This window comes from Impatiens glandulifera, chromosome 5 (genome assembly GCF_907164915.1).
Source record: "Impatiens glandulifera chromosome 5, dImpGla2.1, whole genome shotgun sequence".
NCBI classification, from domain to species: Eukaryota; Viridiplantae; Streptophyta; class Magnoliopsida; order Ericales; family Balsaminaceae; genus Impatiens; species Impatiens glandulifera.
The window spans coordinates 7,423,776-7,495,575 of NC_061866.1; the positions used below are offsets into that span (position 1 = coordinate 7,423,776).

At 31.5% G+C, this 71,800-nt stretch overlaps 7 protein-coding genes and 1 pseudogene across 8 annotated transcripts in view; 5 read left to right on the forward strand and 3 right to left on the reverse strand.

Annotated features, from left to right (window-relative positions):
* Positions 1-4,827: 4,827 nt before the first annotated feature.
* On the forward strand, positions 4,828-8,358 carry LOC124938573 (GDSL esterase/lipase CPRD49-like). Its single transcript, XM_047479042.1, has 6 exons — positions 4,828-4,973; positions 5,265-5,342; positions 5,416-5,556; positions 7,401-7,477; positions 7,574-7,723; positions 7,966-8,358. The coding sequence occupies exons 1-6, from the start codon at positions 4,863-4,865 to the stop codon at positions 8,174-8,176; spliced, it is 768 nt and encodes a 255-aa protein (XP_047334998.1). The 5' UTR covers positions 4,828-4,862; the 3' UTR covers positions 8,177-8,358.
* A 299-nt stretch (positions 8,359-8,657) lies between these two features.
* LOC124938559 (LIMR family protein At5g01460-like) lies at positions 8,658-17,374 on the reverse strand. Its single transcript, XM_047479025.1, has 14 exons — positions 16,839-17,374; positions 16,519-16,604; positions 14,464-14,579; positions 14,243-14,353; positions 13,039-13,137; positions 12,801-12,923; positions 11,267-11,329; positions 11,123-11,187; positions 10,246-10,355; positions 10,040-10,154; positions 9,873-9,938; positions 9,286-9,396; positions 9,114-9,180; positions 8,658-9,031 (listed from the first exon to the last, which is right to left on the reverse strand). Exons 1-14 carry the CDS (start codon positions 17,186-17,188, stop codon positions 8,984-8,986), a joined length of 1,530 nt encoding a protein of 509 aa, XP_047334981.1. The 5' UTR covers positions 17,189-17,374; the 3' UTR covers positions 8,658-8,983.
* On the reverse strand, positions 17,189-19,373 carry LOC124938956 (thaumatin-like protein 1b). The gene is made up of 3 exons (XM_047479476.1): positions 19,304-19,373; positions 18,584-19,241; positions 17,189-17,273 (listed from the first exon to the last, which is right to left on the reverse strand). Exons 1-3 carry the CDS (start codon positions 19,371-19,373, stop codon positions 17,189-17,191), a joined length of 813 nt encoding a protein of 270 aa, XP_047335432.1.
* Positions 19,374-27,668: 8,295 nt separating this feature from the next.
* On the reverse strand, positions 27,669-33,764 carry LOC124938957 (annotated as a pseudogene).
* A 1,871-nt stretch (positions 33,765-35,635) lies between these two features.
* On the forward strand, positions 35,636-41,086 carry LOC124938243 (E3 ubiquitin-protein ligase APD2-like). Its single transcript, XM_047478652.1, has 10 exons — positions 35,636-36,078; positions 36,173-36,279; positions 36,347-36,472; positions 36,552-36,648; positions 37,231-37,305; positions 37,382-37,464; positions 38,280-38,426; positions 40,020-40,089; positions 40,158-40,479; positions 40,817-41,086. The coding sequence occupies exons 1-10, from the start codon at positions 35,784-35,786 to the stop codon at positions 40,890-40,892; spliced, it is 1,398 nt and encodes a 465-aa protein (XP_047334608.1). The 5' UTR covers positions 35,636-35,783; the 3' UTR covers positions 40,893-41,086.
* A 10,063-nt stretch (positions 41,087-51,149) lies between these two features.
* Positions 51,150-54,144, forward strand: LOC124940603 (phosphoinositide phospholipase C 2-like). Its single transcript, XM_047481127.1, has 7 exons — positions 51,150-51,529; positions 51,606-51,802; positions 52,337-52,478; positions 52,566-53,021; positions 53,087-53,239; positions 53,557-53,643; positions 53,775-54,144. Exons 1-7 carry the CDS (start codon positions 51,161-51,163, stop codon positions 54,066-54,068), a joined length of 1,698 nt encoding a protein of 565 aa, XP_047337083.1. The 5' UTR covers positions 51,150-51,160; the 3' UTR covers positions 54,069-54,144.
* Positions 54,145-55,526: 1,382 nt separating this feature from the next.
* LOC124938958 (phosphoinositide phospholipase C 2-like) lies at positions 55,527-58,519 on the forward strand. The gene is made up of 7 exons (XM_047479478.1): positions 55,527-55,841; positions 55,922-56,087; positions 56,379-56,569; positions 56,657-57,112; positions 57,318-57,470; positions 57,553-57,639; positions 58,218-58,519. Exons 1-7 carry the CDS (start codon positions 55,527-55,529, stop codon positions 58,509-58,511), a joined length of 1,662 nt encoding a protein of 553 aa, XP_047335434.1. The 3' UTR covers positions 58,512-58,519.
* Positions 58,520-59,808: 1,289 nt separating this feature from the next.
* The window catches only part of LOC124937540, a 15,554-nt gene continuing 3,562 nt past the window's right edge, over positions 59,809-71,800 (forward strand). Inside the window, exons 1-20 of one of the 2 annotated variants that reach the window (XM_047477817.1) lie at positions 59,809-60,090; positions 61,819-61,978; positions 62,218-62,310; positions 62,374-62,500; positions 62,737-62,905; positions 63,703-63,877; positions 64,620-64,742; positions 64,828-65,343; positions 65,872-66,489; positions 67,313-67,381; positions 68,193-68,309; positions 68,385-68,630; positions 69,628-69,675; positions 69,752-69,874; positions 70,383-70,544; positions 70,630-70,692; positions 70,784-70,891; positions 71,181-71,264; positions 71,340-71,387; positions 71,575-71,649. In XM_047477817.1, the coding sequence (XP_047333773.1) occupies positions 59,888-60,090; positions 61,819-61,978; positions 62,218-62,310; positions 62,374-62,500; positions 62,737-62,905; positions 63,703-63,877; positions 64,620-64,742; positions 64,828-65,343; positions 65,872-66,489; positions 67,313-67,381; positions 68,193-68,309; positions 68,385-68,630; positions 69,628-69,675; positions 69,752-69,874; positions 70,383-70,544; positions 70,630-70,692; positions 70,784-70,891; positions 71,181-71,264; positions 71,340-71,387; positions 71,575-71,649 (3,327 nt within the window). In that variant the 5' untranslated portion in view covers positions 59,809-59,887. The remainder of the gene's footprint in view (positions 60,091-61,818; positions 61,979-62,217; positions 62,311-62,373; positions 62,501-62,736; positions 62,906-63,702; positions 63,878-64,619; positions 64,743-64,827; positions 65,344-65,871; positions 66,490-67,312; positions 67,382-68,192; positions 68,310-68,384; positions 68,631-69,627; positions 69,676-69,751; positions 69,875-70,382; positions 70,545-70,629; positions 70,693-70,783; positions 70,892-71,180; positions 71,265-71,339; positions 71,388-71,574; positions 71,650-71,800) is intronic. The other variant, XM_047477818.1, reaches the window with a different exon arrangement.

A 71,800-nucleotide genomic window follows, 5' to 3' on the forward strand; every position in this document is an offset into this window, starting at 1 on the left:
GTTTTGATATTGCTTTTTGATATGGATTAGGTTTAGGTTTTGATATGGCTTATCGATATGGATCAGGTTTAGGGTTTTGATATGGATTAGGTTTGAGTTTTGATATAAATTTTGATTATCTAAATGAATATAGATCTTATATTAGATTCTCATTATATATCTTGTACTTTTTCAATAGATATAATGGATATCCCTGATAAAAAGGGATGATCTATACGGAAAAAGATCGGCATCTTCCGGAATATATTCAATGAGTCGAATCTTTTCTTAGCTTTACTGTGAAGAAGCGAAGCCATTTTATCAGTATGAATATTTTCAAATAATTTTATATGTATGAATTTTATCAAAAAATTGATTACACTAACTTCAATTTGAATATGTAGCAAGTATATCTAAGAATGCTCAAGTGGTCGATACGATGAAGAATATAACAATTGGTTCAAAAAATTAAAATATGTACATCGGTCTGGTAGTGAGAAATGGTAAGACTTATTTTTTAACTTTCTTTTCAAATAAATTAAAATTGAACTTTCTAGGAAGTGCAAGAAAGAGAAACTCCAAGTTATAAAGATTTCTTTTTGACGACTAGGACCAAAAGATAAATCTGATGATCCGGATGTACTAGAGAAAATGGTTACTTTATATTTTATCTATTATTGGCATTAACATATTTTGTTGTAGGATAAGTTGAGACATATGCGAGCTAAATGTTCCGACATTTCTAATGTGAAATTGGTTGAATGAGTTTTCGGTCCTCAAGACAAGGGAATAATTTTTGGGATGGGATCAGTTTTAGTTTCTCAAGTTCGAGGGTCATTGCAATTTGTTCAAAAAATTCGATGAAGAAACAATTGGTTCAAAAAATTAAAATATGTACATCGGTCTGGTAGTGAGAAATGGTAAGACTTATTTTTTAACTTTATTTTCAAATAAATTAAAATTGAACTTTCAATCTTAGGAAGTGCAAGAAGGAGAAACTCCAAGTTATAAAGATTTCTTTTTGACGACTAGAACCAAAAGATAAATCTGATGATCCGGATGTACTAAAGAAAATGGTTACTTTATATTTTATCTATTATTGGCATTAACATATTTTGTTGTAGGATAAGTTGAGACATATGCAAGCTGAATGTTCAGACATTTCTAATGTGAATTTGGTTGAATGAGTTTTTGGCCCTCAAGACAAGGGAATAATTTTTGGGATGGGATCAGTTTTAGTTTCTCAAGTTCGAGGGTCATTGCAATACAATTGGTTCAAAAAATTCGATGAAGAATATAACAATTGGTTCAAAAAATTAAAATATGTACATCGGTCTGGTAGTGAGAAATGGTAAGACTTATTTTTTAGCTTTCTTTTCAAATAAATTAAAATTGAACTTTCAATCTTAGGAAGTGCAAGAAGGAGAAACTCCAAGTTATAAAGATTTCTTTTTGACGACTAGGACCAAAAGATAAATCTGATGATCCGGATGTACTAGAGAAAATGGTAAGTATAAAATATGTTTACTTTATATTTTATCTATTATTGGCATTAACATATTTTGTTGTAGGATAAGTTGAGACATATGCGAGTTGAATGTTCCGACATTTCTAATGTGAAATTGGTTGAATGAGTTTTTGGCCCTCAAGACAAGGGAATAATTTTTGGGATGGGATCAGTTTTAGTTTCCCAAGTTCGAGGGTCATTGCAATACAAAAAACAACTCCACCAGGATAATTTGACAATGCAACGAATGTTCGATGATTTAGAAGACATGATGAGTGATCAACAAAGACGTCGGAAATAAACTAAGTGAGGGCAAAAATGAAAGACACGATGAGGAAAGATTATTATTAGAAGTTTTAATATAGTGTAATTTTAGTGTAGTACTGAACAAATATTTTTATAAGATTTTTAATATGGTTTGATTTTGGTCCATTTTTATATTTAATTTTGGTTTATAATTTAATATATTTCTTTTTTAAAATTTGTAATTAAATTAAAAAATATATATATTTAATTACATTTCCAAATAAAAATATATAAACCAATTGGTTAAAGTCCAATCAGTGTTTCCCTATAGCGATCGGTTAAAGTTAATTGATGTTTCACTATACCGATTGATTAAAGTGCAATCGACATGCTTTGAATACGTATTATCGAAAGAGTTTTTAGCGATATGTGACCATATTAAATTCAATCGGTGTTTCTCTATTCATTAGAAATTAAGGTATTAATATAGGGAAAACCAGAAACCAGATAGTATTAAGGTTTTTTTTAGTAGTAGTAAATAGTAACTAGTTAAAGAATATTTGATTTTATATAATTTAAATAAGTTAAAAGTTATTTACAGCTTATTAAATTTTAAAATAAAACAATTTTTTACTTAGAACTAAATAAATATTATATGTCTTCTTATTATTGAGGATAATAAGACAACTTTGAAATAATTAAATTATATATATATATATATATATAGTAAAACTTTATATTATAAATAATAAATTTAAAATTCTTATAAATATGAAAAATATATAGTTTGTATTATAAATTTATTGATATTTCTTAGTGTTTAATGAAGGGACACAACTATAATCATTCTTCCATCCCTAATCAATTTTTTTTTTTAAATAGCATAGTTTAGATTGAAAATCACATAACCATTATAATTGACATATTTAATCATAAACACAGTTAAACTCTTCAAAAATGAATTTCAAGTTTTAAATAAATTTTATTTTAAGTTTTAAAAATCAAACTAAGTAAATGACTTAAAAGAATAAGCTTTGTTTAAAGAATTTTTATTTCTTATTTTATAAAACCTAATGTCATATTTATACAATTTTATTTCAATAATTAATAAATTCAAATTTTAATTATATTGTTAAATTTGTTTTGTTTTTTTAATTTTAAGAAAATATCCATACCCACATTAGGACTCCATAATAGTTAATGTTAGTAATACTCAAACTCTATAAAATTAATACATTGTTATAACGTTTTTAAATAATAATTTTGTAAAGATCATTGAGGGAAAATAATTATAGATTAAAAAAAATGAAAATCTCAATTAATAAAAAAAAATATTTTAATTAGTATATATCCAACTCAATGGAATAATATTTTTTTTTTTTTGTTTGTGTATGTATCACGTATAGTTGGGCTTGGAATATTTGAATAATTTTTAAATAATTCAAAAAATTACAAATATTCTCAAATTAGCAATGAAATCAAACAGTTTTTTCAACAATATATTAAAATATTATTAATTTACTTTTGTGTTAAATTTTACTATATATTAATACATTTTAATTAAGTTTTATAATTCAATAACTTAATTTTTTATTATTCCAATTCGAACAAATTATTTAAATCTAATTCACATTAATTTTATAATTGACAAATTATTTAATAATATTAATCTAATTCACACTAGTTTTATAATTGACAAATTTAATTATCACTAAAAAAAACCTTAAATGAGAGGTAGTGTGATAGTATATGATTGTGCTAATCTTTTTTAAAAAGATAAAACTTTAGTTGCAAATAAATCATAATTACTATTTAATAAATTAATTTCATACATCTCATCCCCTCTACTAACTTAACAAAAGTGAATAATTTTAATACATATAAATTAATCCAATTATGATATTATTATATAAAATAGTCTATTAATTAATCTAAATAATTAAATTAAATTTATTTTATTCAAATTAATCTTAAAAGTTTAATTTAATTAATTTAATAGATTACGAATTTAATTCAATAATATAATAAGAACATATAAACTATAAGTTTAATATATAAAAATTAATCAAAATTATGTTATTATAAGAATAAAATAGTCTTTTAAAATTACTTATCTATTTTTATAAAATTACATATTAATAACTACTTGATATTAAAATATTTTTATTTGATTTACTTTATATTTATTTAAGTATTAAAACTCATTATTCTAAGATTCAGCTAAGACTTTATTTTAAATTTTATTACCTTGTCTTGATTGGTGAGGGATGGGACTTGGGTGCATAATAATATTTTTCACAGAAAATCCATGTTTTTACTCATCAACTCCCACCTTTATTAAAATAAAAAATATTACCGAAAAATTAAAATAAAATTGAAATTCAAGACAATTATTTTGAAACTAATATTTTATTTGTATCATAATCACCATTAAAAAGTTAAAGTAATTTTATTTTGTTTTGACATTAAAGATGATTGAATTAATAAATTTTGTAAAATTTTATTTTGTTTTGACATTAAAGATACCATTGAATTAATAAATTTTGTAATAATTTTTCTGATAAAATTACGTAAAATTATTTTGGTCTAACCCTTTTAGTTTTGATATTTAACAATAGTGAAATTCAAAATTATAACAAATAAGTTGTCTTTTTTTTTCAATTAAAAAAAACAAAATTAATTAAACCGTGAACACTAACAATTATGTCAAATAAAAATTATTAAAAACAATTATAATTAATATGATATTATGAAAGGTAGACGAATCAAACCCGATTTTGACATTTTATTAACATAGTTAAATATGTCGACCTAAATCTAAAAAATACATTATTCTAACTTAATTTTTTCCGTGTTCAATACTGATTGTGTTTTTGTGTTCGATACTAATCATGTTTTCGTGTTGGGTCATATTTGCTTTCCTAATTTTAGTCCTTTAAAAAGCTAACAATAATAATAAAGGTAATATATGAAATAAGATTATAGATATAATTATAATAAAGATTGATAATTGTTGTTTTTTAAATAAAAGTTCAATTAGTGTGCACCACCCTACCCTGTCTTTGTTATTATTTATATCCGATCGGTCGGTTTCTCCACGTTTACACAACCGAGAAAGAAGAGAGTGAAAATGGTTGGACCTGTGCGTCCACAGTTCGTCTTGTTCGGATCTTCAATTGTACAGTTTAGCTATGCTAACGAAGGATGGGGTTCCATTCTCTCCGATATTTACTCTCGCAAGGTTCTTCAATCTCAACACTTTTTTTCTTTCTTTTCTAGTAATTTTTCTTGAATTTAACTGGCCATTCATCTATCATCTTCCATTGGAAGACTAATTCAATGTCAATTCATGATCTGTACTTCTGTATAATTTGTGGGTTTGATTCCAACCTGTCATTTAATCACTCTTGTATCATCAATTTGGATCCTTAATGCAGATTTCAAGTTTTCATACTACTCTATTCTAATTTGGAGTCCATAATGATGGCTGTATGTTAATTGTATTGGTGTTTTGTGGTTGTAAAATTCATAGGCTGATTTATTTATGCGTGGATATGCTGGATGGAATTCTAGGAGAGCTCTTCAAGTTATTGACAAGATTTTCCCCAAGGTATTATGTCATGTTCTTCTGTGTCTTATAGTTGAACAAACTTCTTATTAAAGTTTTGCTCTTTCATATTTAGGAAGCTTTAGTACAGCCTTCTCTGGTGATTGTTTATTTTGGTGGCAATGATTCGATGATCTCGCATCCATCTGGCAATGGCCCTCATGTTCCTCTCCAGGAATATGTCAGTAACATGAGGAAGATGATCAATTACCTCACGGTACTTCTTTTCCTCTCTTGGAAATATCTTAAAACTTAATCATCTATTTCAATATGATAGTTAAGGACACATACCTCTGATTTTGAAACACTCCTATATTTGTATCTGCCAATCAATTTCTAAATTTTTGTTTCCAAGTGTAATCCTATATGGATTCACATTGAGAAATCTGACCAAAAATAAATGTTTTCAAATGAAGCAAGTATTTCCAAGGCCTTGTTCGTTTTGGGTTATTTGAAAATAGTAACCCACATCTCCTATCTCATTCAAATCATTAACCAAAAGTCTTTCCAAAATTGATAACATACTGAATTCTCTTCCAACTTTGGAGACTTCCTAAAATCAAAGACCACCATTCACCTCAGCTCTTGTGTTGATAGTCCCCAACAAAATAGAGTTGTTGAATGAAAAAATCGTTATCTCTTCGAGTAACCCTATCTCTCCTATTTGAATCCAATGCCCCAAAATATACTGGACGATGCCATATCTTCAGCTGCCTACTTCATAAATCGTATGTCATCTCGCATTCTTAAATTTTAAAGACCAATTAAAACCCTCCTAAAATTATTTCTCGATTCCAACATTGCATCCAACACATTCACGCCAAGAACTTTGAATGCACCTCGTTTGTTCACATTCAAAATCACAACCGGAACAAACTTAATGCTCAAGCCACAAATTGCATATTCCACGGGTATTCACCAAATCAAAGAGGCTACAAATGCTAGTGTCCTCACTACAAAAGGATTGTCTATTCCATGAATGTCTCATTCTTTGAATATTATACCTTCTACCAACATGCTGAGGAAGATAATATTTTCGATCTTCAACATAGTTGTCCTTTCGAAGACATCAATCCTCCTACCTTCATACATGTACCCGATTCTATATCTGAAATCACAACCACACCCCTTTTCCACTGAAGACAAACCACCCTCTAACCATTTGGAGTAAATGGCTCTTGGGAAGACAAAAGAGATTTTAGGAATATACTTTGATAATTAACACTCCCCCCTCAAACTAGGAAAATGAGGAGACCCAAAAGATCTTGATTCAACAAAATAGATTGGCTTTGCAGACAAACGCCAAACAGAGGAACATGTCAAGAAGCCCGCACAGTTATGCCGTGGAAAGTCTGTGCAGCCGTTGGATTGCCAAGACAGGACAAAAATATGCTAAAGTGGCGACACTGAATGTATGCAGAGATTATGTCGTGGATAACATGTAGAATGCAACCGTTATATTGCCAAGACAGGAGAAAATCAGCTAGAGGCTCCACATTGATGATGCCAACAATTCAATTGTTAAATTTTCGGCCACAAATGGCACGATTTCTTGTTCCAGATCCATGGAAGAGCTGAAAAGACAATACTAGCATAAGAAAAATAAATTACAAAACAACTTTCTAGATATACATTAACAAGTCTTTTTTGAGAAGGCAATCCACCTTCCAACCACTTGGAGTAAATAGTTATTGGAAATTATGAATATGTCTAGTTTGATAATTTAACATCTCTACTTTTTTGTTTGTTAAATAAATAATTATTTTCATTATATATTTATATCCTTTAAGCTATTTTAACATCTCACTTTTTCATAATCCCAAAAGAAGCAGGTTATTCACTTATTCGAATAACCGGATTTTGAACAAGGCCCAAGACACTGATTCTATGTTAGTCATTCTCACTATGCCTACAATTCCTCACCGTAGTTCACAATACATTCACTTATTGATTCAGATTCAAATTCAAATTCAAATATTAGGTTGTTTGAAAGTGTATATGATTCTGTCATGTGAAATATGCTACACTTATTCTAACACATCTTTGTGGTCTCTAACACAGAGCCTTTCAGACAAAACAAGGCTCATATTTCTTAGCTCTCCACCAGTGAACGAGACGAGAATTCGTGAATTTACAGGGTATAGTTATCCCGATTGTTCTTTTTTTTCTCTAGTTTGTGGAAATAATCACGTCTAACTAAAGTTTATTATATTTATGTTTTATCTTATAAACAGCAATCAATTTGATGACTTGGGTAGGACAAATGAGAATTGCAGAATATATGCAGAAGCCTTAATAAAGTTATGCCATGATATGAATATAAAAGCTATTAATCTTTGGACTGCACTTCAGAAAAGAGACGATTGTTTGAATGCATGCTTTACGTAAGTTTTTCTCTAAATTAAGATCTTGTTTGATGTGGGGTTACCTTTTTATAAAATCAGAAACAAAAATCTTGTTTGATAAAAGAGAGGATTGTTGTGAGTAGATTAAACGACTAAAATATCATTTGTAGGCCCATTTAAAAACACTTTTTGGAGCTGAGTTTGGATCAATCTAGATGAGAAACCGTCAATAAATTTATTTAAAAACACTTTTCTGTTAAGTATCTCATCTTTTGATTCAGGGATGGAATCCATTTGTCATATGAGGGTAGCAAGATAGTGGTGGAAGAAGTACTAACAATTCTTAAAGAAGCTGAATGGGAACCGAGCCTGCACTGGAAGTCTTTGCCAACTGAATTTGCTGAGGATTCACCTTATGATCTTGTTGGACCAGATGGTAACACTATAAACGTTTCAGAGACCAATTTTCACTGGGAGAACGAGTGGGATTAAATGTCTTTTCTTATTTCACTAATCAAAACCGCTCTCATATATCGTTGTCTCTTGTTTGTGTGTACCTTCTTTAAAGCTCTAAAAGATTATATATTAGTATTGGATCTTAAATGTTGTCTTCACATTTTCCACATCCTTCTGTCCTTGTCATTTTATAAAAATAAAATTCAAATTCTCATCCATCCTAGTTCTATGTTATACTCATCTTCCTAGAGTAAGACAACTTATTTGAATACTGTTATTTATTGATCATGATGGACTGTAATTTTTCTCTACATCTAATTTTACTAAACAAAAATGTATGTCTTTAAATTATAATGTAGTCACAGTTTTATTTGTTAAATACAATTATAACTCACAAACATCTTCATTTCAAAACAAATTAACAAAATGTCATTGGAATTGATATACATACAACCACAACTTTGTAAGAAGAATAAAGAAAGAAAAGTGCATCAATTTAGAAGAGGTGGAAACAAAATTGAGGTCAAAATATGAACTTGGAGAAGGGTTATAAATATTTATAAACCAATATTTAATGCTTCGCATTCTCTAATAATATTACATCTAACGATAATGTCAATTTGTTCCATTTGCACAATGCCGTTTGAGGACACAAATCAATGACAATATAATGAAAGAGGTGGTTGAGGAAATGAGAAACTAAACAAAAGAGGAAAAAAGAACAATCGTCTTCAAATCGCTCAAACGAATAAACATCCGCTTTTCATGTTAGTACACCAAATCGAACCCAAAAATCTAGAAGATCCAGTCTCATTCATCCCTCATATTTTGGTCATAATTGTCTTAAGTGGAAAGCTGAAACCTTCCAGTAGGTTTTTTTCTTCTCCAACCCTGAAAAATTGATGGGTCACACATAAATGTAACTAATTCTGTGTGATGAAGATAACAAAAGACTATTGAAGTGGTAACTTACAAATGCAGCATAATAGACAAATGTTAGTCCAGCCAGAATAATGAATCCAATTTGAAACACATTGTACCTGTGCAATTTTGCAATATGGATAAAGTTTAGTAATTAGTTTAGGGTTTGATGACACTCCTGATAATGAAGAAAATGAAGCAAGAGAATAACACAATCAACTGACTTGTATAAATATTTTATTCCTCGAAGAGACTGCAATGTGTGGCCAAATATTTCCTGTGCAGCAGTAGCTTGAGCATAGTATGCAAAAGCTGTCGCACAGAACTGAATCACACTGTTCCATACCAAAGAAATTAAACAATATTAATAATCATCTCGCTTGATAAAACAATTTATCACTTAATCTAAATAATTAAGAATTTATTTGTTCATTTGAAAAACTATTATTAAAATTCACTTAATTATATAAATTCAGCTCAAATTAAACTAAAAACTCTGACTTAATTCGGTAAAATATGAATAACTTAACCCGATAATATGAATAACTTAACCCGATAATATAGTAAGAGTGAACAAAAATCAATTTTAACCCTTAAAAATCAATCAAATTATACCAAGTACTTTCCCAACATTTTACCTACATTTTAATCAAATCAACTTACATAATAAACATTTGACTAGTTCGACACTTAAATTTCAGTATTCAACACTTAATTTCAGTTAATTAAAAGCACAAAATAAATTTTCACAAGATACAGAAGAGCAACTAGTGATATTAGAATATACAAATATAGAATCCAAAAGGCATACCTGATGGAGCAAAGAAGAATGAGCCCAACATTAAATAAAAATGAGTTCATTAGAGTAGCTCCCCACCTGTAACAGTAAGAATAATCATATGATTACATTTCATACCACTACTCATTCAGATATAGTAATACAAGACAATAGCCAGTAAATCAAAAAATTGGATTTACTTCATTGGATGGATTGTAATGAAAACTAAGCTCAAGCCAAGCATCATAGCACCAGCAATCACTGCAAGGAGAAGGTAGAAGCAGAAGAATGCAAATGCTGCAGTTCCCAGAAGGCCTGGTGAAATAGCAGGACATCATCATTGAATATCATATTAGTAATATGATCTGCATAAGCATAAGAGAAAAGAATCCATAATATTACATACCCCATACGTCATCCAACTTGATGAAAACTTCATTAAGGAATGGAGAAAATGGAGGATCAACTAGTAGATAAATCACAATGTGTAAAATCCAAGCTACTGAGACAATCAACCTATAACCAATCAAATATGCAGGATCAGTATATTCAAAAGAGATACGCAAAAAGAGCTAATACAATTCAATTTTTTTATGTTTGGTAAAAACATAGAATTATAATCCTTAAGAAATTTATTTAATCTTCTTTTATTTTTATTTTTATTTTTTTGAAGAAACTCTTCTTTTATTTTTATGACGTTTCTCTTTTGTTCTTCATTAATATTAATATATTCAAAAACAATTAATAAAATACTTCAACGGGTCAAACCAACTTTGAAAAACTTGTTGGCGTGTTGAACGCAGTATCGACTTCGAAAAAGTGTCACACTGGCTGAAACTCTAACAAGGTTATGACATTAAAAATACGTTGGTCCGGCGCATGGCCTAGTGGACCAAAGCTTAAGGGGACGTACCAACTTAAAAAAATAAAATAAATTGAAATTTAATTTTAAGTGTGCATGGTGGAATTGAAGATTAAAAAACCATATACATTTTAATTCCATTAGAACTGTATCTCAAATTCTAATTCCTTAGTTTAAATGATCAAACAAACAACAAAATTGGAATTGGACCTCAATTCCAATTCAACATAAACCAAACATAGCCTAGCCAAAATTAGAATATTCACAGCAGTCCTCAAAAAGTATATTAATTACTCAATCTGGCATCCAATGACGTTGAAAAAATCCAATACTCATTTTAGGGCCATTAACCATAAGCTAATAAAAAGACCAAAGAGAAAAATGAGCTGCTAATCAAAGTGATATTGCATAAATTGCTTACCCCAGAGATCCCAGGATCAATTTGGCAAGATACCCAAGAACAGTCATAGCCCAGGCAGTCTCAGCCTATCAGGAAGAAAAGATGGTTAGTTATTTAACATTCTGAACAGAGTCTGCAATTCCAAAAAAATGATGTAAACCTTACCTGTTCACCTTGAGGATACATCTCTTCCAAGGCCACAACATCTTCTTCCAACAGAAGCAGTTCCTACAAAGTTACAAAAACGTATTGATTATTATACATGCACAGTTTTAGTCAAATTAATACTGATTATAGAAATCTAGAGTAATAAAATCTAATTGAACCATTCTTCACTTCTGTTTTCAAGGTTAGAGAAAGGGGTTCATAAACAACTTCTGTGCATATTGATATTCTTCCACATGTGATTTTTTTGTGTGTATGTCATGACAATTAAATCTCGATGATGTTATATTTCCTTGGAGTTGATAGAAATTCCATAACATAAAAAGTATCTGACCCATCTGCATAGTTTATGTTTTCACTGTCAAAGGAGCTAGCATGCTTTATTTAGGCAATCCATACAGACCACCATTGATTAGAACTTTCAAGTAGAAGTTAGCAAATTATGGATCAATCCATAACCCAACCCAAATTGAGTAGTTTAGGTAGTCATACTGGGATGAGTTGAGTTGCATTTAGGGTGGGTTGAACTACCCATTTTTTCTTCTTTTTTTCCGAAAAGTTTTTTTTCTGGTAATTTGTTTTCCACTTGAACAGAATAAAGTTTCTTTTTTTTTATTTGGGGGCTGAGAGTCACTTCGGGTTGGGTTCAGTTTGTGTTACCCAATTTTTTATTTATATTTTACCAGAACAATGTCTAGTCTTCAGTCGGGACTCTTCACACTAAAGTCATCCCCTATCCACGAAACAAGCATTCTGAATGTTTGTACATTGACTTTATTGTTTGCTCAACAGCCATAATATGAATAATCATGCTTCTCAAATTATAAAAAAAAATGAGAGAGAAAATAAGACTAGGCCATATGAAACAATAAATAAGAGACTTATCTAGTGAGTAGAGATGAAAAAAAAGTTGTTTCAAATTTTTTTACAAATTATGTTTATATTAATATATTTTTTATAATGGGTTACCCAACCCAACCCATTCTAATGAATAGAATAGTATAGGTTGGGTAAATTTAGTTTTGAGTTTGAATATGGGTTGGGTAACCCATTTGTTCACCCCAACTTTCAAGTGTATGCATAAGTGTTTCTAAGAGTTAAAAGACACTATATCATATGACATTGCTTCAGGTAATAGTAGCAATCATAAGCCTCAACAATCAAGTCCAGAAACAATGTCTCAAAATCAAGAATTGTTTTTTATACCCCATATATTTTTTTTTGGAGGAGACTGGCACAACATCCCACCGTCATGAACCCCCACTTCAATCAAGGCATTCCTAGTGGGAATCCAACTTAAGACCTCAACCTCTTAGTTCAAGATTCTTACCACTTGAGCTACCCTGAATGGGCAAACCCAAGCAACTTTGGTTAAAGATTCAACAAAAACAAACAGCGCATTAAAAATGCAGAGCCAACTTTAGTATAATATTTGCAGTTTAAAGTTTCTTCCTTTCTTACTCATTAGTTAACATATAATGAGGAAACGTAGGTAATTGAGAGAGAATATACTAATTGTTAGATCATAACTTACCTTCTCTACAGCCTTCACATTTTTACGCCACTTTCTTCCCTTTGAGCCACTCCTTTCTTCCTGTTGAAGTGCATCAGCTGCCTTCTTCAAATCTTTAGCTTTTTTCCCCATCTCAGTAGCTTCCTGTGGTATATAGAATTGAAGTTTATATTCTTTTTCATTTGGTACACATTCATCCATTCGCTTGAGACAAAATACTAAATCAGACTAAAAAACCTGTAACAAAGCAGAAAACTACCTTGATGTACTGTGAACGAGTTATAACAGCTTTTGGGCGCCGAACAAATGAAAAAAGAAGTCCCAGTGGAAGACAAGCAATGCCCACACCTCCAAATATCTAAAAAGAGCGAAATAAAGCATTAAAGCATTCTAAACAATAGAATAGTGCTTGCTCTATACATTATCCATACAAACAGATAATTGTTGTCCTTTCATAGATAATAAGGACCTTGTAAGTTCTTGTTTCTCTATTCAAAGTTCAATATAATCAAATTCTACATGACCTTTCCTTCCTTCATTATAAGTGGAACTGTCATAAAATCCATCACAGGTAGAACCTTAGTTTCACAAGCAGTGCCATTGATACATAACCATAATATCTATTTCCTTCTACATTTATGTAGAATTGAGGCATCAGATGAAGAACCCTGGAGGCTAGATAAGATCTATTGAATTTCCCTGGAGGCATCAGGTGTACAACTAGAACTATTGAAACATATTCACAGGCATCACTGCCATGCTTTTCCCAAAAAGTATAAAATCACAGCCATGTATGTCAACAAGAATAAACAATGCCAAGGATGAGTCGATGACCAGCAGATTGTCATGCTAATTTAGGCCTTGTTTAATGTGGCTTATTTGGGATTATTTCCAAATAACTCAATATCTCATCAACAATCTACTTATCAATCACATCATTGAAATTATCAACTAAAATAACAAAATAACCCCAAATAACCTACATCAAATACTTGGTTACTTTTTCTGTTTGTAATCTCTGGTTTTTATTTTAGAATGTATGAATTTTACCAATCAGTTTTTTTTAGGGTATTTTGATTGTCATCCTTAATCATAGCTAGGGTTTGTCTAGCTTTGATTTCTAACCCTCCCACTTTTGGGATTTTAATGAAATGGTTCTAACCGTTTTAAAAAAAAAAAAAACACCTGGTTACTAAAATAATTATCATTTATTCATTCTATATTACTCTAATGTCTTTTTACTCAAATAACCCCAAATAACCTAGATCAAACACCTGGTTACTAAAATAATCTGAGATCAAAAAAGGCCTCAGTTGTATTAAGAAACAGAACTGAAAATCAAGAGCTCTCCAACTTACAATTTTAGTATGAAGTTAGTTATGAAAAATTGTACAAGGACAATAGGACATTATAACATCTTCATATAGATTAGAAACTGCTTAAAACATTTAACATGGACATACAGTGAAGAGAACGGATCCAACAATGGTAGCAAGAGCAACAATATATTCTGGGAAGGTAGTTCGCTGGGTCCATGTTTTCTCTGATGAAGCATTGGCTGAATATGCAGAACACTAAAAGTAAAAGAAAAGAATATTAATTATGTGCACAAAAACTGGGACAGAGATGACATGCTCAGAGAACCTCAAGAATGGTTGAAACCACAACTAGAATTACTCATAACCTGATGGGTCCCGCTTCCAACGCATTGTTGACTGCTAGTGAAATCCCATGTACTGGGAAAGGACATTGTGGTGGAAGAGAGATGTCTGACTGTAAAATCAACCTTGCCAATAATACCTAACATGCAACCAAGAACAAGAAATTCATTGCATGTACTGCAAAAGTTTGAGAAACGTTATGTACAGAAGACTGAGATTCCAACAAAGATAGGACAAAGAATTTTTGAACGCCACCAGGAAAATTTTCATCCTATTGCCTAGCATCCAGTTTAGCCATACATATGGACAAAAGCACTAGCTTACATTCAATCAAATATCTTCTCTTCATTCAATTATCCAGTAAAGGCCATACTAAATACAAAAACAGGTCTACAGCAAAACCATCAGGCTTGCTTTTCCATTGACATGTCCAACAATTATAGAGGTACTCTGAATGTGTAATATGATGGATAAAACACTAAGAGCTTGTTTGATGTAGTTTTTTTGGGACTAGTTTAGTAGAAGATTTGGGGGAAAAACTAGTTTGATGAAGAAGTGGGACTATTAGGGTTAAACAAATAAAATACCTTTTTTAATTTTTATTTAATATTTTACAATGTTATAATAAAAAAGTAAAGGTATTTTAGCAGAAGATTTGAATGAAGTGATTGATGATAGGATAAAGGATTATTTGGATTAAATCTAAATAACCCTTCATCAAAAAAGGCCTAAGGGGTAGATTTAACATGTATATCCTCTGAAATGAGGGCTTTTAGGCTAAGTGCTTATAGCATAACTAAGTGGTGAACAATGCGCCAAAAGCTTTAACAATGGAAGCACATGTTCTTCTATGGGAAAACTCTTGTTGTGCTGATTGCAATTAAGACTATAAAAAGTGAATTGAAGGCTTGGCCTAGCTGTACGAGATCTTATTCCCTATGAGTAGTTAAGGGTTGTCTGAGATTCCCAGAATTTTTTTTGCCTTCCTCAGGATATAATTGACAACTCCAATTGAACAATATCCCTTAACAGCAGCACATCAAGAGGGCAAAGTGTTGCAAGTCTATAGTCTATTATTTTCATATGTCACTACAAGTAGTAACAAAACAAAATATTTTATCTTTGTTGCAAAAACTATTGGACACAGATCCAAATTTCAATTTCTTTAATTTGATTTTGCCATTCTTGGCAGTATCAAGATACCAATCTATCAAAATATATTATTGTTATTGTTATTGGTCTCTCTATGATTATACATTCCTCATTCCAAAATCATATGGGGTTACAGAAGAAAGATTAAATGGAACAACATTGACTAGATAATACAGTCATGAAAATATGTATTTCTTCCATTATATGGAACAATCTGCTATAAAGAACGTAGAGAAATGAAATCCTAGACTGAACGACTATTTGAAGGTGGTTTAAAAGGCCTAACAAGAAAGTGAATAACTCATTCATTTATTCATGAACAATAATGCTAGATTCTGTTTACACCAATAGGCACCTGAAAAGGAGATTGTTGGAAATCTAACGAACCCAGTATATCTAAGCAGATAGAACCCATTTGCAGTGACTTTTCAACCACAGTCAACTCAATTTAAACATGTATAGTCATCTAACTCTCTAGCGTCAAATTCACCAGCCAATAATTTATTTCATCACATGTCATACATGCTTCAAATACGTATAATTCTATGAAGAATTGATGATAGCTGAAACACCAAACACCTACCATGCGTTTGGTTTTGGGGCTGATTGGAAAACAGAAGAGAATGGAGGAGAGACAATAGCCTGTCATTGTTTCCTCAGATGTCTCTCCTCGTTTGCAATTCTAAATACGAGGGTAGAGGAAAGGAGAAGTATAGAGGGTTTGAGTCTAATTCTCATTCATGTTATCACTCCTCCGAGTTGGATGAAAATGGAGGGAACTGATACTAAAAATAATAAGAATGAAACTTTTCATGATTAATCTTATAAATTTGATTCTATTTACTAATCTTGTTCCTTTTCCTTCCCCTTCATTCTCTTCATAGCAGACATAGCAATAAGAAATCTTAGCAATGGAAGGAACTAACCATATAAAATCCCAAGTACAAGACCGCAAACAACAGCTGTAGCTATCACCCACAATAATGCACTCTTTATCCGTTTGCCCACAGGCCTGCAACAACAACAACAAAAAAGAGAAACCAAAGCTAACCGAGTTGAATATTGATCTTACATATCTTTAGCTAAACCACCAAGTAAATGGTGGGTAACTACTGAAACATATTTCGAAACAGCTCTGCCAGCATGCCAAGAATCTAAGTGGTTCAAAGGTCTCAGTTTTGCAGAGTTAAGTCTCGTTCCTATAAGGTACTTATGTAATAGAAATCTTAAAAATGAGGTTACCCACTTGTCCTCGTCGCCTTCGTAGAAGAACATGGCAAAAGGAATGACAAAGAAGACGAGAATAGCGTCGAGTATGTAAATAGCCAGCCAAAGTTCCTTCATTGGCAATGTAAGATTACAAGCCCCATTGTAAATCGCATGCCGGCAAGCCTGACGGTTGGCAACATCTGCCGGAAGCATCAAGATTGAAATGGCAGCGACAGAGAGACCCAAAACAACGACGAATTTGGGAAAATATGCCTGATTGGCATCATCTGGATGTTGGTAATTGACGAGTAGATAGACATTGAAGATGAATACAAGAACGCAGACGACGATTGCAACAATCACCAGGGCGAGATTGAAATCTCCCATTTATGAGTCTTCGATTCGAATCAAAACCCGACTCGAATCGGAATAGTGTGTTGGAAAAGTAGACGATTTTCGCGGTGGGGATATTTCAAATCTACCGAAGAAATTTGTTATTTAGATCAAGAGGAGGCAAAGACAAGGTGGGGGTTTCCCGGTGACGGTTCGCTCCAGCTGGTCGAATTGTCCGGAGCAGGTACTAAATTACTGTTCTACCCTCACAAGTAGGCACTATCAAAAACATTGAGTGGGTAATAAGGTAAAATCATGTTAATTCTTAATTAATTTTAAAGTAATTTATATGATAAAATTTAAAATATATATTATTTAGTAGTATTTAAAAATTTGTTAAAAAATATTTTTTTCATCTATTTTATATTAAATATAACTAACATCAATTTTATTTTTACTTTAACAATTTTAAAAATTATTTTTTTTCATTTATTTTATTATAACGTTGAATGTTATATAATTTTTTAAAGTATTTAATTATTTATTTTAAATGTAATAAATTTATATATTTAATAATTTTGTATGATATAGATTATAAATATAATTAATGAGAAATTCAGAACTATGAGTTAAGGTGAATGGAAAGAAAAAAAATTAAAGTGGACTTAAAATAAAATATGAATAAAATGAATGAATAAACATAAATTTTATTCAATTTTTTATAAATTATATAAGCAAATAATAAATTAAATTGAAAAACAATATAAGAAGTTATATTGGTCATTATTACATTTTTTTAATTTTTTTTTACATAGATCCGACTATTATAAAAATGATAGATGTTTTTGATATTTTAAATAAGATAATAATATGTTTTTGATATTTTAAATAAGATGATAATATGGGTTTTAATTTATTTCTGTGTTATTTAATTTATTATTATTATTATTATTCTTTTAGTTTATTTGTTATTATTACTTTTTAACTTTTATTAATAAGGATAGATTTTAATTTAATATATAAAAACTATTATGGTGTAATATATATATTACTGTTAAAATTTTAATTTAATATGTATTATGCAATATCTTATTATGATATATGAATTTACCTTTCCATATTTGTTGATGGGTATTTTTTTTATATTATAGCTACACAAGTGTCTAGTTTATCTTGAAATATATGTCATATATTAATAAATATTATAATTCATCCTCATGACGCCTGGGTAAGTTCAACAAACCCGCAGCCAATTATTATATATATTTAGTTAAATATATGGTAAATTTTAAACATAAATTGTTATAGGGTAACGATGTAAAATAAAAATTTTAAAACAAACCATTTTTTAATTAATTTTTTAAACTAGACCTAGAGAAAAAAAAAATAACGACATTTATACCAGACTGGGACAATCCAAAACTCGGGGCTAGTTTTGTTGATCCTTAAGGGCAGAATGTGATACTATAATCACCACCATTAGGACATGTAAATGTGCTACTCTTATCATCATATGCATAACTATAAGCTTGAGGACACTTGCTCTTGAAATATTTTGAATAATTGCTAGGCGGGCAAGTTTTTGGCGTCCCATGGTCTCCGCTACAACAATATTCCGATGTTCCAAACCTTAAACAAGCACTCTTGCACCCGATCTTTCCTCCTTTATTGTCATATACCGCCAACTCATCGGGACACGCAGTATTTATGTCCACGGGACAGCTCGTTGACGGGCATCCATCACGTGGAGTAACCATCACTGGAAGGTTAAAACCATCCACTATGCTGACGTCGTAAAAGTCGAGGTTTCCACCTCCAGCAAGGGTGAACTCGATCAAGGTCGCTGGTGGCGCTCCGCCTCTTCCGTTGCATGGTATTTGGTTCGAGCCACAATCTCCACTCTGACAGTTGAATCTGTTGTTATTGGAGCATTGAAAGCGTGCCCAAATCCTACCTGACCATGGTGCTGGCGCATTAATGGTTGATGTGGCTTGAGAAGGGAGCTCGAAACCGGTGGTTGATGCTGCGGGTCCTGAGCTAGTTAGAAGCGCCGGCCAAATTGTATAGGGACAATTGTTATGAACAGTGAACGTAGCCGAACGAGACTCTGTCAAAAAAAATTATTTTAAGATGTTCTTAGTAAGAATCAAACGAAACTTAACAACAAACCAGAGATGCGAGATATACCATTGATAAAAAGAGTTGTTATAGCTAAGAGAAATATAATTTGAATTCCCATTACAAAGTGTTTGATCTTTTATGAATTTTGATTTAGACAAACACAATGTTTGGCCTTAAATAGGTGTTTACTTGCTCCCAATCTTGTTCTGAATGTATATATGGTAGATATTTTATATGGGATCTAATCGTTTTCATCATTAATTTACATTTTAAATCCAAACTATATGACTAATCTTCCCAAATTGTCCATTTAATTAAATACTTGGATTTTCAATATATTTTTTTTACTTTATCAGTTTACATAACATATAACTGCCTTCATTAAATCATATGATTTTGCTTTTATCTTCTTAGAATATATTTATAGGAATTCTATCTGTAAAAACATATATACCTATTTTAAAGGAATGTTTGGATTAATTAATTATATAATTCTAGAGTCTATCTCAATTGGTACAGTGTATGCTTAGTAAGCAATAGGTCCTTGTTTGAATCCCTGCTTATTTTGTTTCAAAAGAAAATAATGTTATTCATTTAACTATTAAATAAAATTATATTAATTTAATTTTGTAAACTAAAAAGGATAAGTACTCTAGCTAATCAAGATGAGCAGAAGGGGGGTTTCCTTTACAGGGAGGCATAAAATGGTCCTATTTAAAAATAATAATAATAAATCATTTTGCTCCTAATTGGAGGGGAACATACATACTAGTAATAGGGGAAACTCATGTTATCCCTTCTCTATATATACTTTCAGATGACAAGTTCGATTATTATTTAAAATTTTATAAGTTAAAATAAATGTCATAGGGTTATTCTAACTTATTATATATATATATATATATATATATGCAATTAAGTTAGATAAAACTTTTTAGTTAAAAAATAAATAAAAAACAACTTGCTTAAGCTAAATATATATTATCAACTTTTTTTTAATTACATAATTATTTTGATTTTTAAAATAGATTTTCAAACGAATCCATTGACCATTTAATTTCATTGAATTGCATATATTATCAAATAAAATAAATTATACTTTAATGTGTATTTTATTTATCAAATGAAATTAACTCCTCATATTCTCCAATGTGAACTAGTAGAAAATTTAATTTAAGAAATGAACCAAATACATAATATGAATCAATTTTTAATAAACTATAATATAATTTAAGTCCAAATTTAATGATATTTTTCAAAATAAATATGTCTATATGTACACAAATAATATGAGAATGAAATAAGATCTGGATATCTCCAGTCGCCTTAGGTCCTGGGTTCGAATCCGTCAGGTCGAAAGTTATGCGTCTGGTTAATTAGTTAAGTGTGTTTGCGAGCTATGTGTTTAACCCCTTTGTGACCACATTATCCCCCACTTTTAGCCTAACGACAACAAGATGTTGATATCCCCAACCTCATTGAGAGGTCCTGGGTTCGAACCCGTCAGGCGACAAGTTCTACGCTTGATTAAAAGGTTAAGTGTGTTTGCGGGTTATGTGATTAACCCTTTGTGGTCACATTTTTTATCCCCTTTTCTAGTTTAGCGGTAACAAAAGTTGAATATTCTCAGCCTCTATAAGGTCCTGGGTTTGAGCCCGTTAGACGACAAATTCTACGCTTGGTTAAGTGTGTTTGCGGGTTATGTTCTTAATTCGTTTGTGGGTTATGTGCTTAATCCGTTGTCCCATTTTAAATCACCTCTTCTAGCCTAGCGGTAACAAAAGATTGATATTCCTACCTTCCCCGAAGTTCTGGGTTTGAGCCCATTAGACGACAAATTATGCGCCTAGTTAAATGATTAATTGATATTATCATAAAATTCGACATGTCATATAGAAATGGTAAAAATATCGTCCTTAACTAAGGAAAGCTCTTTTGCCTTGGTAACATGCCTAGAATGAAGTTTGCCCTGTGACAAATCCATTAGTTTGGGCAACCCAACCTAGAGGAGCCATATTATAGTAAAATATTATTAATAAAACTCAATACTTTTATTTGGGCCAATTAAAGAGTCGACTAATCTATAAATAAAAAATTAATTTATATGTACTAAAGTAAAGAAAATTAATCAACGTGGGTTAATTGTAAAGTTAAATAATTAAATAAGTATTATAACTAGTAATGAAAACAAAATTGTTATTTTGGATGTAACGCTATTCACGAGGAATTTTTATGCATAAAAAATGTTATATTGTTAGAAGTCGTTGTCGTATGTGTCACGACAATTTTAAATCGACACTTCACTTAATTATGCATTGACAGTATGTGACTGGTATCTGAAGTTTTTTTGTGGAGTATTATTGGCATTAATTATGTGATTTCCGAGTCTTAGAGTAGTTGTTGTGAAGTTTGAATTGATGCGACTAATATGACAGACCTACACATTTGGGTTAGGATCGCAAATGAGTCAAACTGTCCGTGAGCCGCTCGGTCAAAGCTTGACTTAATTTTGATTTTGACTTTGACCAAGTTCCATTCAAGAACTAGCTAATATAATACTTGCTCGATGGTTTATCGAGCTTTTTCGAGCCTAATTTTATTTATTTTAATATTAAAACCTAAAATTTTAAATAAATATTTTTTCTTTACAAATATTTGAAAATTTATATTTAGTTCAAGTGTTTCGAGTTAAGCGAGCTTATATGTAATTAGTCGAGCTTGAGCTCAAATTTATAAACTTATTCGAGCTCGAGTTCAAGTCGAACTAAAAAATACTTAATCGAGTCGAGCTCTAACTCAAAGTTGCCTTGAGCTCGGGGGAAATTTGACAAAATGACCCTAATAATAAACGGGTTTTGGGAAATGACCCACGCCTGATAAACATTGCAAAAATGACCTTTTCGGCCTGTCTAAAAACGAAAATTCCCCTCCGCGTCACGCGACGCATGAAGTCGCTTCACGCGACACAAATGACCAAAAATGCCCTTATTATTATATATATTCCCCATTTTTTCATTTCTTTCTTTTTGTTCTCTCTTTTCTCGATCTTCTCCACCTTCTCTCTAAACCCTAAGTGGCAACCAGGAGAACGACGAACACAACGACGGACAAAACCTTACGGTGACCAACCTTGAATTGAATTTATATTGTTATGATTATCTTGAATTGAAAGTTTTTATATTTGATCGAAGTTTGAATGTTTTTGTGTTTAATTGAACATATTCGAGACTACATTTGATGGATTTGACAGATGGTCATATTGTTGCACTTTGTAAGTTGTTGAATGCAGATGATTAGTCACCTCGCAATGGTTGGTTGCCTCTCGCGATGGTTGTTCGTCTCTCGCGATGGTTTTTTACCTCTAACGATGGTTGGTCACGTCTCGTGATGCGTTGAACGCGAAGAGACGCACATTTCTTCACGCGCCATACTCTATTTATAAGTCACTCCTTGACGCGTCCCTTAGGTTATAAACTATTTCATATCTATTTGCTGTGTCTCTCTTTAGTCGTTGCTCATCTTCACTATTTCCTGTCTCGACGCCTCTTCATTATTCATGTTAGTTTATGTTTATGTTTAGGTTTAGCCAAAGTTCATCGCGTCTCGCGATGATTTATGTTTAAGGTTTAGCCAAAGTTCATCGCATCTTGCGACGATTTATGCTTAGGGTTTTAGCCAAAGTTCATCGCGTCTCGTGACGGTTTATGTTTAGGGTTGATGTTCTTACGTCTTCAACTCATTTTATGTTGACTTGTGCTCGATCTCAATCACATGATCTTACTGTAAATTTCGTTATTACTATCGTATTTGTTTTAAAACTAATATTTATACTACTACCAACAAAGAACTGGCATACTTTGATTGTTGTTAAAGGTTTTCACCAACATAATTGTTGTTGTTTCTTTTGAACTGGCATAACATTGATTGTTGACAATTCTCAAAGTTCCTTTTGAACTGGCATAACATACATGTTTTTGTTACTTTTAAAGATGTCAGATACCACCATTCCTGAGTTTCCTGGTAGGATTTTGTTAGGATCGGATACAACAACATAAGAGGGGGTTGAATGTTGTTGTGTTAAACTTGACTTTTAATTCGGTTTTAATCATGTGAGGGACTTAAAACCTGTTTCTATTCTACACAAATTGTCGCAAGCTCTTGAACGGTTTCAAGTGAGGAATGTTTGTTAGATTTGAAGCTTTGGATGCAAGAAGTTAAGATGCAGAAAGTAAATAACACGAAAGTTTTATGAATGTTGGGAGATAAAACTCTTATGTCACCCCTTCTTCTGTTTCCAGAAGGATTCCACTAGAAGACTTTGGTTTATATAGCGTCTATACAAACCCAGTCAAAAAAACCCAAGACTTAACAAATGTCTGTTCTGAACTTCTAGCACTCACTCTATTAAATAGACAACTTTCTATTTAACTTACAACAAGAATATGCTCTCAACTTATACAATGTATACTTTTACAGTTAGAGAGATAGTAAGAATTTAAAGCTTGTTGACTATGTAAATTCTCAATCGTGATATCGCTTGTAGATGTCGAGCTCTCTCTAAGAGAGTCACTGTTGTATTCTGAAGCTCATTTATAATAAAGCATAACAATAGTCGACTCTGACTTTTGGATTATTAAATGACTAAGAAAGACTCGCCGTACATCAAATCCAGAAATTTGGAGATCCGCTGTACCGGAGCTACAGTAATTTGTCGCTCATTAGTTCAGGGATTCGACGTTGCACTTTGATTGTCCTTTGTTGAGGTGTAGGCAATGGTCGAATCTGATTTGTAGATTACGTGTCAACTTTCTATTGGTTGAAATCCAGGTGGTAGTTGTAGTAAACTGACTTGGAAGTTTTCTTATACGAATGATGTTGTTCACTAAGCTGATAAGTAGAGTTCTTCTTCAGACGACTACTGAAGCAAAGCATTTACTCGCGCTTCTTCAGACTACTGCTGAAACAAGGCGTCTGTTCGCGCTTCTTCAAACCACTACTGAAGTAAGGCGTTTGCTTGACTAAGACGTCTGATCGCGCTTATTCTTCAGATAACCCGTCTGATCGCGCTTCTTCAGATTGCTCCTGAAGCAAGGCGTATGAACGCGCTTCTTCAACTACTACTAAAGCAAGGCGTATGAACGCGCTTCTTCAGACTGCACGTCTGATCGCGCTTCTTCTTTAGACAACCCTTCTATTCGCTTCCTCAGTTATACCTGCGCATACACAATTTCACAACTTAGTTTTATTCATTTAAAATAGTCTCTTTAGCTTTGCCTGTGCATAACTAAGTTTTAATTTAATGTTTTGCGCATCATCAAAAAATGTATAAATTTATATCCTAAGTTCATTTTAATCATTTTAATCATTTAAATCAGATTTAACATTTTCCCCCTTTTTGATGATGTTAAAACTTAGTTAGAAGATCAGGTAATAAAAGGTAAATTAGTTATTTATACACGATGTATATGACTTAGTTTTATTTAATCACATCATTAAAACTATGTCTTAATTAATTGTTCTAAGTTCAATTAAAATGTTTTTCTCAATTAATTGATTTCCTTCTAATCTTAATTTTCCCTTATTAATTCTTTAACTTAATCTAACAATTTTCCCTTTATCTAACAGATTTCTTGGAAATCCGCCATCAGCCTCAAGAAGATAGCTAACAAGTTTGATCAAATATTGGATCTTATGGAGAGGGCTCTGAAGACCCAATTCAAATATTTATTCAGAGTCTCGAGCCTGCTTTTCTCAGGAACTATTGTCCATCAAATGCTTCTTAAGGAGATATTGAACGAGGGACCTTGAGGTTGGAAACATGGGAAGACTTCAAGACCGAGTTCAAACGCCAATTTTCCCAGAGAATATCGAGTACGAGGCTAGGAAAATGTTGAGTCAACTTGTGCACAAAGGGACCATCCAAGAGTATGTGAAAGAGTTCCAAGAGTTGATGCTCGAGTTACCCAGTCTAACTATATATTCAACATGTGTTTTTTTAGTATCTTATTTTCTAAATAAGTAAATTAACACTGAGTAATATCATATCAAAGTAGAATTTTATATAATTTAATTGGTAATATTATCCAAAATTTAATATTTGAAAAAAATTAAATTTCAAACTTATATAAATGGAATTTTATATTTTTAGATATGTGATAAATTTAAAAATATATATTAACATTAAATTTTAATTAAAACTAATTTTTGTAAAAATTAAACCAATTCAAAATTAATTAAATTTGAATAATATTAGTTCTCTTCAAAAACATTTATATATAAATAATATTTTGTTTATATTTTTATCTGTGAATTTTTTTTAAAAAAAGTTAAGTAATGAACATGAAAATGAAGACATGTTTAGAGAATATAAATTTTACACTTTCATGAGAATAAATGTATGGAGATACACAACAATAACAAATATATAATAAGATATATTTATTTATGGGAAAATAAATGAGTTTCGAGCTATATATATGATTCTCTACCTAGCATAGTCTATGATACATTTTGGGCTTCCGTAACATGCCATAAAATTAGAGCTTTGATACAAGTCATTCATCATATTGATTTTGTCTTCTAAATTTACTCTTAATTATTATATAGATTGTCTTATCTCTCATAATTAATTTATATTTTTTTTATTTTTAATCATATATATATATATATATATATATATATCAAAAGTTTGAATATTTGAAAAATAATGATTATTTTTATATTTAAAAATATGTTATTTTATTCTTACAAAAAAAAATTACTTAACTAAACTAATTATATTAGCTCAAATGTTAAAAGTCGGGTTAAAACATCAATTACTAATTCACATTAAAAAGGTCTTAAATGAAAGTATATTATGATTTTGAAAATTATGTTAACATTCTAATTATTTTTTGAAAATGTGAAAGATAAATTTTTAGGTATATGTAATATTTTTAAGTATTTTTAATTGTTTTTTATAACTATTTATGAATAAGATAATTTTATAAAATTTATTTATTATTTATGTCTTATTTATCTTTATTTTATAATTATAACCGTGCAACGCATGGTATCTTACCTAGTATATATAATGATGCTTAATTTTTAAAGTGTTCGGATTGTCGGATCGAGAGTTGTGGTTAATTTGAATATATATGTGAGAGTAATTGAATATTTGGGTCGGAGTGTTAGTTGACCCCCCCCCCCCCCCTAAACATTTTTACCGTGATTTGGCTGTTAAAATCTTGAGTTGACTCTTAAAATCTTACGATTTTACGATTTCACATTAGGTTAAAGAGTCTGATTTTAAGTAAACTCTTAAATATGTAAACTCTTACGATTTTAAATTTACAATAATAAGATTTTACAAGTTTATAAATAATTTCGATTTTACGATTCTATACGATTTTACCTAAAAAAAACAAATTTATATTTAAAAATTAAAAATATTATTTATTTAAATTAATTAATTAATATAATTAATTTTATAAATATAAATTTTTATAATGTTATTTACTTATTATTATTTTTTAATTAATTTTATAATAAAATATATAATTTTTTAGAATGAACTAAGTATAAAATACTTAATTATATATATAAATAATAAAAATATATAACTAATATTTTTTCCAATTAAATCCTACGATTTCACGTAAACTCTAAATTTTACGAGTTTACAACTGACTAATGATTCTACGTAAACTCTCGATTTTGACAACCTTAGTTGTCCCGCTCATAAACATTTTTACCGTAATATTTTTTTCACGGTTTTTTATATTATTACTCGTGCAAATGCACGAGATATATGCTATTATTATTATTCTTTTAGTTAATTTGTTATTACATTTTAATTTTATTAATAAGGATATATTTTAATTTAATCTATAAAAACTATTATGGTGTAATATATATATATATTACTGTTAAAACTATTATGGTGTAATATATAGATCATTTAGGCCATCTGGCACCGGCGAGTGCTTCTGGGGCATCCGGCACCGGCGAGTGCATTTGGCCTTCCGACACCGGCGATTGCATCTGGGCCATCCTGCACCGGCGAGTGCATCTGGGCCATCTGGCACCGACGAGTGCATCTGTGTCATCCGGCACCGGCGAGTGCATCTGGGCCATCCGGCACCGGCGAGTGCATTTGGGCCATCCGGCACCAGCAAGTGCATCTGGGCCATCTGGCACCGACGAGTGCTTCTGGGCCATCCGACACCGGCAAGTACATTTGGGTCATCCGACACCGACGAGTGCATCTAGGCCATCCGGCACCGGTGAATGCTTCTAGGTCATCCGACATCGGCGAGTGCATCTGGGCCATCCGGCACCGGTGAGTGTTTTTGGGCCATCCGACATCGGTGAGTGCTTTTAGGCCATCTGACACCGGTGAGTGCATCTAAGCCATCCAGCACCGGCGTGTACATCAAGGCCATCTGACACTGGCGAGTGCATCTGGGCCATCTAGCATTCCACCATTAGGACATGTAAATGTGCTACTCTTATCATCGTATGCATAACTATAAGCTTGCGGGCACTTGCTCTTGAAATATTTTGAATAATTGCTAGGAGGGCAAGTTTCTGGCGTCCCATGGTCTCGACTACAACAATATTCCGATGTTCCAAACCTTAAACAAGCACATATTAAGTCGACTTGAATACTTGGGGTCAATAAAGGAGTTGTTAAGTTGTTTTGGAGACAACTCTAATTCTAGAAGAGAGATGCAGTAGATCATCTGGGCCATCTGGCACCGCCGAGTGCTTCTGGGCCATCTGGCACCGCCGAGTGCTTCTGGGTCATCCGACACCGACGACTGCATTTGGGCCTTCCGACACCAGCGATTGCATTTGGGCCATCCGGTACCGGCGAGTGCATCTGGATCATCCGGCACCGGCGAGTGCATCTGGGCCATCCGGCACCAGCAAGTGCATTTGGGCCATCCGGCACTAGCAAGTGCATCTGAGCCATTTAGCATCAGCGAGTGCTTCTGGGCCATCCGACACCGGCAAGTACATCTGGGTCATTCGGCACCGGCGAGTGCTTCTAGGCCATCCGACACCGACGAGTGCATCTAGGCCATCTGACACCGGTGAAAGCTTCTAGGCCATCCGACACCCGACGAGTGCATCAAGGCCATCCGGCATCGGTGAGTGTTTTTGGGCCATCCGACATCGGTGAGTGCTTTTAGGCCATCTAACACCAGTGAGTGCATCTAAGCCATCCAGCATCGGCGTGTACATTAGGGCCATCTGACACCGGCGAGTGCATCTAGGCCATCTAGCATTCCACCATTAGGACATGTAAATGTGATACTCTTATCATCGTATGCATAACTACAAGCTTGCGGGCACTTGCTCTTGAAATATTTTGAATAATTGCTAGGAGGGCAAGTTTTTGGCGTCCCATGGTCTCCGCTACAACAATATTCCGACGTTCCAAACCTTAAACAAGCACTCTTGCACCCGATCTTTCCTCCTTTATTGTCGTATACCACCAACTCATCGGGACACACAGTATTTATGTCCACGGGACAGCTCGTTGACGGGCATCCATCACGTGGAGTAACCATCACTGGAAGGTTAAAACCATCCACTATGCTGACGTCGTAAAAGTCGAGGTTTCCACCTCCAGCAAGGGTGAACTCGATCAAGGTCGCTGGTGGCGCTCCGCCTCTTCCGTTGCATGGTATTTGGTTCGAGCCGCAATCTCCACTTTGACAGTTGAATCTGTTGTTATTGGAGCATTGAAAGCGTGCCCAAATCCTACCTGACCATGGTGTTGGCGCATTAATGGTTGATGTGGCTTAAGAAGGGAGCTCGAAACTGGTGGTTGATGCTGCGGGTCCTGAGCTAGTTAGAAGCGCCGACCAAATTGTATAGGGACAATTGTTACGAACGGTGAACGTAGCAGAATGAGACCCTGTCAAAAAAATTATTTTAAGATATTTTTAGTAAGAATTAAACGAAACTTAACAACAAACAAGAGATGCAAGATATACCATTGATAAAAAAAAGTTATTATAGTTAAGAGAAATATAATTTGAATTCCCATTACAAAGTGTTTGATCTTTTATGATTTTTGATTTAGACAAACACAATGTTTGGCCTTAAATAGGTGTTTACTTGCTCCCAATCTTGTTTTGAATGTATATATGGTAGATATTTTATATGGCATCTAATCTTTTTCATCATTAATTTACATTTAAAATCCAAACTATATGACTAATCTTCCCAAATTGTTCATTTGATTAAATACTTGGATTTTCAATATAATTTCTTTACTTTTATCAGTTTATCAGCATATAACTGCCTTCATTAAATCATATGATTTTGCTTTATCTTCTTGAATATATTTATAGGAATCCCATCTTTAAAAACATATATACCTATTTTAAAGGAATGTTTGGATTAATTAATTATATAATTCTAGAGTCTATCTCAATTGGTACAGTGTATGCTTAGTAAGCAATAGGTCCTTGTTTGAATCCCTGCTTATTTGGTTTCAAAAGAAAATAATGTTATTCATTTAACTATTAAATAAAATTATATTAATTTAATTATGTAAACTAAAAAGGATTAAGTACTCTAGCTAGTCAATATGAGTATTGATTTATGCAAATTGGGCATCAAAAGAAAATATTATATTCAAATTGATCAACTAAATCATATACATGCCTATAAGATTGGTGTATTTTATAAGAAGTTGTGAACTTTGGCATGTGATTTTTTTTTTTTATTTTATCAAAAATTAAAATAAAATCATATTTAATAAAAAAAATTCAATATTATGATCTAAAAATTTATTATTTTTTTATTCGCCTTACTTATAAACATTTTATCTAATTTAATTAAATATTTTATATTAATTAAAAATAACTTTTACTTTTTACTTTAATAATTAAAAAAAATGATTGTCTCTATTTGACAAAATAAAATTAAAAAAAAAACTCATTATTTCGCATATAAAACATTTCAAAATGGATACCGACCAATTTGAGAATGTTAAATTGATATCATAATTAATATTCAATAAATGTTTTTTTTTTTTTTTACTTTTGTGTCAATTCTCAAATTATTGTTTAAATATATTACTTTAGTTTTGACACATTTCCTAATAAATACATTTTTTTTATTAATTTTAAAATAATAGTAAAATTTTCATATATATAATATAATGAATATGGATAAAATATTTTGACATATTCATTACATTGCAAATATTACTTCTTACCATATAATTATGCCTCAAGTCTTGTACGTTTTAAGTCATTATGGTCTAAAAACCAATCAAATATAATTTCCCTTACTTATTCAAGACCTGCGTTAATAATTCCATTAAACCAGTGTTTCATTAATTTTGATCATGTCAAATTTACATTAAAAACTTATATATAATAGTTTAAAATAAATTAATCAACCTAAATATACTACTGTCATTCTCCCATTAATTGTTTTTATAAATTTTCAAATAACTCTCCAATTTCTATTAACTGGGTTTTGAAATGTGAACAAATTAATCCACTTTCAATTCATATAAATTAAGATGGTATACGAATTAATATATATATATATATATATATATATATATATATATATATATATATATATATATATATATATATATATATATATATATATATATATATATATATTGACTTATGGGTTAAACATATTATATATATACAATGAAAAATGTCATTAATTCTTTAAATTAGTAATTTCTCACTATCATCATCTCAATTATTTTTAAAAAGTATTAAAAATTATTTTGTTTTTATTTAATATGAAATATGTGATTAAATTAAATCTATTACGATATTTTACGTGACAAATGTTTGGTGCCTAAGAGTTCAAATGTCACGAATTCGAATCTCATTTAAAATTTTGTAAGTTGAAATAATTGTATTATTATGGGTTATTCTTTTATCTCTAATATATAATAACGATTCATTTGAATTTATTTGATTTGTTGGGTCGAGAGTTATGATTAATTTAGATATATACGTGAGAGTAAATAAATACTTGAGTCGGATTGTGGGGGTTGACCCACCCATAAACTTGTAACGTTTAAAACTAAATTAAAATTGTTATATGTATATTTTGAATTTACAACCTAACAAAAATAAGTAAAATCTTTTAACCAATTAAGTTAATAAGACTTTATATTTTAAATTCTACACAAAATTCGATAAACGCGTGACATTCATAACAATATATATATATATACATATATATAATAATGATTAATTTGAATTTGTTTGGTTTTCCGAATAGAAAGTTGTGGTTAATTTGGATATATATACGTGAGAGTAAACAAATACTTGAGTCGGATTGTTGGTTAACCTGCCCATAAACTTGAAATAGTAAAAAATAAAATAAAAAATGTTATAGGTATGTTTCGAATTAGCAACATTACAAAAACAAATAAAACTCTTTAACCGACTAAGCTAATAAGACTTTATATTTTACATTCTAAACAAATTTGATGAACGCGCGACATTCATAACAGTGTAATCTACATGTATAATAATGCTTAATTTGAATTACTTGTTTTGTCGGGTCGAAAGTTGTGCCTAATTTGAATATATATGTGAGAGTAAATGGATATTTGGGTCGGATTGTGAGTTGACCGCTCATAAACTTGAAACGTTTAAATATAAAATTAAAAATATTATATTTATGTTTTGAACTTGCAAAATAACCAAACAAGTAAAATCATTTAACCAACTAAACTAATAAGACTTTATATTTTAAATTCTACACAAAATTTAATAAACGTGCGTGACATTCATGTGACATTCATAATCTCTGTCATCATTAATTTTATATAAATATTTTCTTCTTTTATTATATTTATATTAATAAAAGTTTAACTTATTAAATTATAATATTATATACATATAAATTAAAATAAGAAAAAAAAATATATGACAGACCTAAATATTTGTGTTATCATCCAAATTATTTTCTATTTGACAATCTGGTTGAAGAGAAATTGACAATTTTTTAATGATCATAGTCGTTCGATGTGCTTACGACTTAAATCATTAACTAAGGTTAAAAGTTCTTGATCTCAAGAATAAGACTAAATCTATTATTCAAAAGGCAACAAAACAGTTAGGAGAACAAAAAATTAAGGAGTCTAGAAAAAGAAGATGAAACAGGGATTAGAAGAGAATACTGTTAGTATGCCTAACAGTCCGAGAATTGAAGATGACGAGGGGAAATTAAAATAGAGTAAGCTAAACTTTTCACAATATTATTCATATATGCAATTGGAGTGAGTTCAGCTTATATACATAAACCAAACTCATAAAAGTATTCCGTTACAACTGCTCAGAGGGAAAAGGAATTTAACAAATATGGTATGCAAATAATAGAAGTTGAAACAAACATATAATCAAACATAACTTTCCAGAACAGAAGCATTATCTCCCCTTCAAATATCCGTCGTCCTCGACGAAGAGACCTTAGCCTGGTCCACCTCCAATGTTCATCCTCCGATCTCTAAAAAGAACTTTTTTTCTCTTGTTGTTCTGCAAATGTTTAATGCAGTTTTGAGATATTTTTAGCAGGGCCATAAGGGGTCAAGCTATAGAACTACAATCTTTGATAAACCTTTGGTAACATCCTTTCAATTATTTTATTGATTGTGGAACTGACCATTTTCTCATTGTCTTTAACTATTCTTGGTCAATAGTCATTACATTCAATATATGACCCATGTAGGAAATTTGTTTGCACCCTAAGTTACATTTTTTTTTGTTGAGGAATAACCTTGTTTGTTGCAATGTTGTCATCACTTGGTGTAGATATAAAAAAAACTCCTTCCAACTCCGACTATACACTAGGGTGTCATCGAAAATTCAGGACAAATCCTTTTTCCGGACCAACACCACAAGGGCAACAAAAGAGCCATGACTTCTAATTACTCCCATGTATAACACATTATTGACTAATTGCTCAATTTTTGTCTTTCGTAGGGCAGGGTACCAGTATTAACAGATTCACACAACTTCCGTGTATTTTTTAATTGGATTCGATGATGTTGTTCCCTGACTGGTGGTAAGTTTTCAGGTTACTCGAATAGAGTGTTGAAGTCTTTGAGCAGTCACTGAAAATTTTCATGAATCTCTTCTAATGTCATTGTGGTAAGTGAAACAAATTGTCCTTAATTCTTACTCCTTATTTGCTCCATGCCAACAACACTGCATTTCTTTAATGGCTTCTCCAGCTGGTTGCCTTGTATCAGGTTAATCTGTACATGAGGTATACCTTGCAAGACAATAGTTCTCCCTTGCTTCTCATAATAGAGGGTTAATTTTTCGAAATTCCAGGATGAAGGGCTTAAAGTAATCAACCACTCGATGGATAACACAACATCATATCCTAGAATGGTAAGTACCTTCATATCTATTTCGTAATCATTTCCCTCCATTGACCATTTCAGGTCTTGACAAATGCTGGAGCATAATATGCTGGAGTCATTTGTCACTCGAATCGACAACACCTGGGTGGGCATGGTATCGTGACTTATTTTCTTCATAATCCTATTATTTAAGAAGTTATGGGTATTGTCTGTATCAATCTCGATCTCGCCAAAGATTTTGGGTATCTAAAAATTATTAGAACCGGTCAATGAATGCAAGAAATGACATGCTCTTCCACTACATCAGGCTGCAAAGAAGGATCATTAAAAATCGACTATAGAGTGAGTTTTGGAAATATAGTAAGTCTTTTTGTTATTAGTCGAGATCATTAATAATTTTGATTTACACATGTGTTTGGGTTCCCACTTTTTATTGCAAGTGTAACATAAGACTTTCCTCTTCTTTTCATCTATTATAGTTGAGTCTATTTGCTTCATTTAGCTCTGGTTTATGATGGAAGAATGTTTGAGTTTGGTAGTTCGGTTGGTGCTTGGCGATGCCGTGTTAACATTGGATGACTTGGGCAGCATCGGTGGTTCAACGTTGTACAAGTGTCCGCTTCTCAACAGGGACATGTATGTCACTTCTTAGACCTTGTCCATTGACATAACATCATTTAAGGATCCATGAAACTGCAGCCTGATACAATTTGCGATTTCTTCCCTCAACCTAGACAGGTAGCAGTCTATAACATACTCATCGACATACTATACAGTTTTTAGGAAATTGACATGTATTGGAGATTGTATTTTGAACAGAACTAACATATTTCAGGTTCATTAATTGTCTCATTAGGGTGTCATTTATGTAAAGCCCGAACTGTAAGATATCTCTCTTGAACACCTCCTACGTCATGGCTTCTCTATGATTGCGTTGCTGAAGATACGACTCGTACCACATTTTTGTTTCACCAGTAAAGTGAATGAGAACAATGTCAAGTTTAGTTGCATCATTAGTCATATCCACCATAAAGAACTGTTCAACATATATAAGTTAGCCCTCCACATCGCTCTCATCGAACCGAGGGAAATCTACTTTGGTGAGTCGGGTTGGAATAACATATTGTTGGCCAGGATGGAAGGGCCTATTCGGGGGAGGGCCATGGTAATCAACATCATCATAAGTCTTGGGGTGGGGTTCTTGGCCAGGAACAGACCCTCCTTCTATGGATGTTAATCGGTCTTCTGTGACATTGAACCTTATGTCCATATTATTACTCAATTCATTCATGTTCTGTTACAGGGAAGCTTGCATAGAAATTGTTTGTTAGGTCAATCTTCGATTTGGGCTTTAAGAGCATCTATCTCAGATTGCTATCGGGTTTCTATCATCCAAAAACCGTCTGATTCTGATACCAAATTGTTATGACTTAAATCTGTAACTGAGGTTAAAAGTTATTGATCTCAAGAATTAAGACTAAATTTATTATTCAAAGAGTAACAGAAAAGAAATGAGAACACAAAATTAAAGGGTTCAGAAAAAGAAGATAAAAGAGGGATGAGAAGTGAATACTGTTAATATATCTAACAGTCCGAGAATTGAAGACGACAAGGGAAAATCAAAATGTAATAAACTAAGCTTTTCACAATCTTTCATATCTGTAATTGAAGTGAGTTCAACTTATATATGAGACAAACCCACAAAAATATTCAATTATAACTATTCAAAGAGAGAAAAAAGATTTAACAAGATGTGGTCGGTAAATTACAGAAATTGAAACAGACATATAATCAACCTTAAATGTCTAGAATTGTAATACATTCATAATGTTTTTTAAGATTTGTTTCGAAAAGTTTCTTAAATCGATTTTTCTCGAATATTTATTAACTCGATAACATATTGGTAGATGCTAATGTGGTTGTATTTTTAAAAATAAAATAGTAAAAACCAAAAGTCAGCCTGCAAAATGTGAAATATATAATCAAGCTGAAATTTATTGAAGAGAAAAATTTCAGTTAGCACCCTTCTTTTATCCATTCTTCAATGGATTCTTCCCTCACCAGTCACCACAATTGTTTGGATCACTTTAAAATCCAGAGCCTGAGCTACAAATTCAATATTTCCTCATCCCTTTCTACAATTTCCTCTTTCTCCGGATTTTCTCCAATGCTATGGAGGATCCGGAGCGACCCTCGTCATCGGATTTTTCTGGATTTTCTTCTACAGCTGGGAGGGACGACGGTGATTCCACAGCTGGGTTAGTCTGGCGTCATGATCGTGATGCACCGCCGCAGCCCTTCCCAGACCGGACCACCGATTTTCATCATCGTCATCATCATAATCAATATCATGATGATATGATGTATCAGACAAGGACGACTACGGAACGTGGAGATATGTCGTCGCCATCTACAAAGGACGATTCCTGGTTTTGTATCCTTGTCAGCTTCGTATTTGGTCTCTTCGGTTCGTCCTTGCTTCATTTTCCATCTCTAGTTTCATTATTTTTGTATCCTTGTTTAGCTGAAAGAATTTATGTAAATGATGATCTTGGTTTCAGCTTCAATGACTCTCATTCTGGGTGTGTATGGTTCTGTCACTTATCAAATTGGCCCAAACTCTTCATTCTTAATAAATCCTAATCACTTGTTCGTAGATTATATAAAGGTAAGCTCCATGACTTCCCTTGTTACTGATGGCACGATGTCTTGAAAGTGGTTGAGTTTGATGCCAGGTTGAGCAATTGGGTGAGGTGAATTCAGGGCCAGTACTCTATGGATTCTACGATACACCTGCTCTTGATATAGTTAAAACTTGGTCTGAGGATCATATCACGTCTCTTCCAATTAGCTCTCATAAGGCAAGTTATTTTTCATTTTTCATGTAGCAGAAATGATCTGAGCCTGTGATGATGTAAATGGTGTCTGCTTGTGTTGCAGGAATGGACATTTGTACTAAATGAGGGATCTCAAATAAATATTTCATACAGTATTAACTCAGCAAGCTCTTCCTCACTAATACTTGTAATTGCCCAAGGTATGTATATTAATCAATGATAATATATTCCTATTCTTCCCTTCGTAAATTGTTTATTTGTCGGTTAAAGATCCCTTTGGTGTGACTGCAATGGATTCTTTCTGTCAGGAGAGTGGAGAATGAGTTGTATCTATCTACATGAAGAAATTTGCTCGTACTTTTAAATATTTCATTTCCAATCAAGTTGCCTATGGAATTTGCAGTCTTAGAGCTTGTTTTATGAAGGGTTATTTGGGGTTTAGTTTAAAATGCTATAAAAAGTGTTTTGATTCATAAAAGTTATTGATGATGGGATAAGGGAGTATTTGTATTAAATCCAAAAACATCAAGGCCTAAGAATGGATCCTGCTCTTCAATCCATGTATTGGATTAATTTGGTAACTGAGTTTGGACATAATTTTTGGTCATTAACAATGGCTGGTATCCTATCTAATTAGTTCTAATATACTTGCCACTGTTGCCATCTTTGGATTAACCCTTCCATGCCTCATATTTATCTCTCTTATTACATCCATTTGGTTGTTGTATATTGATTCCAGAATCTTCTAATATTTCTAAAAGTTCTTCACTTGAAAATTACAGGGAATGAGGGCCTTGATCAATGGCTTGTGAATCCATCATATCCTGATTCTACTCTGTCTTGGAATAACATTCATGGTGAGTTTTTTTTTAAAAAAAAAACTGAAGGTTGTTTTTCTAGTGTTTTTACTGACCAATGAGTGCCACTTTACAGGAAATGGTGTGATTCAGCAGGATATTACAAAATCTTCTAACTACTATGTTGCACTAGGAAACTTGAACTCGGAGAAAGTAGAGGTGCTTCCCACATAATATATCTCATCGTTGATTTATTCATTTCTTTGAACCTTATTGTGACATTCTTCAAATGACTTGTCGTAAATGAATATTATCTACCATTGCTTATGTTAACTTACTCTAATTTTTTTCTTAATATCTTTTAAAGCATGCTTTTCAGATTCATTATTATATTATTTTGTTGTCTGGGAGAAATTGTCTCCAAGCTCTTTATACACTCTTTTCTTCTCTGATTTAATTTGAGAGACCTTCTATAACTGGGTTGCTTCAGGGTTCTTAGAAGATGCATGGAAACTATTCACTCATTACCAGTGCTTATATCACAATTGAAATTTTCTTGTTAATTAGAAGTAGAGCAACTGAATTAGATCCTCAACATGTCCACTGGGAAACGTAGGCCTTGTTTGATCATCCAAATTACTCTAGAACTTTGTTTTGTATAACATTTTAAATATTAAGTACAAATAATAGTTTAGTTATTTAACCCAATAATCCACTTTTTCATCATACAATGTTTTTTTTTCTTCCAATACACCAGTTTATTTAAGAAAAAAAACTTCATCAAATAAGCTCTAAGTCTTTATCTATTTTGTGCACCATCACATTCATGATATTTCGTTCTATTAAGGTGGAATAATTCTTGATTATACATGGAATTGTGAACTTAATATGTTGTGAAGTTTATTGCCAAAGTGTTTAGGAAACATAATATTTAAACAACAATAAGAAGTAGAGAATTGCTTATTTGTGTTGCATTGAAATAATCTTTATTTTCCCTGATATACATATATTGCTTTTACTTCTGTTATTAACAGGTGCAATTGCATATCACGGTGAAGGCTTATGTGTACAATACAACAGGGGCTTACTATGCATGTACTATCTCTCATCGCACTTGCACTATGAAACTGTTTTATACTAATCAGAATGCTGCTGTTTTGGCTACACCTGGTTCTGATGAGGTTTGTATTGCTCACTTATCATCTTCACTTAATCAAGCATTGTTGTTATTACATATGTTTTACAACTGTCCAAATCAAAAACAGGTTCTGTAACTGCTACAATTTGCGATTTTTCTGAAATGATTTATATGGAATCATGACACAAGCATATATTATTGGCACCATTTGGAAACACTTTTTATAATAATTTTTTCAATCTGTCACTGGAAAATTTTAGGTTCCAAATGTTATGGAAATAATAGTGTTTCCAATAGTGGGTTGATTTCTGTAAATTAAGCCAATGTGCCCAAATCTGTTGAGCTAAATGTAGAAAATCAATCAAAATTTGGATTATTGAGCATGTATTGTGAATGTTGTTTTATGAGATCAATTATATATGATAAGTCTTATCATATCATAATTATCTTATATTAAGAGATATTTATTCTCATCTCATAATCCTAGAGTTATATCATATCTAATATTTCAACACTCCTCAAATCCAAGTTAGTGTATTTTATGGTTGATTTGGATTTGCAACCAGGGCCGGCGAATTAGGCGACCACCTAGTTCCACCTAAACCCCTTTCAGATTTTTTTAAAATAGTTATATGATAACTATCTTATATTATGAGATATTTATTCTCATCTCATAATCCTAGGGATATATCATATCTAAAATTCCAACACTCCTCAAATCTAAGTTAGTATATTTTATGGTTAATTTGGATTTGCAACCAGGGCCGGCCCTTGGGTGAGGCGAACTAGGGAACCACCTAGGGCCACCCCCTTCCCCAGGGCCACCTAAACCCCTTTCAGAATTTAAAAAAAAATAGTTAATATGATAATTATCTTATATTATGAGATATTTATTCTCATCACATAATCCTAGGGATATATCATATCTAATATTCCAACACTCCTCAAATCCAAGTTATTATATTTTATGGTTGATTTGGATTTGCAATCAGGGCAGACCCTAGGGTGAGGCGAACTAGGTGACCACCTAGAGCTGCCCCTCTCCCCAGGACCACCTAAACGGTTTACATAGAAGGGGTGTGTGGGTAGGAGAAAAACAAAAACCAGAGAACAATATAGAAGGGTTAGATGTCAATAAGATCAAATAATCAGTTGAAGCTGATTGATATATTTTACAATCTTTGACACAATTACTGTCTCATGGGAAAATCGCCGAAGTTAAAATTGAAAATACATTTCTTTTTGTTTGGTATAAGATTGTTTTCTTATTCATCATCCAAATTATAGTCTGAGTTTTTGCTTCATTTGGTATAACAGTAAAATGTAGATTTTCCGGATCATTAATGCTGATAATAAAATATGATAATAAATAGGCCAATGTACCTAAAGCTTTGATACCATGTAAGAAGTAAAAGAAAAATTCTATTATTGAAAATGTTGTCTTACACAATAGTGATCAACTAGATACTATAATGTAGTAGTATCTTGATAAAATCCAGTCACATATAGTTATTCTCAATTATATCATAGTTATGTTAAATAGTTAATTCTCTCCCCTTTGTTCTGAGACCCAGTACGATGTTTATCAACAATCACCGCTAACTAATTCTTAAGAAATACTGTTTTATATGATCAGGCTGGTGCTGTTGATTGGTATGTTAAACTGTCATATGGACCTCGCTGGATCACATTCATTGTTGGCATTGGTAAACAACTTAATAATATTTACAACTCCATCTGTTCAAAATTTTCCTGAAAAGTTTTCAATCTATAGGTGGAATGGCATTTCTGATTATCCTTGGCCTTAGATATATGAACAAGTACAACCGTGGGCATGGAACTAATACGAATGTAGAAGGACCCTCCGATAGGGCTCCTCTGCTATCACAGAAAGCTGAGGACCTGTCTAATCATGGTTCTTCCTATGATTTTGCTTCAGACCATGATGAAGACTTTGAAGAAGGGAAGACTCTAAGAGATGGAGAATCCGAAGATAGTAATACTAAACGCCTATGTGCAATATGTTTTGATGCTCCTAGAGACTGTTTCTTCCTTCCTTGTGGTCACTCTGTATCGTGCTATACTTGTGGAAAAAGGTAATTTATGATTTTAAACCAATTCTATCAGGCTGGTGCATATTGAGCCTATTTGAAAACTACTATTTTGTCACCAATTTGTTCTCCTTGGAAAATTGTCAAAATTAAAATTGAAAGTGATTTATCTTGTGTTTGACCGAAGAACGCTATCTGAATTATACAAATTATTTTCTAATTCGTGATCCAAATTATAGTATGATTTTTTGCTTCATTTGGTATAGAGAGTTTTTTCTTTCTTCTCTTCTGGATCATGATTTTGATTATGTTTTAGATTATTGTGGTTTTTGGCATAAATTTTTCATTACAAAATATTATAACATGATGACCTGGCTTACAGGATTGCTGAGGTGGCGGGTACTTGCCCAATCTGTCGCAGGGCAATGAAGAAGGTGAGGAGAATTTATACAGCTTGATAATTGAAATAGTTTTTATGTTCATGTTTATAGAAATACAATTGATTGTCTCTAGATGCCCCTAAAATTGAAGTGTATATGTTGATTTCTGGATACATAACTAGTGTGTTACATAAATTCTGGTGTTACAGATAATCATATGTAAAAGGTGTGTTAAGTCCTTTGCATATATGTATATTTATTTTTTTCTGGTTGATTTGGTTCTTGGAGAATGTTTTGTTTGGATTAGGGCTCTTATTTGGGGAATGTTAATAAGATTGTTTTTATTTTTATTTTAGCTCGCTCTTAAAATTTTCAAGAACTCTTTTTTAAAACGTTGTTAAAGTTAGCAGCCAGTCCACGAAAGTTCGGTCTTCTAACTGTTACTATGACTTTTTTTATTTTATTTTTAAACTCTACCATGTATGTGTAACGTGTGTACGCTTTTAAAAACTCTTTACCCTGTCTTCTAACTGTTACTATGACTTTTTTTATTTTATTTTTAAATTCTACCATGTATGTGTGTACACTTTTAAAAACTCTTTATCCTGGAAAAATTAATTTTTTTTAACTTTTAAGAAATAAATATAAAATTTTAATTTTTAAAAAAAATTAAATTAAATTAAATCAGGGAAGGTTTTAAAAAGTCTATAATTAAAAAGTTAACACCTAAATTTTTTTTGTAAAATTAAGAAAAATATATTTTTAAATAACGCCATGAGAAAATAGATTTCTTCTAGGTTAGGTGTTTATTTACACACGAGAAGAAACCTTGACTCTATATCTCATTTGTATGTTATAAATAGTCTTTATTAAAATATTTTGACCATTTTAAAAAAATATTTTACGTTTATTTTAATTCGTTTATTTTTCAAAGACTAAATCTAAGAGAACTAATTATTGTTTAAAATAATACTTAAAAATGAGTTTTCACAATTAATCCCTTGAATATAATATATGATAGAAAATTTTAAAAATTACAAAAATGCTTCCAAATATTTATTATATATATAAATTGATTTATAACTATAATAAATCAACTCGTAATTTTTTTGAAATTTTATAGTCTAAAAAAGAAAAATTAAATGTTCAAACCAAGCCAAACAGGTCATTAAGAAAAACTAAAAAAAATATTTTTTTATTAAAATGTTAAAATAATTAAAATAAAAAAAACTTGATAATTCAAAATGAAACAAAACAAAATGACCTGAGCAAAGATGTTAAATTTCGAGTTACTCTTAAAATTTTACTTTCACATAAGATTAACGAGTCTAATTTTAAGTAAATTCTTATAATTTTAAATTTACGATAATAAAATTTTACGATTTTACGAGTTTATAAATAATTTCGATTTTACAATTCTATAGATTTTATGTTTTAAAAAAAGAAATATTTAAAAATTAAAAAAAAATTATATTTTATTCAAATAAATTAATTAATATAATTAAATTTTAAGTATAATTTTTTAGTAATATTATTTATTTTTTATTATTTTTTAATTAATTTTATATTTAAATATATAATTTTATTATTTTTTTAATCTGAAAAATTCATTATTTTTCTTTCCCTTTGTCCTCTCCCTCTTATAGGAGTCAGGGAGTTGAGATTCTTCTTTGACGCGGTCTTCTCGACAGGCATTAGGGAGACCAAATCTAGCCAAAGACTTGGAAAGATCGTGACAACGTGAATCTAAGGAGAGTCACAATCTTCAGGGTTGACAATGAGAATCGATAGTAAATTATCTTTTCTGTTGCTACATCTAAGGACGAATCGCCCACCCCGAATTTTATTTTATTTTTACGGCAGAAATATGATTTTTTTTTTGGAAAACGATTAAAATTATTTCATTAAAATCTCAAAAGTGGGAGGGTCAAAAATCAAATCTAGACAAACTCTAACTATGATTAAGGATGACAATCAAAAAACCCTAAAAAATCTGATTAGTAGCATTCATACATTCTACAAAATAGAGATTACAAACAGAAAAGACTACATTCAAACATAACCATCCCAGCCTGGGATTTTCGCATGTCATCTATTTTCATTGAGATGTATTCTTCCACTTCCTCTTCCTCTTCCTCTTCCTCTTCCTCTTCCTCTTCCTCTTCCTCTTCCTCTTCCTCTTCCTCTTCCTCTTCCTCTTCCTCTTCCTCTTCCTCTTCCTCTTCCTCTAACGATAAAAGGAGATTGTATTGAAGAGGATGATGGGTATTGTTGATTTTCATTTTGAATTCTCTCTTTGTACGAGCCCGTTATAATTTGATAAAAATAATTATTTCTGAAAATTTCAAGGTTTTTACCTTTGTTATCTTCAACTTGAATTTATGTATTATTGTCTTCATTATCTTCATCTCCAGCTTTAGACTCCACATCGGTTTTGGAATCTTTTTTTATCGGTTTTAGAATTCTCTGTTTCAACTTTGAAATTCTGAGTGTTTTCCTCTTGAGTTTTCTCAACAACAACTTGATGTTCATCTTCCATTTTCATCATAATCCTTTGTATTACAGAAAATTTTCTTTTCCTCTTCACCTTGATTCCCTTTACTTTCTTTCTTTTGCTGTTTTCCTTTTTCTCAGAATCATTCTTGCTTTCTTCCTCTGTATTTTCCTCATTTTTGTCTTTTTTATCACTATCCTTAACTTCCTCAATATGCTCTTCCATTTTTTATTCTTCTGTTTCATTTTCCTACTTTTTTGCTTCCTGGGCTTTCATGATTTTCTGTTCTTCCTCAATTCTTTTGCACATTTAGTACTAACATGTTGGAAAGTATTGCAGAAAGCACATCTATTTGGCCTCCATTCATATGAGATTTCCATGACTGTGGGCTTTCCATTCCTATCAACAACTGTCATGTTCTTTAGAAGTGTACTTTGAGGATGAACTTTAATGCTTATTCTAGCAAAAGTAAGGTGCTCTCCTCCCTTTGTAATTGAGTCCATATATAATGGTTTCCCCAATAGACCAGCAAAGTGACTTAGAGCTTCTGCATTATACATGTGTGCTGGGATGTTCCTAAGTTTGAACCATATTTGGGCTGTTTCATTTGGCTTGCTTAGAAGCTCATTCTTCAGACCATCTCTCCAACTTCATACAGTTGGATCCAATATAAGTATACCTAATTTTCAGAATATCATCCAAGTTTATTCCCTTTTTGAATTGTAGAAAATATAGATCATGGATGTTTGTAGAAACTTTCTCCAGTCCCTTCTGCTCCAATTGTTTCATTAGTGATTCCTTAGTGTTTGGAAAAGATACACGGTTCTTTCCTATGTAGTTCCCAACAACTACATTTTTCCCATTATTTGACGCATCTCTCATCCGCTTCAGTGGGCAATTTAAATTTAAAAGGAGAGTTGAGAATCTCAACTTTTGTTTTAAACTCACCCAAGTAGATTTGTCCTTTGTATGAATGATCTTCTGCTTTCTTTTTTGAATTCTTTTTCAATACTTCATTTACCTTCCAGTTGGAATTGCTCCTGATAGTATGGGTCTTTTATTTTTGGGACTTCATTAGCTCCCTCATTATTTTCACTGACCAATTTACTATCTTTTCGTATTCTTCCTTCTTTAGTAGGTTCCAATCTTGAAGATAATGTATATTCAATTGGACGATTGTTTGTTGTATTTTCTCTTTGTTGAGCACAATCTCTCATTTCTTTGCATGCATCAGTAGCTTTGTGATTTGATTTTTAAGTCCAAAGAGGTTTGCTTTTTCATTATACCCAACCTTCCATATTCCTTCATTTTTCTCATGTTTTCCTACTGCATTTTCTTCAGAATTTATATCAGTAATTGGTTTTTTACCTTTGATGCATTCCTACTTTTCATGGATAGTTTCTTCAGCAATCCTATCGATTTCTTTTTCAGCTATCTCCCTTAAACCTTCCATCATAAATTCTCTGACTTCCTTATTCTTATTGCTTTTTTTTTTCCCATTTTGATGAATAGCAGAACACAACAACAAAATAGAGCAATAACAGAATATGGTACACTAGAAACCATAATTATTACAGAACATGGTAAACTAGAAACCCTAACCTTTAAACTAAGTTTTGCAAATGAATAAACGACTTAGTTATTAGAGTCGATACCGTGTCGTTCGTACCGATTGTGTCGATCGTGCCGATCGTGTCGATTGTGCGCACGTTCTTGAATTGACAAGCGATATTGAGCGACTAGCAATCGCGACCACAACAAGCAAAACCGTGACCTTGATACCGTGTCGATCGTGTTGTTTTTCCGTTCGTGTTGATCGTGTTGATCGTGTCGTTCGTGTCGATCGTTAAAAATATGATATTATCTTTAATTTCTTAATTTTTTTAATATAATTCATTGTTTTTTATCTAATTATTTAAAAAATAGTAAAACTTTACTTTTATATACTTATTTTTTTTTAAATTTTCTCGTTATTATTTTAAGTACACCGTAAATTTTTTTCAAACCCAAATTTTCTTGTTTTTTTATCTAATTATTTAAAAAATAGTAAAACTTTACTTTTATATACTTTTATATAAAAAATTAAATGTTTTCTTATGTTTTGTTTGTCAAAATATTCTTTGTTATCACATTTAACGCATGGACATGCAATGTTGGTAATTCAGCCAGAACTGACAACATAGCTAAAAAAAGAATCGACTCCTTGAATATATTCTGGAAGATGTCGATCATTTTCTGTATATATCATCCATTTTTTATCAGAGATATCCATTATATCTATTAAAAAAATACAAGATATATAATGACAATCTAATACAAGATCCATATTCATTTCTTTAATCAAAATCTATATAAAAACCTAAACCTAAACCTAATCCATATCAAACCTAAACCTAAACCATATCAAAAAACCATATAAAAACCTAAACCTAATTCATATCAAAAAGCAATATCAAAACCTAAACCTAAACATATATTAATTTGGGGCTATGCTACATCAATAGAAGAGGTTTATGATCTTACCTAGAGGAAGATCCCTGGAGTGAACGAAGTCTTCGTCGCAGCAGAACGGATGGCGAAGCAACAATCCATCAACGGAATAATAAATAAATTATTTTATTTATTATTTGGATATATTTTGGCCAATTAATTTTTATCTTTCCGAAAATACCTAATAAATAATGATAATAATTTCTTTAATCTATTATTCACCTTAATTATTGAAGGAATTGTGTCCTTTAATTTAATATGCAATGACTAAACTTGGATAGGACAAATTAACAGATATAATTTAATCTGATTATTTTAGGAGTCGTAGTGCTTTGCTAGAAGTCAACTACGATTAATGGGGTTAAACCTATAACTATTATAATCGGGTCCTATGAGGTCACACACTTAGAGTTGACCGACTAGATAAACGAGAAAGATGGTTAATTATTAATACATATTAGATATTATTAATAATAAGAAATATTATTTATTTGTGAAATAAAATAATATATAATTAATACATATCAGATATTATTAATAATAAGAAATATTATTTATTTGTGAAATAAAATAATATATAATTAATGGTTAATTATGGAGTTAAGATTTTGAAATAAAATAATATATAATTAATGGTTAATTATGGAGTTAAGATTGTGAAATAAAATAATATATAATTAATACATATTAGATATTATTAATAATAAGAAATATTATTTATTTGTGAAATAAAATAATAATGGTTAATTATGAAATTTTATTTAATACAAAAGGATTCACTTATTTGCAAGAAAAGTGAAGTGAATAGAGAGAGAATTGTTCCTCTTTTAAAACGGCTTTTGCTATATTACGGTGAGAACTCCAAGAGGAAAAATCATCTTTTAATTTAGCAATTGAATTGTTTCCCCTTTGTCTTTTTCGTTCTAGAAGTCGAAAGTAAAGAGATCTAGTCGGGCTCGTGTGGACCAAGTATAGGAGCAACACGTGGGGCTCTCGATTATTCATTACTACCAGATCTGATCCGGTTCACGCATCAAAGGTATATTTCTATAAACTATATATCATGATTTTATCAATTATGCATGATCATATGATTAGATGTTTAGATTAGATCTATAAATTATTTCGCTGCGAATATCTAATTAACCCACAGTGGTATCAGAGCCCCACGTGTTGCTAAAAGGAAGTTAATTAGATGTTCGCAGCGGAATAATTTATAGATCTAATCTAAACATATGATCATGCATAATTGATAGGATCATGATATATAGTTTATAAAAATATACCTTTGATGCGTGAACCGGATCAGATCTGGTAGTAATGAATAATCGAGAGCTCCACGTGTTGCTCCTCTACTTGGTCCACACGAGCCCGACTAGATCTCTTTATTTTCGACTGCTAGGACGAAAAAGATAAAGGGGAAGCAATCCAATTGCTAGATTAAAAGATGATTTCTTTCTCTTTGAGTTCTCACCGTAATATAGCAAAAGCCGTTTTAAAAGAGGAACAATTCTCTCTCTATTCACTTCCGTTTTTTTACAAATAAGTGAATCTTTTTTTATTAAATAAAATTTCATAATTAACCATTAATTATATATTATTTTATTTCACAAATAAATAATATTTCTTATTATTAATAATATCTAATATGTATTAATTATATTTTATTTCACAATCTTAACTCCATAATTAATCATTAATTATATATTATTTTATTTCACAATCTTAACTCCATAATTAACCATTAATTATATATTATTTTATTTCACAAATAAATAATATTTCTTATTATTAATAATATCTAATATGTATTAATTATATATTATTTTATTTCACAAATAAATAATATTTCTTATTATTAATAATATCTAATATGTATTAATAATTAACCATCTTTCTCGTTTCTCGTTTATCTAGTCGGTCAACTCTAAGTGTGTGACCTCATAGGACCCGATTATAATAGTTATAGGTTTAACCCCATTAATCGTAGTTGACTTCTAGCAAAGCACTACGACTCCTAAAATAATCGGATTAAATTATATCTGTTAATTTGTCCTATCCAAGTTTAGTCATTGCACATTAAATTAAAGGACACAATTCCTTCAATTATTTGTTTGTAACACTTGGATTTTATTATTTTAAAATAATTCGCAAATAATTATTTTAGGATGCAATTGATACGACATTGTTCCCCAACATAATTTCTAATTCCCGTGCAACGAGCCCATACATGATTTTAGAAAAATATTTTCATAGGCTCGAGATTATTAAAAAAAATATATAAATTTGGGAACAAAAATGATTGCTACAATGTGATAAAATATCATTAAGATAATCGTCTTAAATATTTGAAAAAATATCATTAAGACAATCGATAAGCATGATAAACAAACCATCCATCCAAGAGTCTGTCCGGATAATATATTTTAGTTTAGTTCTATATCAGATGTCGATAAACAAACTATTTATTAACTCGAATCATAAATGCTCGCATGTAAACAAATAAAAAATTAACTAAACTAGACATTGGTTGCCTCGAGTATTCACCAAGATCTTCCAATAAACAAACCTATTGCAATATTTCACAAAATCCATGTAAGAGTAAGACTTCACGGATCCAAATAAGTTCTAGGAAACATAAAAACTCACTTAAAATCGATTTTCATATACGCTTAGACGAAAGAGAGAACTAGACAATTGATAAGTTTAAATGATCTGAGCGACGAGACAATTGAGAACTTTAAATGATTTGAGTGATGTTGAAGATGATGAGGGGTGTGGGGATTTGCACTACAATTCGACATAGGACGAGGAAGAGATCTTAGGACTCTTACTATTAGAGTTTTATCACATTTTCGACCAGTGGGCAACCTAGGTAGCCTAATACGTACGTAGATATGCTATCACGAATTTTTAGATAAAGTTAAATCTAAGGTGAAATAAAAGAATAAGTCACCTCCAATACTTAAAAAAAAACTAACTTAAGAATAAATGCAGGAGAGAATTGAAAGTTAAATATATACTATTTATATTACTAACTATCAAATTATTATTATTATTATTATTATTATTATTATTATTATTATTATTATTATTATTATTATTATTATTATTATTATTATTATTATTATTATTATTATTATTATTATTATGAGAACGTTGGGTTTCGCTTCTCCTTTGGAGTGCAACTAATTCTCGCAAGTTAAACACATAGTCCGTAAACATACTTAACCAGGCGCAGAACTTGCCTGACGTGCTCGAACCCAAAACCTCAGAAAGGCTGAAGATATTCACATCTTGTAGCCTCTATGCTAGAAAAGGGGACGTAACCATCAAACTATTACCTCAATCTAGATAAGATATTTAAACTATTGTCTTCAAATTAGGAATCTAATTTTAAATAATGTAAAATTTAATAGAAATATAAACACTTACATAGAAATTTTAATAGAAATATATTTGAACAATAAAATATTAAAACCCACCTATCAAATTTAATAAGAAATTAATTCTAGAATAATAATAATAATAATAATAATAATAATAATAATAATAATAATAATAATAATAATAATAATGTTGAGGGAGGGTTTGAGACCCATAGAAGCTTCATGATGTGGGGTCAAGACAAAGAGAATTATTTGAATGGGTGAAAAATAAGTATCAGATTTCATCTATAATTAAAAGGAAAAGAGAATTATTAGAAGAGACAATGAAATAACATATTGTCCTCATATGGACCACGGTTATTAAATACTCACAAATGGACGGACAAATGCTACAATTCTATTATTCTCGACCACATATGCAATTGGATTTATGCTTGATTTTTATAATGATATTGTGTTTTATGATTAATTTATTTAATTTATCGAATCTCACAAGGTTGGATCAACTTTTTTCTTCTTCTTTATATTCGATTGAAATGAGTTTTTAAATAAATGTAATTTCATTTGGAGAATAAGTCTATACAAAGTTTTACTAGACCCTCATTAAAAAAATAGAATTATAAGGATGCTTTTTTTTTTTTTTTTTAATATAAAAAAATGTACTAACTCACACCGTGAACATGGACAAAGAAAGTTAGAATTGCTAGCTTGGCGAATATTAGTAATGGTCCTAATGGGCACATGCTTGAAAGAATAAACTATGAAATTATTATTATTTAAGTTCAAGTGTTTATATATGAATATAAATTAAATGAACATAAAATTTGTCTTTTTTTAATAAATTATTCTATTTTCTAAAAATTGTATTTTTTCTTATGGATCCTTCAACATTTATTAACAAACTTATTACTTTTGAATATTTCTTTATCGATTCCTAATTTTCTTTTACAATGGAAGGATGTCACTTATATTTGGAGATTTTTTTGGAGTATTACCATTTTCAATGGGTTATGCCGGAAACCATTAGTGCGTGTTGAGAATAGTGGATTGAGACAGCTAGATTGATAGGTATGAAACAAATGGACTATATCCCTATTATTTTATGATAGATAATTTGGTTGGAGAGAAATCGTAGAATTTTCAACCGTCTTAAACGATCGTTGCAGATCCTTTACGATGGTATAATATTGACATTATATAAGGTTCGATTTGGGAAGCGAACATATACCGTCAGAGAGCTCATGGTATCTTGGAAGATTTCCACACATATTAATTTTTTAATATTTAATTGATTTTTTTAATGCAAATGTTATGCGTTTGTAGTTAATCATCTACAAATAAAATGAACTTATTACATAATATTGAATTATTATGATAGTTTTGTTATGCGATTAAAATAAAAAAAAAACAAATTTATATGCCGCCATTAATTAAATTAAAACAAAGAATCAAGTATGAGTTGTGTATAACAAATGTCATGTAATAAGAGGAGAATATAGTCAAGCAATTTTTTAAATTATCATCAAGAATAAATTAATCCTTCCATATTCCAACATTATAAGTGTGATCACCCCAACCCATCCCACACAAAACAAACACAATATGTCAAAAACAAACATATAGATTATGTTTCTTCTTATCAAGAGACGATTCAAAATGATAGAGCTTAAGAAATCAAATCTATGTTCGAAGATTACTCGAATTATTATGATAGTTTTTTTATGCGATTAAAATTAAAAACAAACAAATTTCCACTGTTAATTAAATTAAAACAATGAATAGTTATTAGTTGTGCATAACAAATGTCATGTTTAAAAAAAAACAATAACAAATGTCATGTAATAAGAGGAGAATATAGTCAAACAATTTTTTAAATTATCATCAAGAATAAATTAATCCTTCCATATTCGAACATTATAAGTGTGACCCAACCCACCCCTACACAAAACAAACACACCCACAAAAAACACAATATGTCAAAACAAACATATCGATTATGTTTCTTCTTATCGAGGCGATTCAAAATGATAGAGCCTGAAGTTCCTCAAGAAATCAAATCTATATTCGAAGATTACTCGGAAAATGGGATCATGTCCATTGACCACCTTCATAAATTCTTGATACAAATACAAAAGGAGGATCATCATCAAGTTTCAATAGATGATATTGCAAAGTCTATAATATCATTAAACATGATGAACAAGCCCAAACAATACCCTTCATCTATTTTTCCGAGAAAGAAGAATCAAAACGCAACCACGACCTTTGTTGGCCTAGACCTCGATACCTTCTTTCGCTTCCTCTTCAACCACACCAATTCTCCTCTTCCCATCCCTTCCGAGGTATTTTGATTCCTTGCACAACAAGAAACTAAAGTACCAAATTTATTAATGTTTTTTTGTGTGTTTTCTTGATTAGGTTCATCAAGATATGTCTGCTTCCTTGTCCCATTATTTCATATACACTGGTCACAATTCCTACCTTACCGGAAATCAGTTCAGCAGTGATTGTAGCGACGTTCCGATCATCGATGCTCTTAAGAGAGGCGTTAGAGTGATCGAGCTCGATCTCTGGCCAAATTCAAGTAAAGACAATGTTCAAGTTCTCCACGGAAGGTATATATTTAGCCCATTTGAAAACACTTATTATATATTTTTTTTATCATGATTCGTTTTCAAAATACAATACTTTTTTGAAAACAAAATTTAGTTAAACATTGATTTTATTTTTGTTTATGTTCATGAAAACATACATAAGCAAAACAAATAATAATAATAATGGTTTGAACCTGATTTTTTTATTTTCAATTTCATTTTTTTTAGTTTCAATATTTATTATTTCTATTTTCTGTAAAACAAAACATTTTATTAATTTATATGCTTAATAAAAGTACTAATATCATAATAATATTTATTTAAATTGTCATAAATATATTAAAAATATATTTACAAAATTGCAAGAATTATAATTATGAGATGAAACTTAGGAATTTCGATACAAATCTAAAAAAGAATTGCAATTTGAATTCCAATTACTCTAGTCTAATGATCACACCTTAAGTGTTTCCAAATGGGGTCGGCATTAATTCTCATGATCTTTAGAGAAACTAATCTCGGTTATACAACAAAAACTTTGATCGATATTTGTAGAACCCTAACTGCACCGGTGGGGTTGATCAAGTGTCTACGAGCAATCAAAAAGTATGCTTTTGTCGCGTCTGAATACCCGGTTATAATAACTCTAGAAGACCATCTTAGTAGTACACCATATCTTCAAACTAAAGTGGCCGAGGTGATCTTCTCTTATTAATCTAACATGAAATTAGCCTCAAGTTTCTTTGATAAAAGAAAAAACTAGTTATCTTTCTTATGTTTGTAGATGATAAAAGAAACATTTGAAGACATATTATTTATCCCCACAAGCACCAATTGTTTATCAGAATTCCCTTCACCAGAATCATTAAAGGGAAAGATCATTGTTTCAACTAAACCTCCAAAAGAATATATTGAAGAAGATGTGGATTTGCAAAAGAAGAAGAAGCCAATGCTGAAGAATGGTGCAAGTGAGTATAAACGGTTGATTACTATCCATGCTAAGAAACGCAAAGGTACAATTGAAGAATGTCTATCCGAGGATCCTGATGGTGCCAAACGTCTTAGCTTGAACGAACAAAAGCTAGAAAAGGCTGTTGTGGTTTGTAGAACCGATATAGTAAGGTACACACAAAGAAACATATTGAGAGTGTTCCCTAAGGCGACACGGTTGGACTCATCAAACTATGATCCTTTGATCGGATGGATGCATGGAGCACAAATGGTCGCGTTTAACATGCAGGTATATATATAAGAAGATTGAATGCTTAGAATTTTCTATTGAATGATGATCTACGTCGGTTTCAGGGAAATGATAGGCCACTTTGGTTGATGCGGGGGATGTTTAGAGCCAATGGGGGTTGCGGTTATGTGAAGAAACCAGACATCCTTTTGCAAATTGGTCATGATAATGAAGTATTTGATCCCAAACAGAAATTGCTAGTCACAAAGAGTTTAAAGGTGAGGATATGAAAAAGAATAACTTCATCCTCATTCTTTGTTTTAAAAAAAATAATTTCTTTCCAATTTACTCACGTTAAAACGTGAAAATCATATTTATCTTGAGAAAATCCATACAATTACAATACAAGTCGACATTGTTTGTCATGTTAATTAAAATACAGTGAAAACTACATAAAAACAAGGGTCTAAATCGAGATTATCAAAAGAGATCAGATTTTCGGAATGTATCATTTCACTTATAATCTTTATAGTTGACTCGAACTAATGTTTATACATCTCCCTAAATATTTGCTTGATTTTTCTACAATGCTTAGGTAAAAGTATACATGGGAGATGGCTGGTATTCGGATTTTAAACATACCCATTTTGACAAATACTCGCCACCAGATTTCTATGTCAAGGTACAAAATGTTATAATAATCTTAGCATAAGTTGATCAAAGTTTATATAAATTAATTTGGTTGCTTGTTATTAATAGTTATGATATTTCTTGGAAAAAAACATTATGAATTCAAACATGTTTGGTATGCAGATTGGCATAGCTGGAGTGGAAGCTGATACGATGATAAAGACATCGAGAACAATCATGAACAATTGGGTACCGACTTGGGAAGAAGAGTTTTTGTTTCCACTTACTATTCCAGATATGGCATTGCTTCAGATTGAGGTTCATGAATATGACATATCTGGAAAGGATGATTTTGGAGGCCAAACTTGTCTTCCTGTTTCCGAGTTAAGAACTGGAATTCGAACCGTGCCTCTTCACAATGAAAAAGGGGACGAGTACAAATCGGTTAAGCTTCTCGTGAGATTTGAATTTGTTTAGTTTCTATTTCATGTTATTCTTTGAACATTTCAATAAGAGCAAGAGTTTAGTAAAGCTTCAACATTTTTTTGTTTCATTCTAAAATTAATGGTTTTGTAAAATATATCAAGCAAAAATGTATTGGTTTTGTAAGCACTCATTGATTATTTATTTTAAATTGTTCTTATATAATGAATTAGTTGTTTAAGTATAAGTATAAAGGATAACTTAGAGAAGCAAAACACTCAAGAACTAAGTAAGAAAAGAAAAAACAAAACAAAGACAAAAAAACTGGCTACTGGCCTGAAAATTTTTTCAATGAAAAATGTTCCAAAACAAACATTTGACTCACATATTTGTAATTTTCAAACATAATAAGTAATTTCATCGTAGTGTTAAGAACACTTAATAAAATGAATATAATTATCTCGCGTTACATTAGGTGATTTTTATGACTTCTGCATAATCAATACCGAGACCTTCACATATATATTTCTCAATTCTTTTGGGTGATCGGGACTCTTCTCCACGTACAAATGATGTTGTGCATATCGGTTCAAATATCTCGCCAAATTTATTCATTTGTCCGTCTAATCCCTTAGAAGATTCTTACGAGAGGAGCATTGACATGTTAAATTTATACAATGCCTTCTAGAATCGTTCAATCTTCTTTCAGTTAGTAATGAAATCGGAGAGAAATTGCACCAATTTCTGGTGAAGTTTGATTGAGCAAATCTTTTTTAAAAGAGAAAATTAAACCGAACGAAATAAAATAACCTACAACAAACTAATCAGAAACAATTAAAAACTCAATCAAAGATATGAAAAGTTTTCCAATCAAAATTCAAAACCCAACCGAAAAAAAATTGTTACTTTTTTTAAAGAGTTCAAATGTAAAAACTCGAATTTAACTTTAAGAAAATGAATTAATGTGCTCTAGTTAATGTAAACCGATTGGAATATAATCTAAAACTCATCACCAAAATCCAACAACTAAAATCTACACAACCAGTCTTCAAGTTCACACAAAACTACTTAAATTGTTATGCTTAGTCTTCTTTATATATTAATAAAATTTGTTGAGAATTATGTCTAAAACATCCCTTTAATTAAATTAAATTAGAATCAAATAATTAAAAAAAAAAAAAAAAGTAAATAAGAATTAAGTATTATTAGACGTGTATGCCAAATCTAACTTTTATAACAAGAGGTGTCTATAGTCAAAATATTTAAATAATTATCAACCAGATTATATTAATCCTCCATTCTTAAACATTATCAGTGTGATCTTAACATGGGACCAAAAGTCAATTAGACAAATGTAAATGGTCTTAATTAAACCAACTCCACTACCCACAATTAACCAAACCAAATCAAACAAAAACAAAAACAAAAACAAAAGAAAGTTGAGAGATCTGATTCATGGAGATGTCAAAGCAAACATACATATTATGTTTCTTCTTATCAAGGCGATTCAAGATGACAGAGCCTGAACCTCCTCAAGATATCAAGTCTCTATTTGAAGATTACTCAGAAAATGGTATCATGTCCATTGCTCATCTTCATAAATTCTTGATACAAGTACAGAATGAGGATCATCATCAAATTTCAACAGATGATATTGAAGAATCTATAATATCATTAAACATGATGAACAAGAACAAACACCCTTCATCTCTTTTTCAGAGAAAGAAGAGTCAAACCTCTGCTTTTGGTGAGCTTGATCTTGACATTGACACCTTCTTCCGATTTCTATTCAGCCATTCCAATTCTCCCCTCACATTCCCTTCCAAGGTATGTATATCTTGTTCCTTGTCAAGAACAAATTAAAGTGTAAATTTTAATGGTTTTGTTTTTTTGTACTTCCTGACCAGGTTCATCAAGATATGTCTGATTCTTTGTCCCATTACTTCATATACACTGGTCACAATTCCTACCTTACTGGAAATCAGTTCAGCAGTGCTTGTAGCGATGTTCCGATCATCGATGCGCTTAAGAGAGGCGTTAGAGTGATCGAGCTCGATCTCTGGCCAAATTCAAGTAAAGATGATGTTCATGTCCTCCATGGAAGGTATGTATATAATATTGATTTGGAACAATCATGGATTATTTAATTATAAAAACCATTTTCTTTAATGTAATTTGGGTAATAATCAAAATATTCTTATATTTACTATTTTAAATGAAATGTTACAAAAGAATAGAATAAGGGTAATTTGATATTTTGATCATGATAATGTAATAAAATAAAACTTCATTATGTTTTGTATGTTGTTAATTTTCATGAATATATAGAAACATTTGAAAACTAAGTTTTGTTTCTAAATTGAGTCATTAATTCTCGTGGACTGTATAATAAAACTTTGTTCGATATTTGTAGAACCCTAACAGCACCGGTGGGGTTGATCAAGTGTTTACGAGCCATCAAAGAGTATGCTTTTGTCGCATCTCCATACCCGGTTATAATAACTCTAGAAGACCATCTTAGTAGTATACCAGATCTCCAAACTAAAGTTGCCAAGGTGATCTTATATATCTCATTAATCTAACATGAAATTAGCTAAACTTTCTTTGTTGATCCACAAAAAACCGGCCTATTCTTTTTGTAGATGATAAAAGAAACATTTGAAGACATACTATTTATCCCCACAAGCACCAATTGTTTATCAGAATTTCCTTCACCAGAATCATTAAAAGGAAGGATCATTATCTCAACTAAACCTCCAAAAGAACATCTAGAAGAAGATTTTGATTCGCAAAAGAAGAAGAAGCCTACTCAAACGAATGGTGTAAGTGAGTATAAGCAGTTGATTACTATCCATGCTAAAAAACGCAAAGGTTCAATTGAAGAATGTTTATCCGAGGATCCTGATGGTGCCAAACGTCTTAGTTTGAATGAACAAAAGCTGGAGAAGGCTGTGGCGGTTTGTAGAACCGATATAGTAAGGTATACACAAAGAAACATATTGAGAGTGTTCCCTAAGGCGACGCGGGTGGACTCATCAAACTACGATCCTTTAATCGGATGGATGCATGGAGCACAAATGGTCGCGTTTAACATGCAGGTGATTATATTATTAAGAATCTATAGTAAAGGGAAAGATATATATTGCATGTTTTTTTTTCATATTGGACATGATCTCCATCGATTTGGGGACATGATAGGCCACTTTGGTTGATGTGGGGTGTTATATATCATATAGAATATTAATATTGTGATACATATTGCATATTGTTTTTCATATTGGACATGATCTACATCCGTCTCAGGGACATGATAGACCACTTTGGTTGATGCGAGGGATGTTTAGAGCGAACGGAGGTTGCGGTTATGTGAAGAAACCAGATATCCTTTTAAAAATCGGTCATGATAATGAAGTATTTGATCCCAAACAGAAATTGCCAATCACAAAGAGCTTAAAGGTTGGGATATAGAAAATAACTTCATCTTTCTTTTTCTTCATTTGTTTGTTTATTTTTTTTCTATAAAATCTACAATATTTAGGTGAAAGTATACATGGGAGATGGTTGGTATTCGGATTTTAAGCACACACATTTTGACAGATATTCGCCGCCAGATTTCTATGCCAAGGTACAAAAGTTATAATCTTAGTAGTAGTTGTCAATGTTGTAGAATTAGAGTTTTAGATAAACTCATTTGATTATATCAAACATAGGGAGTTTTGTTTTAGAACATAATGAGTTAAAATTGAGTCAGTTTTGTGTGATGATGTGTCAACTATATTTATCATTCCCTTCAAGCGAAACGGTAAGCACACGTTACTCGAACATTACTGTGAGTCTGTTTGCGACATTGAACGAGTAGATCATTTCTATTCACATTATTCCTAAATTTTTTAAAGTAAATTTCAATATGTTTGGTGTGAGCATCAAAGATTCAATTGACTAAGAAAAATGCAGCAACAAAGTTACCCCCACCAAAGCACCCAAGTGACTTAAGCCATATAAAGATTTGTTTCTTGATTATCTTGTTTTGTTGATGACCTACAAAACTCGGAATTGGTTAGATCAAACATCGATTATTCTGATTTTTAGCTTGTTGAGTAGGCAACTAAGTCATGTTTTTGTTATTGAATCCATTAATGACAATCCTAATCTCCGAGTAATGACATTATGAATTTTATCGATTACAACATGTTTATTACGCAGATTGGAATAGCTGGAGTGACGGCTGATACGATGATAAAGACAACGAGGATAATAATGAACAATTGGGTACCGACATGGGAAGAAGAGTTTGTGTTTCCATTGACTATTCCAGAGATGGCATTGCTTCAAATTGAGGTTCAAGAATACGACATATCTGGTCGGGTTGGTTTTGGAGGTCAAACTTGTCTTCCCGTTTTTGAGTTGAGAACGGGAATTCGAACTGTGCCTCTTCACAATGAGAAAGGAGAAAAGTACAAATCTGTTAAACTTCTCATGAGATTTGAGTTTGTTTAGTTTTTCTTTTGTTTCACATTCTTGTAACCCTTCACTGACAACACAAGGAATTATTAATATACCATAACATGTTCTCTTAAATGTATTTGTTATATATAAAAAATACAAGATCTTTCAAGTAAATTGACAATTTTCATTAAGATATGAAAGTTTAGCATTTATATTTTTCAAACTATTCAGAAACTCGTGGATGGGTCTAAAGACATTATTCCTTTATTGAAAACCTTCTAACTAATTAATTATGTTTATGTTTTTTAATTTTTAAATATTTTTTTTAACTCTCTTTTTTATTTTATGTTTATGTTTGTATCGTTGTGTTTATAATTTTTATTTTATTAAATAGAACAACTTAAAAATATTTATTTTTTTACGATAAAAAGATAATAAAAATGATAACGAGTTAACATGTTAAAAAAAGTCATATAGATCCAAAAAAATACTTCCACTCTAAAAGAGAAGATTAGTGTATAAATTAATAATTTTATTATGAATTATTTTATTAAGATTAATAATTTTAATTTTATATATGATTTTATTTATACACTTTATTTAAAATGTTTTTTATAATATAAATTTAAAAAAAATTAATTTAAAATAATTTATTAATCTATTTAAATTTATAAAATACATACTTTAAAATATAAGTTTGAAAGTTATAACAAATGGTTTTTTTAAAGTATGATAATTTTGAATATAATATTTTAAAATAATAATGTTGTTTGGAAATATTTTATAAGATTAATAATTTTAATTTTTATATATAATTTCATTTATAATATATTGTCATAAAAATAATTATTGAATAATTTATTTAAATTTATAAATGTATTTAGAACCCTAAAATTGTAGTTATTTAATAGTTATTTTAAATTAAATATATTATAAATAAAATTATAGGAAATTTTAAAAGAAAATTAATAATTGTAAGAATTGTATATAAATAGATTATATATATGTATTAAAATTATTAATTTTATTAAAAAATAAATAAATCATAATTTGAAAATAATTTATTACTTGTTATTTTAAAATAAAATCATTAAATTATAATAATAAATAGATATTATAAATAAGGGCATTGGTTTGCTGAGTTGTAACATGGTAACAATTAATGTTGAATTAATTCTGAAAACTTAAGGATATATTATTTAAGAATGTTAAATTAAAGATAAAATAATAATATTATAAAATAGATTGGGGTATAATTTTTATTAATTAATTAAAATTACTGAAAATAAAAATTGTGTTAGAAATGACATCCGCCGTCGTATATATGTTCCTAGTTTCTTCTCCATGTCTGTGTTTGGGTGCAAAACCTCACATTTTACAATCGACGGATTCAATAAGTTAGGTTTTTGATTTGGGTTTTTGAAATCATGGCGATAAGGTCAAGGGAGAGGATTGCAAGTCTCATAAACTCGGTTAAGTACGCCATGCACATTCCTGTGAAGCTTGAACTTTTGCGCCAACTGGAGAATGAATTGTCGGATGCTGACTCTGTTCTACTCTCTGACTTTCTTCCTTCTATCCTCCAGCTCCAATCTGACCCTTTCAGTCCTGTTCGGAGGTCAATTACAGAGTAAGCTTCAATATTTACTAAAATGCACTTTGTACGATTTAAATAGTGAGCAAGAAGAAGTCCATGATAATCTTGATCTTGATGTTTGTTTATGAGCATAATTTATTTGTCTGCAGTTTCATTCTTTCAATGAATCAATCTTGATTACATTTTTGCTTTATATAGAATGAGATAGTGTGATGCAACTGCATACCTGATCAACAAGTTAGTTATTAACACAAGACCAATAATAACCATACATCAAGAATATAGAAAGGAGTGCGAAAGTGAGAAGAATAGGGTTGAGACTTCAAGAGGTAGAATAGAGGAGGGAAATACAGTGATTACATCAATAGCTAAGCATTGTGTATTGAAGGATGCTTCTTATAGAGGGATATCTTCTCAGTCTCTCTTTTGGATGTTATATACATCATCCAAGGTTTTATTTAATTACAACTTTCCTATTTCAATTTACTTGCCACCCGGTGGTCTTGTTGCTCGCTTAACTGTCACGTGTTTCCCCACATTCCACCTCCTCTAAAAACCTCCTAATTTGTAAAGAACAAGGTCCTTTATGTTGAAATTGGGCTACAAACTCTGGAAATGTAGAACCAAAAATGTCCAATCCTCACATGTAGCGTATTCTATCTGTGATTGAACCCACTGCACAAGAACTTGAACCACCGCTTTCCCTTGGCTTCACACCATTCTTTGTTGCAATACAAAATTGACCCTTTATTAGATACTGCAGTAAGTTGAATGTGTACCGCTTGAGCTTGCCCTACATTTGGTCTTAGTGGGGACACATGAAATATGGGAAGTATTTTGCTTCCCTCTCATAATTGTAGTTTGTAAGCGACCTCTCCAATTCTTTTTAGTATCTTGAAAAAACCATAGTATTTTGTTGTGAGATTCAAATTCTTCCTCACAGCCATTGTCACCTCTCGATGTGGGTGTTATTTGAGGAACACTCAATCACCTATTTCGAACTCTCTTTCCAGATTCTTGATCGATCTATGAACTGTTTCATACGATTCTGGGCCATAGACATGTTATCCTTCCAAACTTTCAACATCATTGTTCTTTGTAACAAGAAGTCTTCCACAACACCAACATTCCTTAATTTCCAAATGGTAGGTGGTGTTATATCACCAAATGACTAATGCCGATCATCTTTTTTAGAACCTTGGTTTCTCCCCACACATGCATCTTAATATGACTAACACATTGATTCAACTTATCTGTCTTGACTCATGACGGTTTGAACCTCTGATATCTTGAGCAATTGTTGCCAAAATTGACTTGTAAACACGCCATCCCTATCAATAATGAACATATAGAATAAGAGAATATGAGATAATTATCACCTATGTTAACAATTGGTTAATCAATCAATATTTATCTCCAACACCAAAATAGGAGTGTTGATAATCTTCTGGTAATCATGCCTAATATCTTTCAATCTGTTATTTTGCTGTTGTGGTTGCTGATGTGGTATTACATTTATGATAGCATGGCCTCAAAACAATAATTTTATGCTAGTTAGACATGCCCGCAAACGAGTAATAGCCTGGCTAAAGGATTTGAACTTGTAAATGGCTTATGAGTTCCTTAACCATTTCTTACTGGCATGGAATTCCAATTGTAATTCCGTACCTCACTTTCTGTAGGCTAAAGGATTCTGAACTTGTCACATTTTTATCTGAATGGAGTATGATTATGCTGTTTATTCTATTGTTTCCAATGTAGGATGGTTGGTAATATTGGACAGAAGCATACAGAATACACTGATGAAGTTGTAGATGTTTTGCTAACTGCCATTGGTGATGACACGCCTGCTGTGGTTCGGAAAGCCATTACTTGCGGAACTATTCTGTTCCGTACCATCCTTTGGAAAATTGCTATTCAGGTAGGTTGGCTATTGAGCTTATAGGTGATTTATCCTCTTCAAATTCCAAATTAATTTGCACGGATTGAACAAATAACTTCTGTAATAGTCTTCTGCTTTCAGTATCCAATTCATTGGTTGGTTGTGCATCCCTGCTCTAACAAAATTAAGTTATCAGTTTAGAACTTTATAGTTGTTAGACTTAATGTGAGAAATATCATTTCTAACATTTTCTTTTGCATAAACATTTTAATACACAGGGCTTGCACTCGGGTGAATTGGATGATTCAATTGCATCATCATGGACACGGGTTCTAAAGTTGAGAGATGAGATAAATTCAATAGTATTCCAGGTAAATGGTGAGGTATGAGAGCCATTAATAAGAATTCGTGCATCATCTGATTTTTTTTCACAGCTTGATTACAAGCCAGGATGTGATGGAGTTAAATTGCTGGCCGTCAAGTTTATTGAAGCAGTTGTTCTCCTTTATACACCTGATCCCAGTGGACCATCAGAGCCACCTCCACATAAATCCTCTGTAGGTAAGGCCACTTTGATCTGAATCTGGCTTTGAAATTTTAAACTTTGTTCTAGTAAAGTTATGATTTCAAATTGATTTTCTATACCCATTGTTGTTGTCTCTCATGCACCTATTCTTTCTGAAAAGTAGTGCTATATATGAGCCCAATTATCTTGATACATTTTTCCCTTGTACTAACTTCGGAAGAAAATTCTATTGTCAATTTTTTATGCAAATCTTGCCCATTCATTTTAACAGAAGAATTCCCAGAGTTCAACATTTCTTGGCTTCGTGGAGGTCATCCAATACTAAAAGTTGGAGATTTATCTGTTGAGGCTGGTAGAAGTTTGGGTCAACTACTGGATCTGCTCAGGATGCCAACTGTTAAATCACTTGGTCACTCAATGGTCATTGTTCTTATTAACAGGTATTTGTTCTTTGCTTTTTTTTATTGGCAAGTAGTACTCGTGATTTGAACACTTAAAATTAAAATTGAACACTTCCCTCATTAGAAAATGTGGTTGACATGCTATTTCCTCATGTGTAATTTGTATCATCTATTTACTTTATGTGCCACAAATGGTTAGACTTAGGTGGTGTTTGATTTCGCAACTAGTATGTAAGAGGTTCCAAAAGTAACTTTAACCCCTCAAAATTAATCAAATTATGTCACTATAAGGGTAAGATAATCTGTAATAACATTTTCGACATTAGTTTTCACAGTTTATCAAATCAACTTATATATAAGTACTTCAAATTTGATATTTTCATTTGGTTTATTCAACATTTATGTTGGAGACACTTAATTCATTTGACACTTAAAATTTAGTATTCAACATTCAGCACTTAATTTTCAGTTTTATCATATGCACCCTTAGTTGAGTTGCAACATATGTAAAACAAATCCTTAAAATCTAATGAAAACATAATTTTTTTAGTTGGCAGAATAATTAAGTTTCAAGCTTTATTATATTATTGGTTTTATTTGTTTTGCTTGCACTTTGATGCTTCCACTTCTTAAATGTATCGTTGGTAGGTATAGTTATTATGCTTTATAGAAAATTAATTATCACATTCTATTTTCGTCCCTTCCCCAAGATATTTCCTAGTTTGATTACCCTATTATCAGTATGATAGAATCAACTGAGGTTTCTATAATTGGCCGGCACTAACAAATATATATATTCTTTCCCATTTAACTTATTTCTAATGTTTCCTTACCAGCCTTTCTGGAATTGCAATGAAAAGACCTGCCTTTTTTGGTCGGATTTTGCCCGTCTTACTTGACCTGGATCCTTCAACTGCTGTTATCAAGGGATTGAGTGTTAATGCAGAGCATCTTGCTTTGAGAAATGCCTTTATTTCCTGCTTGGAATGTACACATCCTGGAGCTATGCCGGTATTTGTCTTTCATCTTAAACCTTTAGTGCAACTTCTCAAGGTTTCTCATTCATTGTGGCTTTGGGGACAAACCTTGGTGGGATGGAAATGGGTGATCCATTATGACTTATGACATGCATTAAAATCCTACAAGCAGCCTTCTTTCTAGGCAAGGTTTAGGACTTGTTTGATCTTGGGTTATTTGAATTACTAAGTGGTTTCCAAATAATCTTATTCGATGTAGGTTCTTAAAAATAAGGTTATTTGGGTAAAGAGACTTAGGGGTATACATATATAATGAATTAACTAATTTTTTTTAAGGAGTTAGAGGGTATTTTGGTTGTTAATTTGAATGATGAGTAGATTGTCGATGGATAGCAGTTTTTTTAAATTAATCTCAAGTAACCCACATCAAACAAGGCCTTAGACTTGTAGAGCATTAGTTCCAGTATTCTGGGATCCTCATGTACTTAGTTGGTTAATACCTACTCAGATGATGGTTAGTTGTCCTAATGCATTTATTTGTTTACTTTTACCTGTACAAGAACTTTTCCTTCTATCTTCTGTACTAGAATATTCAGTTATTGAAATTTCTCTCTATCCTGTATTTCTATTCCGATACGATTATGGTAATTTGTCTCAAGTTTGTTGTGGATTGTGTATTTCACAAATTTTAGCATCGTCAAATATGGTATGTAGTAGGGATTTATATTTTCCTGCTGTAGATGTTGATATTTTTACTCTGAATCTTTCATTTGCAGTGGCGAAATCGCTTAGTGGAAGCATTAAGAACCAAATCTGAGGGCTTGGCAGAAGAAGCCATTGACCCTGCCTATCAAACCAATGGAAGTGCTATAGCTAAGGAAGATCCTGCTACTGTCCAGGTATACAGATGGGGTTATATTTCTGCTTTTTTTTTCTGCATGAGTAACTTGTGAGAGCATTGAAAACCCCTTGATCATTTTGTAGGAGGATAAGCGGTCACTTGAAGAACGTGACGACTTGCATGGTAGCAGTGGAAGAAAAAGACCGCATGATACTGTAGAAGATGGCGATGGGTCTGTGAAACGTATAAGATCAACACCTGTCTTAACGGAAGAAACAACCCAAAATTTCAATAAGAGTCAAAATGGTGCTTCCAGTGGAGTGTCATCTAAAATAGTCAAAGATAATGGACATGTTCAGAAACTTGTTACCATGTTTAGTTTATTAGCCGCACAGGGTGAAGAAACAGCCGGAACAATAGAGATCTTAGCTTCTAGCATATCTACTGACTTGCTTGCAGAGGTGATTATGTCTAATATGACGAACCTCCCTGCTGTCCGTCCCAAGGTAGAAGCAGATGATGGGTTGTCGTCCCGACCAAATGTTGACGCTGAATTCAAAAAACTATATTCTTTTTTGTTGTCCTTGCTTACATTACCCAGTGAGTCTCAACCAATGGATTGTGGTCCGGATGTGCAAAGAGTTTCATCTGATATTCAGGTAGGTGATTTTATTCTTTAACGAGCCTATTTAGAAACTAGTATTTTGTCATAATCTTTGTCACAATCACAATCTTATCGAAAATTGTAAGAAGTGATCTTTTACTTTTTCCTTTCTCGTTTTGTATAAAATTTTCTGGATATGTTTAGATTATTTTTGGATCATGATCCAGATTATAGTGTGGTTTTTCTTGCTTCATACCATGATCCGAATTATAGTGTAATTATTTTTGTTGCATTTGGTGTAGAGATTTTTTCCTCTTTTGATCACAATGAGATTAGTTTTTAGATCATTCTGATTTTTGGCCAACATAACAAATGTAGACATGATCAATATGAAATCTTTTGATAGCAAAACAAAATGTCTCGCCTGATATTTAGCTTTCAACTTCATTTGTTGCCAGTAGACTTGCTAAGTTCATCTATTTTTCCATGTGTACTCCAATTGTTTTATTACTTGATATTGGTCATAATTCTCTGGAGATACCTCCAGCATATGAACACTGACTGAAGTTCTCCGTGCTTGCAGAAGGTTGATGATGATGATCACAAATTGGCCAGTCTTACCCCGTGCAGTAAAGTACTCCCTGGGGTATGTCATGGAACAGATCAAACATTTATATCCTCCACAGAAATGTCTGTTACTTGTCCTGTCTCAGCTCCTTCAACTTCAGGTGTTGGTCTTTCAACTATGCCTTTTCAAGTACCCGATGTTGGGAATCTAATGAGTGAGATACCTGGACTGGATTCTGTTGTTCATGATTCTGTTGTTCATCACACCCCTGAATTGCCTAAAACACTGACTATTCCCTCATTTCCGCCATCTGAGCTTGAAGATCAAAATCAACCGCAATCGTCTTCTTTGGGGTTGGCATCAGTTGAATTTCTGGCATCGATATCAACTGACAGATCTGAGGAACTGACAAATGACGTAAATGGCATCAACGGTTCAACAGCGTCTTCAGTTAGCTTACCTGTACAATTTGTTCTGCCCAAGATGTCTGCACCTGTCATCAGCATAACTGATGAAGAGAGAGATCATTTACAGAAGTTGGCTTTTATGCGAATTATCGAGGCTTACAAACAAATCTCCTTTGCTGGAGGTTCAGAAGCACGGTTTTCTCTACTTGTCTATCTAGGAGTTGAGGTATGTTAACAGATTTTCCGTCCTTTTGGCATTTTGGTCTTGTAGGGGACTGTTTTAAATTAACTTCTGCGGTTCTGCCCCTTTGGGCGATGGATCTTCTCTGCAATTTCTTTGTCATTTGTAGTTTGTACTGTTTTGATAGGAGGAAGTTGTCATGCACTACACTACAACACTGAGCTTGTTTGATGTAGGTTTATATTTTGTTGAAGGGAACCATTTTTTTGGATCTTGTTTGATGAACAAGTGGATTTGAGGTTTATTTGGGTTAAATGACTAAAATCCTTTGTATTTAATATTTTATAAAAAAAAAATAAAGTTAAGGTATTTTAGAATTTTAGTTTATGATTTGAACGATTTGATTGAAGAAGTGATTGATGATGGGATAAGGGCTATTTGGATTGTATCCAAATAACTCTTCATTAAACAAGGCCTAAGAATCCAAACAACTTTACTATTTGACTAATTATCTAGTATCTGCTCTACTACATTTCAGTCTTGGCATCACAATCCGCTTATTCTGTTACTGATTGTTGAGGATCCTTCTAAGAAACAAATTCTGCTTAGGAAACTGATTTCAAAACTCAATTTGGTTGAGTTCTTTTCTGTACAATAAATGAATTTTGTTCTGTGCTTGGATGGGTAAATGTTTGTTTGTCTTTTTTGTGTGCTAAAGACTTGCTATAGCTCATTCAAAAAAGATATGCCTGTTCATATTTGTGGGAATCCTCCTGCTTGCTACTAGCTGCGCAGTACATGTTTTGTGTTATCTTTTAATGTTATACCCTTAATTGCTAATATTGGTCCAATACTGATTACAATGCAGTTTAAAAATGAACTGGATCCTTGGAAGCTTCTTCAAGAACATATTTTGTCAGATTATGTTAATCATGAGGTAAGAAAAGAAGTTTGGTCTATTTACAGATATTCCTTTACCTTGTTGATTGGTTCTGGAAAATTATGCTTCTTTTTTACTGCTTAGTGTCTGGTAGTTCTGATAACTTGAAAGTTGGTTAAGACTAAGGTAGATCGATCATACATCATGTTTTATTATTAGAAGTATGTCTTAGCATTGGATCCCACCTGTGAACTTAAAATTCACTACTACTTTTTCTTGGAAGATATCTTATTTCAAACTGGATTATTTTTATTATCCAAGGTCATACTATGTCCAAGTACTTTCAACTATATATCATACAATGCGGAAGTTTTGTGTCAGTCGTAGTTACTACTTCCAAGTAAATTTTGCTTCATTCTTTGGTTTCTGGAAACCTCATTTCATGTGGAAATTTGAAAGGCCAAGTGTGTGTTGAAGGCTTTATGATATCTAAAGTTTCAAATGTAGACAAGGGTGAGTCAAGTTGGCTACCAATTCAAGAATTGTTGGTTGTTGACTACAACTGGTCATTAGAAATAATCTATTGATTGTTTTTATTTCCACCTCGTTTTTTGTTTTATTTTCTTTCTGTTTGTCTCCATTGGTTCATGCTAAATTTGAAGAAAGTGTATTTTATTGAATAGGGTAGCACCCTTTATATACAAATGTTTATAAGATATCCTAGGATCACTCTAATTTCTATTATCATGGGATATATAACAATCAATATATCCTAACTCTAATTTCTATTATCATTGGTTCATGCTCTTTGGTTCTTTATTTATTGAGGGTAGTCTGACAATATGTAATGTCTTTTGAATGTATTCAGGGACATGAGTTTACAGTGCGCGTACTCTATAGGTTATATGGTGAAGCAGAAGCAGAACAAGACTTCTTTTGTTCAACCAATGCTACATCTGTGTATGCGACTTTTCTTCTGACTGTGGTGTGCACCGTTTCCCTATTTTCAGATTTTTCTTTACTGAAGGAGATCCGCTGCTGAAAAAATCATTTTCTGCAGGCAGAAACACTTCGAGATTCTTTTCCTGCTTCTGACAAGTCTTTAAGCAAACTTCTTTGTGAAGCTCCTCATCTACCTGTGTCCATTTTCAAACTATTGGAATGTTTGTGTTGCCCTGAAAGTATTAATAAGGATGAGAAAGAAGTACTTGGAGGGGACCGAGTTACTCAAGGTCTGAGTCTTGTATGGAGCCTTATTTTGTTGAGGCCGCCTATTCGTGATGGATGCTTAAAAATCGTTTTACAGGTTTGTTCTTTATTATAATCTGTATAGTTATGAAAACTGTTAAAGAGTATCTAGTTTAATTAGATGAATATTTGGATTAGTGGATAAATTTGGGTATACAATTCAGTTCTTGAAGGTCATTCAACTTTTTATGGTATGTTATTGGGCTGTTTTGGAATACCATTTTTTCATGTCGATCCTAATCCGAAAGCATTCATTTGTTATGTTTGCCAAAAATCACAGTAAACTAGAAAATTATCTGATCATGATTCAGAAAAAATAAAATCTCTATAAATGAAACAACTACACTATAATTTGGATCACGTTGTAGAAATAATTTGTATTCCCCAAAGGAAGCAAAAAAAATTACATTATTAGGATTGGATCACAGAAATAGAATTTTAAACAAAATAACTTTGATTCAACCATCTCTTCTTTTTCTTTTCTTTTTTCATTCAACCATCTATTTCTCAACTTAACTCGCCTGCTTTATTGAAAAAAGATCTTATACCAAACTAGAAAATCACTTTCAATTTTAACTTTGCCTATTTTCCAATGGGATTGTGATTGTGACAACACAAAATACAAGTTTCCAAAGAGGCAATTGTTTACATATTAACATTTTAGTGCCTTGCACTTTTGGTCATTTTCTTTTTAGCAGGGAAATATGTAAAGCCGATACTCTCATAACTACATGAGAATTCAAGAGAGAAGATCAGTGATAAAATGGAACACATGAGATGTTCACCTTATACAGATTTTTATTCATTGTTAGAAGTCAATGGATCTTTTTCTTCCTTTTAAAAAATCTTCTCTGTTCCAATTCTTATATGGATTCAAATATTCATCAGTGTAGTTTGTTTTGCAAATTTAGTAATTATGTTATGTATGTAGTATGGCTAGCCATTCAAGGATTTGTCAAATGAGTGGTTTTAGGTACAATATGTATTCTTTTAAAGTTTATTTAAGTACTTCATCTGATTACCTAAATTGTATTTGTTAATTGTCCTGGAAAAAGAGTGCAGTTCATCATTTGGAGGAAGTGAGGATGAAGGCAATACGTTTGGTATGATACTTTGATCTCCACTTGTTTCAGTATGATTTCTTGTGGAAATGAACTTTTAATGCTTCTGCCCTTACAGGTAGCAAACAAGCTTTTTCCTTTAGCATCAATTGCTCAACAAATTGAGGATTTTGCCAAGGACAAGTTGCACTCAGTGAGCATTGTTCATGCCACAGAAACTGTAGATGCGGAGATGTCTGAGGTATGTTGATATTGAAACCTAACTATGTCAAGAAACTTAGTGAAATATACATCGAGAATTGAGAAAATTGTATAGATATCCTTGTTTTCTTTAATGCTGACTTCAATATCAGTTTCACCTAGTTGTTGCAGAAATAAATTTCATCATTTTGTCTGTTCTTATATTGTTGCAATCCACTGAATGAACTCCATGGTATATGCTCTAGAAGCTAGATCAAGATCAATTCCAAAACTGAAAGTTACAATGCCTTGAAACTTACTGGCATGTACACATTCAATCTGATGTGTGTGGTTAAGGTTTCAGGTTCATTTGGAAACACTTTTGATTCTGCATCTGAATCCCGTTACTTTGATCCTTATTCTTATAATTACTGATGGTCGAGAAGTTATATCTTCTTACGCGATCCTAACCTTGCATTATGCAGGATTCTCACATTTTTTTCTTGGACTTTTACACTTAGGCATGGATTGTTAAAATAATCTGTTAAGATTTTACCTCTTTCATACAGGACTCCAGTTTAGAAAAACCTCAAGAAGAGCAATCAAGCATTGGTGCAATTTCCAAAACTGTCCCTTTGGATGCACACCAATCAAACATTTCTGATAACTCACCATCTTCATTAACAGAGGCTCAGCGTTGCATGTCGCTCTATTTTGCATTGTGTACAAAGGTATTCATTAGTATTGGCAATTGACACCTACCTCGGTCAACACAAAATTCTGTTTGTCTATAATCTCTCACTTATGTTTTAACAGAGGCACGCTCTTCTCCGTGAGATATTTGTCGTCTACAAAGATTCACCAAATGCAGTGAAGGAGGTCTGGCTAATTTGCATCATATTGTTGTTTTATTACCTATTGGAATCATACCCTTTTTTCCTTATCCCTTCTAAAAAGCTGCATCATGCAGGCTGCTAGTCATCAAATACCAATTCTAGTTCGTACAATGGGTTTATCGTCAGAGCTTCTTGAAATAATTTCTGATCCTCCTAGTGGAAGTGAAAAGCTTTTGATACAGGTTAGCTTAGATACCTTATTTTACTACTGATTTCTTGTACTGTTTGAAAACAACATCCTAGAGCTTATTTGATGTCGTAACCCACTACTCAATCTACCATTACATCATTCAAATTATCAACCAAAATACTAAATTACCCTTCATTTTTTATAACATTTAAAGATATTAAATAATGACATTTTAGTCATTTTTACCCAAATAAAAACAAGGTTATTTTGGAAATAAACAGTTGATTATTCAAATAATCCCAGATCAATCAAGGTCCTAATTTTGTTATGAGATTGAACAGGTTTTGCAGACACTGACTGATGCGACCACACCTTCTCCAGAGTTGATATCTACCATCATAAATTTGTATAGTACAAAACTCAAGGTATTTGCCTAAGAGTTTCTAATGAATTAAATATGCAGTCTGATGCTGTTGTTAACTTGGAATAATCACACGCAGGATGTGGAGATTCTAATTCCTATATTACCATATTTGCCAAAAAAAGAGGTTCCTTTCCAACTGAATTATGTAACAACTTTTGTACTATAATTTTTCTTTTTTGTGAAGAGAGCCTTATTATGCAGTTCTATATATTTTTGGATGTTTGTTTTACTATTGAAGACATTAACTACTCTGACATAACTCTTCATTCTTTTTTGCGGCGATTGTTCTCTGTTGTTTGTTTCGTTATCAGGTTTTGCAGATTTTCCCACGTCTTCTTCTTCTTCCATTGGACAAGTTCCAGGCAGCAATTTCTCGTGTTTTGCAGGTGTTCTTCCTCTACACTTTTGTCAGATGTTGAGATTATTATTATTAACTACTTTCAATGGTTCATTGTCTTTAGCCTAGACTTCACAAAATTTAGTTTGCATTCATAATATGCATTTTTCTTTTCCAAAAAAATAACATAAATATTAAAT

Coding starts and splice junctions, on each gene's coding strand:
- LOC124938956 (XM_047479476.1), bottom strand. CDS start 19,373: ATGGGAATTCAAATTATATTTCTCTTAGCTATAACAACTCTTTTTATC. Junction 19,242..19,303: donor TGGTATATCTCGCATCTCTG/GTTTGTTGTTAA, acceptor TTTTTTTGACAG/AGTCTCGTTCGGCTACGTTC. Junction 17,274..18,583: donor TATAGTATCACATTCTGCCC/TTAAGGATCAAC, acceptor CGGTAGATTTGA/AATATCCCCACCGCGAAAAT.
- LOC124938573 (XM_047479042.1), top strand. CDS start 4,863: ATGGTTGGACCTGTGCGTCCACAGTTCGTCTTGTTCGGATCTTCAATT. Junction 5,343..5,415: donor TTGACAAGATTTTCCCCAAG/GTATTATGTCAT, acceptor TTTCATATTTAG/GAAGCTTTAGTACAGCCTTC. Junction 7,724..7,965: donor TGTTTGAATGCATGCTTTAC/GTAAGTTTTTCT, acceptor CTTTTGATTCAG/GGATGGAATCCATTTGTCAT.
- LOC124938243 (XM_047478652.1), top strand. CDS start 35,784: ATGGAGGATCCGGAGCGACCCTCGTCATCGGATTTTTCTGGATTTTCT. Junction 37,306..37,381: donor GTCTTGGAATAACATTCATG/GTGAGTTTTTTT, acceptor GCCACTTTACAG/GAAATGGTGTGATTCAGCAG. Junction 40,090..40,157: donor CACATTCATTGTTGGCATTG/GTAAACAACTTA, acceptor TTCAATCTATAG/GTGGAATGGCATTTCTGATT.
- LOC124940603 (XM_047481127.1), top strand. CDS start 51,161: ATGTCAAAACAAACATATCGATTATGTTTCTTCTTATCGAGGCGATTC. Junction 51,803..52,336: donor GTTCAAGTTCTCCACGGAAG/GTATATATTTAG, acceptor CGATATTTGTAG/AACCCTAACTGCACCGGTGG. Junction 53,022..53,086: donor TGGTCGCGTTTAACATGCAG/GTATATATATAA, acceptor CGTCGGTTTCAG/GGAAATGATAGGCCACTTTG.
- LOC124938958 (XM_047479478.1), top strand. CDS start 55,527: ATGACAGAGCCTGAACCTCCTCAAGATATCAAGTCTCTATTTGAAGAT. Junction 55,842..55,921: donor CCCTCACATTCCCTTCCAAG/GTATGTATATCT, acceptor CTTCCTGACCAG/GTTCATCAAGATATGTCTGA. Junction 56,570..56,656: donor TCCAAACTAAAGTTGCCAAG/GTGATCTTATAT, acceptor TTCTTTTTGTAG/ATGATAAAAGAAACATTTGA.
- LOC124938559 (XM_047479025.1), bottom strand. CDS start 17,188: ATGGGAGATTTCAATCTCGCCCTGGTGATTGTTGCAATCGTCGTCTGC. Junction 16,605..16,838: donor TACGAAGGCGACGAGGACAA/GTGGGTAACCTC, acceptor TTGTTGTTGCAG/GCCTGTGGGCAAACGGATAA. Junction 11,330..12,800: donor ATGTGAAGGCTGTAGAGAAG/GTAAGTTATGAT, acceptor GTAACTTTGTAG/GAACTGCTTCTGTTGGAAGA.